The sequence below is a fragment of the Notolepis coatsorum genome (genome assembly GCF_963971535.1).
Source record: "Notolepis coatsorum genome assembly, chromosome: 7".
Classification (NCBI taxonomy): domain Eukaryota; kingdom Metazoa; phylum Chordata; class Actinopteri; order Aulopiformes; family Paralepididae; genus Notolepis; species Notolepis coatsorum.
This window is the reverse complement of record NC_140171.1, coordinates 26,200,971-26,273,059: the sequence shown is the minus strand read 5'-3', so window position 1 is coordinate 26,273,059 and position 72,089 is coordinate 26,200,971. Positions and strand designations below refer to the sequence as shown.

The 72,089-nt window shown below is 46.0% G+C and overlaps 2 protein-coding genes across 7 annotated transcripts in view; one reads left to right on the top strand and one right to left on the bottom strand.

The window, feature by feature from the left end:
* Positions 1 to 34,489: 34,489 nt before the first annotated feature.
* On the top strand, positions 34,490 to 54,383 carry LOC311232082 (N-acyl-aromatic-L-amino acid amidohydrolase (carboxylate-forming) B-like). Of its 3 annotated transcripts, none has more exons than XM_084318771.1 (8): positions 34,490 to 34,619; positions 34,917 to 35,052; positions 44,759 to 44,985; positions 45,238 to 45,433; positions 45,722 to 45,815; positions 47,117 to 47,224; positions 48,259 to 48,371; positions 54,033 to 54,383. In XM_084318771.1, the coding sequence occupies exons 2-8, from the start codon at positions 35,011 to 35,013 to the stop codon at positions 54,231 to 54,233; spliced, it is 981 nt and encodes a 326-aa protein (XP_084174897.1). In that variant the 5' UTR covers positions 34,490 to 34,619; positions 34,917 to 35,010; the 3' UTR covers positions 54,234 to 54,383. The 3 variants fall into 3 exon arrangements, with proteins under 3 accessions (XP_084174897.1, XP_084174896.1, XP_084174895.1); XM_084318770.1 differs by lacking the exon at positions 34,490 to 34,619 and adding an exon at positions 34,672 to 34,757; XM_084318769.1 differs by lacking the exon at positions 34,490 to 34,619 and adding an exon at positions 34,700 to 34,788.
* A 13,863-nt stretch (positions 54,384 to 68,246) lies between these two features.
* Positions 68,247 to 72,089, bottom strand: part of cldnd1b (claudin domain containing 1b) — a 15,593-nt gene continuing 11,750 nt past the window's right edge. For all 4 annotated transcript variants that reach the window (XM_084319240.1, XM_084319238.1, XM_084319241.1 and 1 more), the window contains one exon: positions 68,247 to 71,175. In XM_084319240.1, coding sequence (XP_084175366.1) covers positions 70,955 to 71,175 — 221 coding nt within the window. In that variant the 3' untranslated portion in view covers positions 68,247 to 70,954. The remainder of the gene's footprint in view (positions 71,176 to 72,089) is intronic.

Here is a 72,089-nt window from a genome sequence, read left to right as displayed (position 1 = left end):
TATAATACGAGAGCATATACAAGAACAATGAATCTCACTGCATGTATGATAGCCTGCCTTTCAATACATGAACTTGAATTCCATCATGTTTGTGTGCGGGACTCACAAGGCTGTAGTCACAATGGGTGGTACCGGTGTACAGTAATAATAACAGTCCACACAATATCACGATCCATGCCATAGCCTATGTTCTATTAGGACATGATCTGTGACGACAAATGTTCTAGAATGTTTGATTAAGATATCATACTCTGACAGCATGCCTATGAGCAACAAAAACGCGAACTTGAATCCCATCATATACATAGTCTGTCCACTATAGTGTCATTGCAATGCGTTTTCTATTCTTTCTTATACAGTAAAAAGGGGGAAGAACACTATATTCATATGACTTGTATTCTGCTTACAGCTTCGAAGTTCCACTTGTTTCGTTTAACGTAAAGCCTTTTAAATATAATCAAAACGTTCCCGTGTTTCTGCGGTCTGCGCAGAATAATAACGAGTTGAGCTTTATGATTTATGATGAATTGAAAATGGGGGACCCTGATGTAAACAAGACGAAAGTTGGTCTGCATCCCCAATCAACAATTGTATGTACTGAGCTGTACTGTACCTGTAACTGAGGGGTACAATTCCCTGACTGTATTACTAGATATGATACTTACTACCACTACCTTTGTACTTAATATTCGGCCACCCAGTACACGGCATAAATATATTATCATGAACACTCTCACGTAGATGAAACGGATCCAACACAAATGTACGAATTAGAAACAGGTCTTTATTTCCTACACAGCGATGGTGTGTAGAATAAGCACTTAATCACTTAATTACATTTATGAATTGAAATAGTATGCACTTTTATGGCAAGGAGTATTCGTCGGTATATCAATAGATAATGTCCAATCTCTGAAGGCGCAGGTGGTAAATATACGACCTGGAATAGTTAAGGAATAACAGCAATGATACTTTAATGATTATAGGCTGGATACACTAGAGGGGGTTAATCCGGTCGCTTGTAAGCCGACAGGAGTAGGAGGGGGGGGGGGGGTAGAATTCAGCTGCCTCGTCCGGCCAAGGGTATCCCAGGTGAACCCACTGTAGTGCCGTTCAATGCGCCGGCGATCCTTGGACCACAGATGAAAGCAGGTGGACTCTTTGTGGGCCGGCTCTCTCCGGTCCACGGGGGAGAGATGTGGAGAGACCTCGTCTTGCAGAGCGTCTCCTCACCTTGCGTCCTCTCCAGGGGGGGGGGTTCCAACACACGGTAGTGTCGGGGGTCTTTATCCATAGAATAATCAAAGTATCCAAAGCATAATCCGTGCCTGGGAAGGCGGGCTGTCGTCGGTAGAATAATCCAGTATACAGGTCCACTCGCTCGTCGGCTCTGGGGCTCCTCGGGTGCAGCTTCACATAGGGTCAACCACCCTGGGTAAGCAGCCAGTTCTCTGCCCGAAACGATGGGGTACTGACTACGGTAGTATTCTCACCGCACGAAGCACTATATATTAACAGACTATTATTAGCTTAATAGACTACGTCCAACTCGACGATATAGTGCCAAATATGACTATTCAAATATTAATATACACGATGTCTCAATACCGATGGTAGGCCGAACTTGGCCTTACTCCCACACGTGGCATCGCGGGGAGGCTTTACGTCTGTGACTCTATTGGAGGGTAAGAAACTGGACTGAAAAGAAAGTCCTACTTTAGTAGCGCAGTATATATACGCACTATGAACAAATAGTCCCATTAGTGGTGTGGTAGCCAAATTCCTACGCGGAACTAAGACTTGTTCGTACATGTCGAGCAGTACGTTTGAACTGGGTCTGAGGGGTATGGCAGCCTGGCACCAAGGTCTCGACCAATAGTAGAATGGAGACTATTATGGGATGTTCAGTAGGCTAGAATGGATATTCAATGCATATTGTACAAGGAATATACAAGGGATATCAGGGAATATTAGAGAATATACAAATACAATTAAATATATATATATAAATAAATATATATATTCGGTTTAATCTGGCCCTTCACAACAGCCACCCCCTGAATAGGTCCCAGACCTAATCAGTTAAACGGAGACAGATTAATCGCGTTGTCTATTTACACATAAGGGTTTGCTGTAGGGGTCAGTCAACTTCACAAAGTCATAGGGTTGTAGGGTCATGGTCATCATCGATTGTGTCTGGGAGTCGAGGCAGTTCTATGAGCCTTGCCACGGGACGGGTGTAAGTGCGACCCTGGACGAGCACTTCAGCTGCTCGGACCTTGCCGTCGGCACCGGTGATCACTTTGCTTACGCGGCCGGCCGGCCACATAGCTCTGGGCAGTGATTGATCAATAATCATGACGACTGTTCCTTCTGTCAAATTGTCTCTCTCCTTTACCCACTTCTGGCGGGTCTGTAGAGACGGTAGGTAGTGCAGTAGGAAACTGTCCCAAAACTTGTCGGCTAATACTTGGCTGTACCTCCACATTCGTCGGCCGTTCGCTTCTTCAGGCCGGTACATTGTCTGGGGTAATGTGGGATCTAGCCGCCCCATCAGGAGTGTGTTGGGGGTAACTGGGTCGATATCCGCCACATCACTGGAGACATATCCGAGGGGCTTCGAGTTAAGTACTCCCTCAATCTCCGTGAGGACTGTCATTAGGACTTCTTCCGCCACAGTCTGGGCCCCAAGTACTGTTTCTGCTCCTGCGTGATGTACATCCTCATCGTATTTCTTTATAATCAGCTCTGTGACCTTGTGTCGGCTGTTCAATACGATCGGGTATTTAATGTCATCCGGTAGATTGGGGGCTCTGCGTAGGCGACCACCCACTCTGATGAGGGTGTGAGCGTCGCTCTCGGGGGCCAGGTGAATTAATCTGCTGTCGGATGGGACGGGCTTTCCTCCCTGTAGACAGGCCAATTCATCGGGGAACGAGTCTCTCTGGGCTCGCTGCAGTAGAAGCAATTCTGCTTCCTCGTAGTTAGCTGCTGACATATCAGCGGGGGACTTGCACTCCGGGTGGTACCGCAGGAATGTTCTTTGTTGTGCACTCTCTATGGACGTGCAATCGTTTATGTTAGGGTCGGTGGAGGCTACGGTGCTCAATCCACAGAACACAGACTTCTTAATTTCCACCTCCTCTGGACTTGCTTCCCTCGGGATAGGCATGGGCCACTGTCCTTCCGGGAGTCTTAGGAATGCGGGGCCGTCACTGTAGACATTGCGACGGGTGAGGTCATCCAGGGGCATCCCCCGGGTGATGACGTCAGCTGGGTTCTGTTTTGTATCAACGTAGCGCCACTCTGTTTCTCCGGTTAACTCTTCGGTTAAGTCTTGAATCTCGGTGACTCTGACTCCCACGAAGACTTTGTACTTGCATGAGTCCGATTTGATCCAGGCGAGTACCGTCGTGGAATCTGACCACAGGATTGTTCTAGACACCGGTATGGTGAGCTCACGTTGGATGAGCGTGGCTAGGTGCGCTCCGGCTAGGGCTGCGCAGAGCTCTAGACGTGGGATAGATTGTTGCTTGCGTGGGGCTATTCTCGAGCGGGCGAGGACAAATGCTGTGTAGATCTCTCCCCCCTGGTCTTGGGCCCGCAAGTAGGCTACTGATCCGTATGCGACCTCTGAGGCGTCACTGAAGACGTGTAAGTCCATTTTACATGTCTCTGGCCTCACCTTGGGTGGGAAGTAGCTTCGGCGCATATTAACGCCTGGGAGTGAGTGGAGCTCCATCTCCCACTCTCTCCAGGTGGATGCAAGGTGTGCGGGAATGGGGTCGTCCCAGCCCTGGTCCTTGTCCCACAATGCTCGTACAATCATTTTTGCCCTGGTGGTGTACGGTAGAATACATCCTAGTGGGTCATATTGTCGGGCGAGTGTTGTGTACACACTCCGTCTGGTGGTCGGCGCCGCCGCCGGCCTTCCCTGCTCCGTAGTCAGGGGCTTGTGTCTGTAGTGAAGCGAATCTGTTTTGAATCGCCACACCAATCCCAGGGTCATCTCCTGGGCTTCTCCCGGGATTGTAGCCATCCAGGTCTCGCTGCTGGCTGCCTTGTCCTCGGAGGAGAGGCTGCGCAGTACTTGCGGATCGCTGCTGGCCCACTGCCTGAGATCAAAGCCGCCTTTGATCAATGAGGCGCGGAGTTTAATCAGGAGAGCCTCGGCTTCTTCCTGGGTTGAAAGGCTTTGTAGACAGTTGTCTACGTAGAAGCTGTTCTTTACGCTGTGTCGGACCTCTTCGTCCGCTGCTGGGTCCTCTGCTACATGTTTCTGTAGTGCAAATGTCGCACAGCAGGGGCTGCACGTCGTTCCGAAGGGGAGGACTTCCCATTGGTAGATGGCTGGGTGCTCATCTCCTGGCTTCTCTCTCCATAGGAACCGTAACAGGGGCTTGTCCGCCTCTACTAATCTCACCTGCAGGAACATTCCTTTAATGTCCCCGCTGATGGCCACCTTTTCCTGGCGGAAGCGGAGTAGAACGCCGAGTAGGGAGGGGCCGAGTGTGGGACCGGGCAGTAACTCTTTATTCAGATTTTGGGATCCGATCTGGTAGCTGCAGTTAAATACTATGCGGTCTTTACCGTTGTGATGGACCTTGTGGTGGGGCACGTACCACGATTCAGTGGTCTGGTCAGCCTCTTTAATGTCCATCTTTGTGACGTGTCCCGCTGTGATGAGCTTCTCAATCTCAGCGCGGTATACACTCTCTTGGGCGGGGTTCTTGGCTAAGCGCCGCTCCGTGTTCAGCAGGTACCATTCTATGGCGTCTGTCTTGGCGTGGAAAGTAGGCATTCCTTCTCGCCGCAGGAGTGGCGTGGCGTATCTCAACACGCCGTTGACCGGGACTCTCTTGGTCCCTGTCTCGAGGAGGTGAATGGCGTAAATGTCATCTTTAGAGCGAATGTCTTTCTTTCCATTCTTAAAGGGCATTTGTTCCAAGCTCCATAGCCGCTCTACGTGTTGCAGGAGTGCGGTTTCTCCCTTTGTGACTCGGGAGTGGAGACATCTAGTGGCTGTACTTCGGTTGAGAGATTTGGCGAGCGGGCCTTGGAGAGTCCATCCCAAACGGGTCTCGACTGCTGCAGGACAGCCTCGGGGTCCGGTATGAACCCGGTCTATCGGGACAATGAGGTCTGCATGGTCGGAGCCTATCAACAGGGTCGGCATAGCATTGTCTATGAGCGGGATCGGTAACTTGCGCAAATGTGCATATTTCTCCATCAGCTTGGCGACGGGGTATGTGTACCGCGACAGTCCTATTTCTTGGCTGGTGAAAGCGTCTGCAATCTGGTACCGTCGCTCAGGCTGGCCGCTTGCTGCGATAGAGAATGAGACATTCTCGCCCTTTATCGTCTTCAAATCTCGTCTTATTGTCCGAATTGTCATTTGGGTTTCGCTTCCCCGCAGCCCTAGCTGGGCCGCAGCGGAGGCGAGCAGCAGGGTCTTCTCTGACCCGTCATCGAGGACGGCGTAAGTGTCCAGGACTTTATTCTGGTAGCTTAGTGTCACACGCACTACTTTTAGGAGTACTCGGGCTCCACTGCTGCTGGCGGGATCGATGTACATGACGCTCGCTTTGCGGCTGGATGGTGCAGGTGAAGGGCGCCGTCTGTTACTGTCGTGAAGTATGTCCAGATGGGCTCCATCGCACTTGGTGCACCTTTTCTTTAAGCGGCATTCGGCTGCCATGTGTGAGCGCGCACAGCGAAAACAGCGCTTGTTGGACTTTATCCATTGACCTGCTTCCTCCGCGTTCAGCTTGGGGAAGGAGTCACATTGCGCTAGCCAGTGTTCTTTCTCACAGTAGGGGCACACTATCTTCCATTCTGGAGGGGGTACTGTGGCTCCTGCTGCTCGGTACTGACTCCGATTGGTGCATCACAGTCACCGATCTTCTTCCATCATTTAGTCGTCTGGTTCCTTCTCTGGAGCCAGGGGTGCTCCGTCCGAATGTATCTAGCCGTAGGCTGCTGACTTCTCTCGCCAGGAAGTCTGCTAGATCGAGGAGGTTCGGTTCGGGGCCATTCGGGTCTCTGTGGTCCCTCTGCCGCCTAAAGCGCTCCTGACGAGCGGGCGGCAGCTTCTCCAGGATCCTTTCCACATTTGAGTTGGCGTAAAGTTCATACTTCCCCTTCTCTCTTTGCGCTCCCAACATCCCTACCAGGGACTGCACTCTGATGGACAGGTCGTCCAGTGCTCGATTGTCTATTGCTGGGGTAAGCGGTCGATGTGTCGGATCTCCTGGATCACGTAATCCCATATGCGCCCATACCTCTGGTCCAATGCTACCAGCGCTGCTGTGTATGGGGTGGTGGAAGTCGCGTAGGCGAGCGCTATATTATGTGCGCGGGGCACCTTTAAGTGCTGCAGTAGGATGGCGTATTTGTGGCGTTCATCCAATACATCCACCAACATGGTCTCCAGACACATGCGGAGTTCTGTATACTGGGCCCGGTTCTCTTGGGTGAAGTCGGGTACCATAGGCGTGCCAATGTATGACGCTGACTGTGGATACATCGGCGAGCGTTGGGGGAGAGGCCTCCTAGGCGAGTCTCCTCCCGCTCCTTGGTATGGGCTGGTACCGGCAGTGTACCATGGCCCGCTTGTCCAGGTGCTGTTCCTCGGTGCGGGTCGTGCGTCGTGCTCACCCGTGTATAGAGTCGGGGGTCTGTAGCGCAGCTCCGCGGGAGTATAGCCTGGGCTGTACCGGACCTCCTGGTCCGGTAGAGTACTGTGCTGTCTTCGGGCGCGGTTCTCCTCCTCTTCCTCTTCGTCTTCAGTTAGGTCATCCAGTGCTTGTAGTCTCTGGTTTAGCCTCTCCACAGGATATGCTGCTCCTTCCCGGTTGCTAGGTCTCGCTTGGACCGGTGGGGGGAGGTGGTCTGTGGGGGGTATAGACCTCGTCTGTTGGTCAAGTTCAGGGTTGTTTACTCGGCTAGGGGATGCCGCCCTGGAGGTGTGTCTAGACGAGTTCCTGGAGCCTCTGGCGGAGGGAGAGGGTGTTGTCCGTCTGATCAGCTGTTCTATTAGTTGCGCTTGCTGTCTGTCGCGCTCTGCGTCCCGTAGAGCACCAGCAGCTGCTCGCTGGCTGTCTGCTCGGTCTCGGGCCACATTCTCTTCCATCTGAATGCGTCTTATTTCCAGGCGTATGTGCTCTTCTTCGCTCCGTTGCTGTAGCTGCAATCGATCGCGTTCACCCTGGAGTCTATCGCGTTCAGTAGAGGCTTTCAGGCTGACGAGGAATGCCTGCTGTAGGGTCCTCTCTGCCTCGCTGGGAGAAGGCGGTTGTATAGGGGAGCCTTCCCTCGGGGTACTCCTTGCGGAGCCTTGGAGCTCTATCTCCACGGTGCTCTCCCCGTCTTCTTCCGTGCCGAGTTCTCTCTCGGTAGCGTTGTATTCCTCCCGGGACTCATCGGGGACTACTTCTTCAGTACTGGCGGGGTGTGAAGTCATGTCTGGTTCCCACTGGTCCCCACCGTGAACTTGGTCAGTTACATTAGAGCCCGTAGGGGCCTCTATGGTCGGGGTAGTCTGGGCGTTGGGGTTAGACATACTTTTACTTTCTAGTTTTACCGCGTTTACTGTTAGTAGAAGACTAGGTTGTTGACTGACAGCGTAAGCCTCTAAGTACTGAGGGAGCCGTCGTTCGCGCTGCGGGCGTTGGTTAGGAGGATCGTTTCGTGGAGTGTTCATCATAGGCCATTTCAATATTAATAACACTATATTAATATTACACTAATTACCCTCCGGCTCGAAGGACCAATTGTAACTGAGGGGTACAATTCCCTGACTGTATTACTAGATATGATACTTACTACCACTACCTTTGTACTTAATATTCGGCCACCCAGTACACGGCATAAATATATTATCATGAACACTCTCACGTAGATGAAACGGATCCAACACAAATGTACGAATTAGAAACAGGTCTTTATTTCCTACACAGCGATGGTGTGTAGAATAAGCACTTAATCACTTAATTACATTTATGAATTGAAATAGTATGCACTTTTATGGCAAGGAGTATTCGTCGGTATATCAATAGATAATGTCCAATCTCTGAAGGCGCAGGTGGTAAATATACGACCTGGAATAGTTAAGGAATAACAGCAATGATACTTTAATGATTATAGGCTGGATACACTAGAGGGGGTTAATCCGGTCGCTTGTAAGCCGACAGGAGTAGGAGGGGGGGGGGGGGGGTAGAATCCAGCTGCCTCGTCCGGCCAAGGGTATCCCAGGTGAACCCACTGTAGTGCCGTTCAATGCGCCGGCGATCCTTGGACCACAGATGAAAGCAGGTGGACTCTTTGTGGGCCGGCTCTCTCCGGTCCACGGGGGAGAGATGTGGAGAGACCTCATCTTGCAGAGCGTCTCCTCACCTTGCGTCCTCTCCAGGGGGGGGGGTTCCAACACACGGTAGTGTCGGGGGTCTTTATCCATAGAATAATCAAAGTATCCAAAGCATAATCCGTGCCTGGGAAGGCGGGCTGTCGTCGGTAGAATAATCCAGTATACAGGTCCACTCGCTCGTCGGCTCTGGGGCTCCTCGGGTGCAGCTTCACATAGGGTCAACCACCCTGGGTAAGCAGCCAGTTCTCTGCCCGAAACGATGGGGTACTGACTACGGTAGTATTCTCACCGCACGAAGCACTATATATTAACAGACTATTATTAGCTTAATAGACTACGTCCAACTCGACGATATAGTGCCAAATATGACTATTCAAATATTAATATACACGATGTCTCAATACCGATGGTAGGCCGAACTTGGCCTTACTCCCACACGTGGCATCGCGGGGAGGCTTTACGTCTGTGACTCTATTGGAGGGTAAGAAACTGGACTGAAAAGAAAGTCCTACTTTAGTAGCGCAGTATATATACGCACTATGAACAAATAGTCCCATTAGTGGTGCGGTAGCCAAATTCCTACGCGGAACTAAGACTTGTTCGTACATGTCGAGCGGTACGTTTGAACTGGGTCTGAGGGGTATGGCAGCCTGGCACCAAGGTCTCGACCAATAGTAGAATGGAGACTATTATGGGATGTTCAGTAGGCTAGAATGGATATTCAATGCATATTGTACAAGGAATATACAAGGGATATCAGGGAATATTAGAGAATATACAAATACAATTAAATATATATATATAAATAAATATATATATTCGGTTTAATCTGGCCCTTCACAACAGTACCCATTCTGCAATCTGTTAATAAACTTTTCAATCAATCAAGCTACGCGGAGCGCAGTCAGTCAGTAGCCTACACCCCGTATATTCCGATAACGCTATATAAACCATGCTGCATTCATTCTGAGAGAAAGACCTATTATTCCAAATGCTATTTATAGGGTTTTGACCATAATTACACTACTGTTGCTATTTTACAATGAACTAATGAACTACGGTTCGTACAGAACTTGCCAGTGTTATTATGCACAGAAGCTCATTTCCTTGTTGTAATAATATATTCTACCACTGGGCGCTAGGTACGCCAGGTCTGAACTGTGCGTAGATGTAAGCACGAAGTCAAGTTCAAGTTCAAATTGATGAATCCCACTCTTTGCTTAGAAATGATCATACGCACAGGGTAAGCACAGATCTGTGCGTAGAACACGTTGATGCATGAGGGCCCAGGTCTTTGGGAGAGAGGTAGGGCTTTACCTTTGCCAGGAGCCTCATTTGAAAAAAGGAGCCTTTTACCACAGACCCAATCTGTTTGTCAAGTTTCAGATCACGGGATTGCGGTCGCCAGATGATTTAAAAACATTTAAATTAGAAACAACATTCCAAAAAAAAGATTTTATTGTATGCAGTCAGGCCACTGAACTTAGAAGCAGGCCAGGCCAGTGTTTCTAGTTGCAGCAGCGCAATAGTTAGATAACCTAGATGGGGAACAACCAGGAGATCACTGCAACTCACACAAGTTGGAGAACTATCTCTCTCTCTCTCTCTCTCTCTCTCTCTCTCTCTCTCTCTCTCTCTCTCTCTCTCTCTCTCTCTCTCTCTCTCTCTCTCTCTCTCTCTCTCTCTCTCTTGCTCTCACACACACACAAAGGGAGCCGCATGTGATTGGTGCAGGCGGGACCCTTACAAAAAAATTAAAATCCATCAAAATCAGTGTTGTTGCTAATCATTGACACATGCTAGCCTGTAATAATCCCCCCCAGAAAAATCTACTTAGCATTTTATATATTGCAAATATATGCCATCACACACACTGGCATTTAAAGGGTTAGAATTATAAAATGAATATGTGGTGTTTTGATCAGGGCTGAAGTTGAATAAAAGATTGTATTTTTTTCAATCTGACATTACAAAAAAACAAAACAAAATCCATCAAAATCAGTGTTGTTGCTAATCATACATATGCTAGTCTGTTTTTTAACAATAATTTGTGATGCCATCACAAACACTGGCATTTAAAGGGTACAAATAAAAAAAATCCTGCACCAGAATGCAGGAAATGAAGTCTTTGTAACAAAAGAATTCCTGGTGGGGGACCCCCAGACCCCCTGCTTAAAAAGTGGCCTGATTGGGGCTATATTTTTGCACTATATTTCCTGGCCTGAATTTCCCCAGTCCGGCCCTGGTTAAAAGCCTCCAATGCTTATTAGTGTGTGTGCGTTTGAACGTTTGCGTGTTTCAACCATACATTTCCATTTATAAAAAAAAGAAAATATATTATAAATTCTTTTTTTTACATATTTTTTTTTACCTCCTATAATAGTGGGGGTCACGGCTCTCTGACACCGTTATTTGGGGGTCGCGGCCTGAAAAGTTTGGGAACCCCTGGTTTAGATCCATCCAAATCTTAATGTCAGCAAGAGCGGCCAGCAGAGGTTCAAGACAGTCCTTGCACTCTACTTTCAGAGGAAGGTAAATTTGGACATCGTTCGCATAGCAATGCAAAGAGACATTATGTTTGTGTAGAATAGAACCTAAGGGCAGCATATATAAAGAAAATAACAAGGGACCCAGGATGGAACCTTGGGGAACACCACAGGTAACAGGGGCCACATTTGAGGAGAATTCACCCAGATGAACAGAGAAACTCCTATCAGTCAGGTATGACTGAATTAACATAAGGGCAGCACCTCTGATGATGATGATGATGATGATGATGATGATGATGATGATGATGATGATGAATAGTTTATTTTCGGTCTTTGTTTACAGATCAATCAAAAACACACTTGTGTATATAAAAATATAATAATAAATAATCACAAATGTACATTATTCAAAGTAAGCTCACACACAATATCCAAACTCAATGACCGAAAAAAGGAATAGGCTGAAGCAGGGGCGTCAATTTGGTATGGCAAGGTATGGCACTCGCCATACCTTGGCAAATAAAAATGTAAAAAAAAAAGAAATAAAATTATTTAATATATATATTTTTTTATATATATATTTTTTTACTATTTTTTAAACAAACATAAACATAAACATGACAACATAAAATTAGATATACAAGCATTAATTAACAGTGCACATCCAATGAAATGACCATTTAAATAAATGTAATATACAAGGTATACACCTAATACTTGCTATCTAATACCCTATACATATATGCTCTCGCTCGATCCCCCCCCCGGGCCCCCCCCCTTGGATAATCCATCCAATTATTTACAATTTTTTATGTTGATTTAGAATTCGAATGTCAACATTATGAACGAAGCTTCGAACTATTCGGTACAGCCCTAGCATGTTTTGATATTGTCAATTATCTCACTTTTACTAGGTGACTTTTACTGTGACTAACTGAAATATGCCCAAAAAAAATGAAAATGGACATAGGGACGTTTTTTTTATCAAAGGGCAACAGAGACAAGTGATACAGGGACACAGGTAAGGTCTGGCTTAGTGATTATAACAGTGCAGTTCAGCATTCAGTAACCCATACTTTTTGTGAATGTGTTTTTGATACTACATTCTGTTGAACACACACCTCAAAACCGTACCTAAGGAAAATTGGCTCAATTGCAAGAAAAGTAATAGACAGTTATGATATTACATTCTGCATAATTCGTATGCAAAATATTGTGGTTCCCTGCTTTAGTCTGTTGACACATTTCTATACTAAAAATGCTTGTGTAGTCCTGTGTCATACCTAAATGTCATATAACTGAATTGTATAGAAACAACTCACCAAAAGTGACTATTGCACAACTGATTTGACAAAAAAATTCCACCAAGGGGGAATTTGGTGGAATTCCCCTTGGTGGAAATCCCCTTCATCCCCCCCCCCCCCCCCCCCCCCCCCCCTCGCCATACCTTGCCTTTTACTGAAATGACGCCACTGGGCTGAAGCACATGCTTATTTTTGCCTATCCTTTACAATTCTTAAAAACTAAATATACTTTAATATAAGAAAGAAAAACTTAAAATATGCTGCAAGATATAAATTTCTTCTTTTCTTTGTAATTTTTTTGAAAAAAACTAAAACAAATGTTTGATGTTTTACTCAAAAATGTACTCCTGAATTTTTTCTTTTTTTTATCCACTTTTTCTCCGTATTTAAATTTTTTTTTCTCCCATCCCAATTTCGTGATTCCAATTCTTCCCTTCCCTGTCTTGAACGTTGCTAGACTATGCCTCCCACTGGTCGGCTGTAGTGAGGATAGAAGCATTGCATCACGTGTCCCCTCCGGTACACGAGGAGGCAGCCTGTCGCATCTTTTCACCAGACAGCTCGAACTCTCAGTGGCGAGGAGTAACGCGTGGGAGGCTCACGCTGCCCCGATACTTCCTGTTTCTGCTGTACAGGCATCACCAAACCGACCTGTAGGAGTCGCTGTCCACAACGTCCAATCCCTACCCACCGGCGTTCCCACCCTCTAACACTGCCAATTGTGTTAGTATGATGACCGGCCAAGCCGGTAGCAACGTCGAGAGCTGGGCTCGATACCAGTATCTCCTGCGTTAGTGGCGAGTGCCTTGCCCACTGCGCCACTCAGCCGCCCACTCCTGAATTATTTTATCCTTTAAACACACTGTTCTAGGACGGGATAAAGGGGTCTTATGATCCACCGTATCAAAGGCAGCGGTCAAATCCAGTGTTACCATAATAGCATCACACCCAGAGTCCACAGTTAAAATAAGGTCATTGAAATCTTTTTAAAGAGCAGTCTCAGTACTATGACGAGGTCTAAAACCCGACTGAAACTTCTCATAGATGTCGTTTGTCTCTAGAAAAGATTGCAGCTGGATGGAGATTACTTTCTCCAGCACTTTGGACAGAAAGGGCAGTTTCGAGATGGGCCTAAAATTTTAGAGAACAGAAGGGTCCAAATTAGTTTTTTTGATTAGTGGCTGCACTATAGCATGTTTAAAAAAAGTTGGAAAAATGCCTGAACTAAAACAAGCATCCACCAAAACAAGAATAAAAAAAGTGTGGTGGCTGAAAGGGTATCCTAGTAATTTACCAGGATCTGTATGAAAGGCCTTATGGACAACTTGGTCAAGAAGGTGCAGCAGCGCCTGTACGTCCTCAGACACTAAAGAACTAGCAGACAGTAGAGAGCCTCCTGTCTAGGAACAGCACTGCCTGATACGGGAACAGCGCCAACGAGGACCCCAAGGCCCTGCAGAGAGTGGTACGGTTGGCTGCGTGTACAATCACAGGAGATGTGGGGCACCCTAAACTAAAATAGAGATAAAAAAAAATATATATATACTGGAGGCAGAAGGCTAATGTTAGAATAGGAAAGGAGAAATCAAGAGACTTCCCGGTGGAGAAGGGTGTAAGACAAGGATGCATCTTGTCCCCTGTACTCTATGTACAGTGACTCACTGATGAAAAAAAGGTCTGCGAGAAGGGAAAGGAGTCAAACTTGGCGAAGAGAACATCACCAACATAAGGTATGCTGATGACACCACTATAGTCTGTAACTGTCAAGAAGATCTACAGGACATGATGAATAATCTGAATGTCAAATGTAAAAACTATGTAATGTCGCTGAACACAAAGAAAACTAAAGTAATCATCATTGAAAAAACACCAGGAACTGTTTGTAAAATACAGGTGGATGGAGAAAAACTTGAACAAGTGAAGGACGAGTACATGTACCTTGGAAGCTGGATCAGTGAAGGTGGAAGAGCTAACATGGACATTAAGAGAAGAACCGGAATTGCAAAGAGCGCGTTGATTGATTGATTTTTATTGTGGAGTAAAAGACAGCATCCAAGGGATAAAAACATGAGAAAGTGCAAGCACTTATTTCCATCATGGTCCCTGATTTTGGACATGGACAGACATCATAAAACATAGAGCATCATAATAAAACAGAGCATCATAATAAAACATAGATCATCATAATAAAAACATAGAGCATCGTAATAACAGTGATGCCGGTAACGCGTTACTAAGTAACGCGTTATTGTAATCTGATTACTTTCCCCCGAAAATAGTAATCTAACGCGTTAATCTTTAAAAGCCAGTAATCTGATTGCAGTTACTTGTCCAAGTGGCTGTGCATTACTATTTCGTTACTATCTCATCATAAATTCATAATGCATGCGGAATGCAGTATTTTATTTCGTTTTCGACAGTCAAAAATACATTTTTGAGCTGTTTTTCTTATTTGGGAGTGACGTGGTGTGGCAGTGAAAGGGTTACACAAGAATGTGTCCTCGCGGCGTGACTGGACTCTCTGTCTGTGAGTGACTCTGCTTTGGCCCAATCACATTCCCCATCCACAGTCTGCGAATCAGAGGCAGAGTAGGGCGGGTCTTCACAGCACGTCATGTGACATATGCGCCAATCGTCTGACAGCAGAGCTCCGTTGCATTCGTCTGAGAATTCCACCCCAAAACGCTTGTCTAAACGAAGTGAAACCGCAAGAAGACTAGAGAGACATTTATAAAAACAATTTAATAGTTACAGTTGATATAATTGAATAGTTCAGCCTGCATTTGTTAGATGTGAATGGATACACTGGTTTTGTAAAACCACTGGCTGGCTGCTCTAATGCTCTCCCACAGTTCTTCAGGTGGGAGAACACGAGTGACAGAGAGAGGGGAGAGAGACACACACACACACACACACACACACACACACACACACACAAGCACACGCACACGCGCACACGCGCACACACATACACACAGAGAGGGAGAGAAGGGATTATATTATAATAATAATAATAATTATTATTATTATTATTATTATTATTATTATTATTATTATTATTATTATTATTATTATTATTATTATTATTATTATTATATTAGAGATGTAGGCTGTCTGGGTGGGGTTGGAGAGAAAGAGGCATGGGGTGAGAGAGAGAGAGAGAGAGAGAGAGAGGGGTGAGAGAGAGAGAGAGAGAGGGGTGAGAGAGAGAGAGAGAGAGAGAGAGAGAGAGAGAGAGAGGGGTGAGAGAGAGAGAGAGAGAGAGAGAGAGAGAGAGAGAAAAGCTCTTATTTGCCAGATTTACAGTTAATTTACATGTTAAAGAGAGACTGCTTGTATGTTTATAGAGAGACATTTATAAAAACAATTTAATAGTTACAGTTGATATAATTGAATAGTTCAGCCTGCATTTGTTAGATGTGAATGGATACACTGGTTTTGTAAAACCACTGGCTGGCTGCTCTAATGCTGTGAGCATCATAGACTGTTGCTTTACCATACTTGATGGTACAGAAGCTGAAGCACTAGTTTAACAATTTACGTTATGTGCAGAGAAACAAGTTAAAAACTATTTATGCACTTTCAATAAAGCGTTTAAAAAAAACTGTTGGGGGAACGACGACTTCGTAACCTAGTTACTTTCAAAGTAACTAAGTTACTCTGATAATCAAGTAATCAGTAAAGTAACTTGGATTACTTTTTAAAGGAGTAATCAGTAATCAGTAATCGGATTACTTTTACAAGTAATCTGTGGCATCACTGGTAATAAAACATATAGCAACCCCATAAAACACGCCCTACCCTACCCTCTCCTTCCTAGATGTGGCTATTCTATACTTCACTGGCTAGCCATTTCTTTGTGGCATGTCTAAAGCTCCCCCTCTTCGTTGTTTTTCAGGGCCACTGGAAGCTTGTTCCACTGCAGCAGAATATAAAAAAGTATTTGTGCCCATTAGTGAGTTGAAAATCCGTACTGCTCCTTCTAGTGGAATATGAATGATTGTCACGGAATCGATTAAAGTAATTGGATAGATATTTCGGACCTGTATTTTGAACTATCTTGTAAGACCTAATTTAATGTGAATTACCCTTTTATTGACCGGAAGCCAGTTTAGTTGCCTAAAGAAAGTTGGCCCTCCCTAGGTGAGTGTGTGGAGGTAGCTTAAGGACTACTCTCATTAATTTGTTTTGAGCTGTCTGAAGTTTGTTTTTCAGGACCTGTGGAGCGCCACTAAACCAGGAGGTGGCAGCATAGTCAAAGTGACTTTGTACTAATGCGCCCGCTAGCATTTTAAGTGTTGCCTGGTCCAGTAGTTCCCCTTTTCTAGCTAGGAATTCTGGAACCATAAACAATTATTGAGACGAAACATAAGGAAAACGAAGACCAGAATTTTGGCAATGTATGTTATGTCAGTATTTTCATACGGAGCAGAGGCATATGTCGCTGAATGAAGAGGCAAAGAGGATGATAGACTCTTTTGAAATGTGGACACTGAGGAAGATGCTGAAGATAACATGGAAGGATAATATCAAGAATGAGGAGGTACTGAGAAGAGCGGGTATGCAAGGAGGACAGCTGCTGAGAGGTTGAAAAAGAGAAAGATAATAATAATTCATTACATTTATATAGCGCTTTTCTAGACACAATGTAGGGTGGAAATTGCCTCCTTCACCACCAACTCAAAGATGGAGTTGTGCAGGCACGTGCTGAGAGGATCCAGTGGGGAGATGTTCAAGAAGGTGGTGATGGGGAATGTGGATGGAAAGAGAGGAAGTGGAAGACCAAGAAGAGGCTGGGTAGATGACGTCTGTGATTGGAGTGAGAGGCGGAGTCACGGAGTTGGAGAGAAGTGGGGACAGAATGGGTTGGAGAATCATAGGCAAACTTCGGAACGAGAAAGCCACCTGATGATGATGATCATTCATTTTCAAAGTTTTCGTCAACTAGGGCGAGGGAAAAAGGCGAGGTGCACGGTATCAGCAAGCAACAGATGTGCTTTTTAGCCTCTATTCTGGCCCAGGTAGCTGTCTCCAAGGGAAATGGCCCAGTTCATGTATTTGCTGTTGTTGGGTAGGATACACTACTGCCAATTAGCTTGGATTACAGCTGGTGTGCCTACTGGGCTGCATGGAAGAATGTGTTGTCTGCCCCTGCCTGCATTCATATACTGTACCATAAGGTCAGTTAGTTTGAAAGATGGCATATACTGCTGTAAAACTGTAAACCTTATCTGATAAGAGGGGCATGGCAACCTGTCAGTCATTTCCTTTATAGTACACAGACCCAGACACACACACACAAGCTTCTAGAAGGTTTCCTGTCTGCATGAACTTAAGTAATGACCCACCTCTTTTGGAGGGCACTCCCGCGGTCAGAAATGTCACAGTTTATATTTACATTTACATTTAGTCATTTAGCTGACGCTTTTATCCAAAGCGACTTACAAGGTCTGTACGACAAGTCATCAGGAAGGGCACAACTCTATCAGCTGAGTAACAATGTTCATCAAATTGTTGAGTGCTACAGTGTAGGTTAGTTTATTAGGACAAGTGCATGACAGTAAGGTTAGTTAGGGTTAGATTTATTTTCTTTTTTCTTTTTAATTCAGATAATGGTTGAAGAAGTGCGTCTTTAGTCGACGGCGAAAGGTTGGACGGGTTTCGGCTGTCCTAACTGGGGTGGGTAGTTCATTCCACCATTGTGGGGCAAGGACTGAGAATAGGCGACTTCTCTTTGATGACCCTCCCGGAGCTTGGATAGGAGTAGGTCTGAGGCGGCCAGAAGATGCAGAGCGTAGGGGTCTTGAGGTTGTGTAGTTACAGACCATTGACCGGAGATAGGCGGGAGCGGTTCCCTTTGCCACACGGTATGCTAGGTCGAGGGCGTTGAAGCGGATTCGTGCAGCAATGGGGAGCCAGTGCACTAGTGCAGGTCCCTAAGAAGTGGGGTGACATGGGCCGGCTTCGGTAGGTTTGAGATCAGGCGGGCCGCTGCGTTCTGAATGAGTTGAAGAGGCTTAGTGGCAGTGGCTGGGAGGCCAGCGAGCAGTGCGTTGCAGTAGTCGAGGCGGCTGTTGAGGATGACTGTTGATTGGACGAGGAGTTGGGTGGCTTCTTTTGTCAGGAAGGGGCGGATCCTTCTGACGTTGCTCAGGAGGAATCTGCAGGTTCTGGTTGCCGCTGCGATGTGAGCAGAGAAGTTCAACTGGTCGTCGAGGACAACACCAAGGTTCTTGGCGGTCGGGGACGCGGTCACAGCTGCATTCTTGACTGTGATGGAAAGGTCGGTCAGGGGGGAGGATTTGGCCGGCAGGTGGAGCAATTCTGTTTTGCTTAGGTTCAGTTTGAGGTGGTTGGTCGTCATCCAGGCGGAGATGTCGGACAGACAGGCCGAGATCCGCTCAGAGACGTGGATATCTGAGGGAGGGAGGGAAGGAGAGGAAGAGTTGAGTATCGTCGGCAAAACAATGATAGGAGATGCCATGAGACGTGATATTGTTACCCAGTGATTTAGTGTAGAGGGAGAAGAGAAGGGGTCCTAGAACCGAGCCCTGGGGGACACCCGTCCGCAGGGGGCGGGTGGCAGACAGAGTCCCTCTCCATGACACTTGGTAGGAGCGGTCGTTGAGGTATGATGTCAGCCATGTCAGCGCAGATCCAGCCACTCCCATTCCTGCGAGGGCCGCAAGGAGGATCTGATGGTTGACTGTGTCGAAGGCTGCAGATAGATCTAGGAGAATCAGGACAGAGGAGAGGCCTTTTGCTTTTGCTAAGTGAAGTGCATCTGTGACCGCAATGAGGGCCGTTTCTGTGGAGTGGCCAGTCCGGAAGCCAGACTGATTAGGGTCTAGGAGGTCATTCTGTAAGAGATAAGCAGTAAGTTGGTTGGATACAGCAAGTGTTTTAGAAAGGAAGGAGAGAAGAGAGACAGGACGGTAGTTGCCTATGATGGTGGGGTTCAGGGTTGGTTTTTTTATGAGCGGCGTGACTCTGGCTTGTTTTAGGGAGGTGGGGACCACCCCCGAGTTGAGTGAGGAGTTGATGGTTGCCGTTAGGAATGGGAGGATGTCTGGTGCTATGGTCTGGAGGAGTGGGGAGGGTAGTTGGTCCAGCTGGCATGTAGTCGGACGGTTCGACGTTACCAGTGTCAGGGTCTCGGCTTCTGTAATGGGAGAGAAAGATGACAGAGTGAAGGATGAGGTTCTCGATTCAGCATTTGGAATGGGTGGGGGTTGGGAGAAGGAGCTGCGGATGTTCTCCACTTTCTCCTCAAAGAAGGTTGCGAAGTCTTCGGCAGAGAAAGATGAGGGAGGAGGGGGTGGGGGGGGGAGTGAGGAGGGAGGACATGGTAGCATGCAGTTTGCAAAGATTCTTGGCAGAGGCCTCGATCCTATGGTGAAAGAAAGAAGCTTTGGCATTAGTAATGGTTTTGGAGAATGTTAACAAGAGGTTGTGATCGATGTCAGCAGTGAGGCGTGACTTTCTATACTTCCTCTCCCACAGTTGAAAGCTGTTTTAACAACATATGCTACCTATATTCTATACTAAAAAGGTCACAAGCTATTACATAAACGGCTGATAAAACCATTTGCTTTATCAAAAAGGTTCCCCCTTAATTTCACATGAATAATGTAGACGATCATGATCACAGGGGTGGGGCAGAGTGGGGAAGCTGGAGAGGAAAACATTCCTCAGAAGAAAAGTACAACGTGAAGTGGCTAATGAAAGGAACACCGTCCCAGCAGTCCAGTCTGAGGCCCTTCTCAAAATGACTGCTCTGGTGGACAAAAAGCAGGGTGCTGATTATGTCTGTGTGTGTGTGCATGCGTTTGTTAACTGAAATCAGTTCCGTCTCATATTCCGAGCAGTTGCCATGTGTACAGGGGCCGTTAGTTATATAGCCAGTTACATAGATAGATAGATATAGGATGGATATAGATGGATACAGGGACGTGCACAGGACTTTAGAGGGGCAGGTGCTCAAATGCTGAAAAGGGCACTATACCTGTGTGTTTTAAGGGCCCTTTTTGGGCGGGGGGGCCCCCTTTTTAAGCATTTTGGGGGGTTTTGGTGATCAAATATTGAATATTGAACTATAATAATCAGTGCAGGAGCTCACTTATCCTTGAAAGACACTTTTATCACTGACTTAAAAGGCCCATACATCTCCATAAATGTTCAGGGGGGAGGGAATAAGTGCTTACCCTACAGACCCCAAGAAGTGCTGTATATTCTGTATTGTTTAATATAAATGCATTTTTTATTCCAATCCCGATTTGTATTTGAGATTCCCAAATCCCATCGGACTTGACTTCTTCGTGTCCCTCAGTGAGTGTAATACCAGCATTCAACTGTATGCGCCACAGCGGTTTCTATCATCATCATCATCATCATCATCATCATCATCATCATCATCATCATCATCATATACGAACAGGTCGAAAAATACCTTGCGGAAAAAAATCTAATCTACGAATTCCAATCTGGCTTCAGAACATCCCACTCCACTGACACATGCCTTCTCTATTTAAACGACCACATCAAACAAGAGGTGGACGTGGGCAAATACTGCGGTATGGTCATGCTGGACCTACAAAAGGCCTTCGACACTGTCAATCACACCATTCTGATTGACAAGCTAAAAGCAATTGGTTTTGATAGTCTATCAGTGAGCTGGATGCAATCATACCTGGAGGGGAGAGAGCAGATGGTGGAGGTAAACGGTACCCTATCCCCCCCCCCCTCACAGTAAGCTGTGGTGTTCCACAAGGAAGCATACTAGGTCCGCTACTGTTCCTAATTTATGCAAATGACATGTCTTCAGCTTGTGACTGCAACTTGTTCCTGTTTGCGGACGACTCAGCCCTGCTGGTCTCTGACAAGAACAAGTTACAGGTTGAAAAAACCCTCAGCTCAGAACTAGGCAAAATCTGCATATGGCTCGCTGATAACAAACTATCATTACACATGGGCAAAACAGAGTCCATTCTCTTCGGTTCAAATAACAAACTCAGCAAGACCGACGGCTTCTCAGTTACAGTGGGTGACAATATTGTCACAAGGAAAGAAGATATTACCTACCTGGGTTCCATCCTAGAGGCAAATCTTTCCTGTGACAAAATGGCATCCAATGTAATAAAAAAAAGTCAACCAACGAACTCGATTCTTGTACCGGATCTCCTCACTGGTAAACAAGAATACCCTGAAGACTCTGGCAGGAGCACTCATTCAAGGGTACTACGACTATGCTTGCACCTCATGGTACCAAAGCACCTCAAAGGCGCTAAAAACAAAATTACAAACATCTCAAAACAAACTGGTCAGACTACTGCTTGACCTTTGTTACGACCCTGGCTCAAAGGCACGCAACCTATGTGCAAACCAACACCAAAACCCGTGCTTAAACTCAAAAATGCTACTCTACAAGGAATTACTGGCATAACTAAAGTACAAGGATTGGAAGAATGTGACAACTCTCCCTCTAACCACAGACAGACCTGCATGTGTGTCTGAAGGCCTGGTTTTAACCATGCCAGCAGGTAACCAATCAGCAGCAATTAGCTAATTAGTAGCCCTCACCTGCATGCCCAGTGACACAGCAGTGATCAGGCTCATGGTACATAACACCTCCCCCACCAAACTGGTTGCCCAAGAGGCAACCACAACACATAAACCCATAAACAAAACAAAAAAAACGTGACCTATTAGTTGTCAGGGCCACTACCACAACAGCGATAACGGGCCAGCCCCTGTCGAACACGACCACCAACCGTGTTGTATGCTCCCCAGTGTGGAACATTTGCCAATGCTGTGTAAAACAAAAAACAACCCTGTCCCGACTCTCGGGCAAGCTAGACCTCACAAAAGGTTCCGCCACTGCGGTACATGGCTTCAGTGGGGCAGGCGCCTCCTCCGCTGAGGCGTAAGACTTAGGACCCCGTCGACCAACCAAGACCGTATCATATATGAGCTCCCTTTCAACAGGCCCCTCCACCGATACCGACCTGTCAAAAATAGACTGCAAACCAAAATCAATTTGAGAACTAATCTCACTGCGCTCAACAGGACAGAACACAGAAAAACAAAAACCATAGATCTCTGATACCACCACCATGCCCATATCCATCCCACCTGGCACTGGCAGTTCAGGATACCGCAAACCGTGAACATCCAGAGTAGCATGTACCGCCTCAGATACAGCCCCACCGTCCCTGGAACATGGCAATACGTCAGCCACAAAAGCGCCTGGAACACCATCCAAAATGGCGTCACACAAAATAACATTGTCCTGATCAAAATGGCTGCCACTCAACAGACCAGGTCGCGAAGGTGGCTCCTGCTCCACAGGACACAGGTAACTAGGTTGACCATCACACCTAGTGCATGGCAGAGAATCAGTGTGGACACGTGGATCAATGTCAGAATCATCAACTGACATACTGGGACCATCCCTGCCCACAAGTGAAACATTAGGGACAATAGAGCTACTGCGGGAAGGCTGGCAGCCTAAGTCAGGCCTAGTAGCCCCTTCAACTAGAACGGTGTCACATGAATCAACAGCACCTCTCATAGCATCCTTCCCACACTCATCCTCCAATTCGTTCATGGCCTCAGCCACCGTACAGGCTGGGAAGACCTTGAGACACTGCGCTGCCAGATCATCTCCTACCACATGCCTCTCCGGCACGCAAGTCAACCCTGGTTTCACCACCGGGCCTAACACAAAGGCACAATCAAGAGAATCATTATGCAGAGGTACATCCACAGTGTGTTTTCCAAAATTCTCAACAGGTACACTTTTCAATTCAACAAAGAATGTGTCACCAAGTGTAATGTCCCAAGTCGAAGTATCAACAACATCACTTTTGTCCTTTGACATTGCCCGTGTCACAGCACACACAGGGAACACTCCTGGATGTTTCTGTGCCAGCTCAGTAGGGACCTCAGAAACCACAGGAATGGGAGTTACAACTGGAGTAGCCAACACTTTGTCACCAGCCAAATCATTCCCTAGAATGAAGGACACCCCTCTTATGGGAATGTGAGGACATACCCCCACAACAACATTGCCTGATACTAAGGGAGAATTGAGCGTGACCTCATGCAAACGTGCATCCACAAATCCACCCCCAAATCCATCCATCATAAATCTTGAGGAACCCTCAAGCTCTTTGTCCACACGTTTGATACTTCCCCCATCACCATCTAACGCTGGCAAAGGTGTTCTGCATATGGTTTCTACCAGAGCCACCGTTCTGACATTTTTCTGCTCAAGCACCGGGCACCCAGCAACGATATGACCAGGTTCTTTACAGTAGAAACAGATAATCCCTTCTGGGAATGCACCAGCAGAACCACCCCGCCTAGGAGGTGAAGTTAACTGACCAGCAGACACAGGTTTTGGGAAACGGCCCCCCTGAACAGGACGCCTATCCCTGGACTCAACACGGTAGTCCTCCAAAAAAACGGACTTGTGTGTCAACACAAACTCATCAGCGAAGACAGCGGCGTCGCCTATCTTCGATACCCTACGCTCGTTTAGATAAGTGGAAACGGTATCAGGAACTGTTACGTGCCCCAGTGGGGAGACGCAACACTAGGCCACAGACAGGATAGGTGAGGATGCAGTGACACAAAACACCATAGACGGGTTGTAAAATAACAATATTTATTTTACACAAGTGAGGATCAGCAACACAGAGAGCAAAGAGGACCTACCAGTGAGCACCAAATAATATCAAAATAAAACAAAGCCCCCCCCCCCCTTTACAGGCGCGGACGCCCCAAAGTACAGGAGGTGGTGCTCACTCTAAGCTGGTGTCTTTAACAGTGGTTCTCCTACGTGATGCAGGTGTAGACCCCAGGGTATCTTCACTGCCCTCAATGTCCCTGTGTGCGAAACAAAAGGTTAATATATAAGAAAAACAATCACCATAAGCTGGGTGACGAGAAATACATAAATACAGAAACAGGTTATGGGTAAAACAGAAATGTACAACAGGCAGGATCACAAAACGGTACAATACTATAGGGAATTGCTAGAAAACCAGAGCCTTGACCAGCTCTCACACAAACAACAGCTCCACAGAGCTTTCTACTAGCTCATGCACCAAAACATGAGCTCAACAGAGCTTTAACTAGCTCATGCACCAATCATGAGCTCAACAGAGCTTTAACTAGCTCATGCACTAAACATGGGCTCAACAGAGCTTTAACTAGCTCATACACAACAACAACAATGAGAGCTCTACCACAACACCACCAGATATAATTACCCACATACACCGACAGAGCTCTAGCTAACAATGCATACACAGGGATTATATGAAGGGTGGTGGAGGCCAATTAGGCTGATGAGCCTCAGCTGTGGTTGCTGCTGCTTCTTCTGTTGGTTGGAGTGGAATGGTGATTGACCCTGAGAGGTAGATAGATTATATAGGAGGGAGACAAGAAAACACTACAACCTGCCTAATAATAATAACCCACACAATATAATATTACATGCATACATAATACATAATGAAATAAGGAATGAAATAAGGACAGAGTCCGTAACACTTCCCCCCCCAAGGAGTCAGCCCATGGCCGACGAACACACACTCCATCAGTCACCATAGAACAAATAAAACAAACACCCAACCATCCCGAATAGCAAAACACCTGTTCCAACAGGCTACCCCCGAGAAAGGGCATCGGCAAACACATTCTCTGTGCCCTTCTTGTGCCGGACCACCACGTTATACCCCTGCATAAGCAGAGACCACCGCATCAACCGCTGGTTGTGGTTATACATGCGGTGCAAAAAAACAAGCGGGTTGTGGTCTGTGTGGACCACCACAGGCTCCACACTCGATCCCACATAGACCTCAAAAAATTGGAGCGCCAGCAGCAATGCCAACGTCTCCTGCTCTATTGTTGAGTAGCGTGTCTGGCTGCCACTAAACTTCTTTGAGAAGTAGCCCACAGGATGGACCAAACCCTCGGAATCCACCTGCGTCAGAACCGCACCAGCACCCACACAACTCGCATCAACCTCAATAGAAAAAGGCTTACTGAAATCAGGAGCATTTAGAACCGGAGCACTACATAAAAGGGCCTTACAGCTCTCAAAAGCCGCTTGACACCTGCCCGTCCACTGGTATGGCACCAAGGGACTGATTAGGTCAGTCAGAGGGGCTGCAACCAAGGAAAAATTCTTACAGAACCCCCTGTAGTAACCCGTCATCCCAAGAAAACGACGTAGCTCTCGTCGTGTGGTCGGTACTGGGAACATGGTTATGGCCTCTATTTTGGCTCCTAGAGGACGCACCTTACCACCGCCCACCTGTTTCCCCAGGTAGGTCACTGTCGCTTTTCCGAACTCGCATTTTGCCAAGTTCAGTGTCAGAGAAGCGTCTGCCAACCGCTGGAATACGGTTCTCAATGAGCTCACATGAGCAGACCAACTCACTGAATGCACCACCACATCGTCCAGATATGCTGTGCAGTTGGGCACATCCCCCAACACTATGTTGACCAGTCTCTGAAACGTAGCCGGTGCGTTACGCATCCCGAACGCCATCACAGAATACTGCAGGAAAGCATCGGGCGTAGCAAATGCAGATATTTCAGAGGCCCTTGGCAAGAGTGGCACCTGCCAGTACCCTTTTAAAAGATCCAATTTCGTCACATACCGGGCTGCTCCAATGGTATCTACACAATCGTCGATGCGCGGCATAGGAAAAGAATCAGGAATGGTTACTGCATTGACCTTTCGATAATCAGTGCAAAACCGATGAGTGGTGTCTGGTTTCGGAACCAGCAGGCATGGTGAGCTCCACGGGCTCAAACTGTGATGAGCCAAATCATGCTCCAGTAAATATGCCACCTCCTGTTTCATTATTTCCCTTTTTACCGCATTTATCCTATAAGGATGCTGTTTGACTGGCCTTGCATTACCGACATCAATGTCGTGTTCCAGAACGGTAGTGCGGGTTGGGACATCCCAAAACAAAATGGGATAACTGTTAATGAGCGCCACCATGTCAGCTTCCTGCTCCTTACCCAAGTGTGGCATCAGGGAGGGAAGGATCAACAACATCTCCGAGTTGCATAAGCGAGGAGTCTGCTGCTGGACCTCACAACCATTTAAACCATCCTCATCACTTATTGGCAGAGTAGAAGGAACAGCAACCACAGTCACTGGTACTCCTCTCACTCCTGCTACTGCAGCTCCCACAGCGGCCCCTGTGGGCGTATTTTGTTTCTCCAGCTGCAGGTTGCCCCTGGGAAGATAACGCTTCAACATATTAATGTGACAAACACGGGTTTTCTTTCGCCTGTCAGGCGTCCTGACTACATAGTCAGTATTGCTCAATTTCTGCTCGATAGCATAAGGGCCAAAAAAACGAGCACTCAAAGAAGAGCCAGGGATGGGGAACAGAACTAAAACCAAGTCCTCAGACTGGAAAGAACGTGGAACCGCTTTTTGTCAAACTGCCGTTTCATTGAACCCTGAGCAGCAGAGAGACTCTCCTTAGCGATACTACACGCCTCATGCAGCCGCTCTTTAAATCTACACACATAGTTCAAAACCCCTCTCTTTGGAGGTACGGTGTGCAGAGCCTCCCCCATTAACTGATCCTTTAATACTCTCAAAGGACCCCTCACTGAATGCCCAAACACCAGCTCTGCTGGGCTAAAACCCAGTGACTCCTGAACTGTTTCTCGCACAGCAAACAGAGCTAGGGGAACACCTTCATCCCAGTCTCTGCCGCTCTCCATACAATACTTGCGTAACACCGACTTGAAGGTCTGATGCCACCTCTCCAGGGCACCTTGCGACTCAGGGTGATACGCACTTGAGATCCTGTGAGAAATAGACAATGATGATAACACCTGCTCAAATATTCCTGAAAGGAAGTTAGTACCTTGGTCCGTTTGCAAGACTTTTGGCAGCCCGAACGTAGAAAAAAACTTGATCAGAGCTTTCACTACAGACTGAGATGTTATCTTTCTAAGAGGAATAGCCTCAGGGTACCGAGTCGCTACACACATAATTGTTAAAAGGAACTCGTTACCAGACTTCGTTCTCGGCAGGGGACCAACACAATCCACTATCACATGCTCAAACGGCTCCCCCATCGCTGGGATTGGGTGAAGCGGGGCAGGTTTAATAACCTGATTAGGCTTCCCTGTAACTTGACACACATGACAAGTATTACAGAATCTGGTCACATCCCCCTTTAACCCGGGCCAAAAGAAGTGCTTCAAAACCCTGTCATTGGACTTGGTGATGCCTAGATGTCCCGACCAAGGATGATCGTGAGCTAAAGACAAAACAGACTGTCGATACGGTGTTGGCACAACAATCTGGGTAACATAACCCCACTCATTACCAAAATCCATCCGTGATCTCCACCTCCGCATTAGCACATCATTCTCAACAAAATAGGCTACCTCCTTGTTCTCAGCTGTCTCTGGGGCAAGAGCAGCAGCAAAACATTTAGCTAAACTAGCATCCTCCTTCTGAGCAACGATCAGATTACCTCTAGTCATGGGTAAATGCGTTGTCTCAGAGGTGAGTGTATCCTGCTGAAGCGCATTACTGTCACTCGTCTCTATAGCAGGTGGAACAAACATAAGTGGGGAAATAGGCGGGCCAGACAACTGTGTAGCTAGCACAGACTCCGACAGATCAACTACCTCACCCAACTTACGTGCTTGAGCACGGGTGACTGCACAAACTGTAAATACCTGGGGGAACTGTTGCGCCAACACATCTGGACGCAAAACCTCAGGGCGCTCTAAAACCTCCAAAACGGGCATAACTCGGCCACCCGCGATGTCGTTACCCAACAGGAAAGTGACACCCCGTACCGGTAACGACGGGCGAATGCCCACTTTGAACACCCCCTGTGCTAAACCACAGTTTAAGTGTATCAGATGGAGGGGCACCGACACAAAACCCATCTCGATCCCCTGCACCAACACACTTGAGCCATTTGATGACTCATGATTAAACTGTAGCACGTCTGACAAGATAAAAGACTGCGCTGCCCCAGTATCTCTCAGTATGCGCACCGGACGCTGGTCCAACTCACTACCACTGAGAGAAACCATGCCGTCCAACATAAACGGTTCGTAACTGGGCTCCAGGTCACCACACATCTTTGTGGGGACTACTGACTGTGGAACTATCACCGTCTGCACCAAACCAACCTCCTTTGGCCGACCACTGGGCGTAGACTGTGTGCGTTTATACGCTTGACAGTTCTCTCTAATATGACCCACCCGGTGACAATGATAGCATTCCCGCTCCTCCCTGTAGCGGGGAGATAACAAACGTGGTGGGCTAGTGTGCACTTTAGCTGGAGCTCGAGCAGAGGGATAAAAACCTCTATCCTCCTGTCTTAGTGTACCAAATGACTGTTTATGAGTTAGCACAAACTCATCAGCGAGCACCGCCGCCTGTGCCAACGACTCAACTTTATGCTCATTGAGATAAGTCACTAAACGGTCATTTAGGCTATTTTTAAACTCCTCCAGTAACATTAATTCAGACAGAGAATCAAAATCAGCTACATCACAAGCCCTGCACCACCGATGAAATAGGGATTCTTTCTCCCGAGCAAACTCCACAAAAGTCCGGCCAGGCAACTTTCTGTGAGTTCTAAACTTTTGCCTGTACGCCTCTGGCACTAACTCATAGGCTCTAAGCACAGCCGTCTTAATTAAGTCATACGACAAACTGTCAGTCAGAGGGAGGGCAGACAGAATTTCCTGGGCTTTTCCCGTTAGCTTACATTGCAGTAAGAGAGCCCAGACCTCTTTAGGCCACTTTAAAGATGTAGCCACCCGCTCAAACGCATTAAAATAGGAGTCTACCTCCACCTCACGAAATTGAGGTACTAAAGAAATCAGTCTACTCACATCGTAAGCCCCCACAGCCGTGGAAGAGGGTTGAGTAGGACTCCCAATCTTAGCAGCTTCAAGCTCCAGCTGCTTCATTTTAAGCTCGGCGTCCACCCGGTGGCGGTCAGCGTCCAGCTGGCGGGTTGAGAGTGAGACCTCAGCCTCCAGCTCCATTTTTCTAATAGCCAACCTGTGACTATTCTCCTCCTTCTGCGCCTCGAACTGCAACCGTGCTAAACCCAATTTTAGACTGGCCTCCTCAGCACTCCCACTAGGGACAGATGCTGCACGTCCGTGCACTGGAGACGTGACACCCGAAAGGGGAGGCTTATCCTCTACCCCGTCTTTAACCGGGTCTACCACCGGAGGATCCTCGCCCTCCTCGTCTGTGACTATAGGGGAAGAAACAAAAGACGCTCCCTCACTGACACCGAGCACCTTGTTCCACACCAATATGCGCACCACCTCTTCTCTCAGGTCAGCCTTTGCCAAACTTTTAGAAAGGGCGACCTGAAAATGCGAGGCGATGGCAAATAAGTCTTCCCTCCTACACTGATCCAAACGATCAACCGAGGGATCACCCAGGAACACCTCCACCCCAAAAGACGACATCCCTACCCAGACCAGTGCACACAAACACCCAAAAACACACCTAACAAACTACCACCCAAAACCAAAACCAAGCAACGTGCCCACCGCACACCAACACCAAATGTCTGTCGCCCAACTACCGAGCCCCCATTTATGTTACGTGCCCCCGTGGGGAGACGCAACACTAGGCCACAGACAGGATAGGTGAGGATGCAGTGACACCAAACACCATAGACGGGTTGTAAAATAACAATATTTATTTTACACAAGTGAGGATCAGCAACACAGAGAGCAAAGAGGACCTACCAGTGAACACCAAATAATATCAAAATAAAACAAAAGCCCTAGTTAAAGCTTCTAGTTAAAGCTCTGTTGAGCTCATGTTTTGGAGCATGAGCTAGTTAAAGCTCTGTGGAGCTGTTGTTTGTGTGAGAGCTGGTCAAGGCTCTGGTTTTCTAGCAATTCCCTATAGTATTGTACCGTTTTGTGATCCTGCCTGTTGTACATTTCTGTTTTACCCATAACCTGTTTCTGTATTTATGTATTCCTCATCACCCAGCTTATGGTGATTGTTTTTCTTATATATTAACCTTTTGTTTCGCACACAGGGACATTGAGGGCAGTGAAGATACCCTGGGGTCTACATCTGCATCACGTAGGAGAACCACTGTTAAAGACACCAGCTTAGAGTGAGCACCACCTCCTGTACTTTGGGGCGTCCGCGCCTGTAAAGGGGGGGGGGGCTTTGTTTTATTTTGATATTATTTGGTGCTCACTGGTAGGTCCTCTTTGCTCTCTGTGTTGCTGATCCTCATTTGTGTAAAATAAATATTGTTATTTTACAACCCGTCTATGGTGTTTTGTGTCACTGCATCCTCACCTATCCTGTCTGTGGCCTAGTGTTGCGTCTCCCCACGGGGGCACGTAACATAAAGGGGTTACGTGGAACACATCTTTTAAATTCCTCTAGGAGAATCAACTGTCTAAGCTGCTCTCTTGACTCTGCTTTCTGAGAAGTGCACCACCTGTCAAACAGGTTCTCCTTCTCTCTTCCAAATTCAACATAAGACTGAGCTTCCGACCTGCGATAGGCTCTAAAACGCTGACGATAGGCCTCGGGGACCAACTCATAAGCCCTCAATATGGAAGCTTTAACAAGCTCATAGTCAGCGCTTTGTTCAAGGGACAGAGCAGTATAGGCTTCTTGTGCCCTACCAACAAGAACACATTGCAGCAGCAGTGTCCAGGCTGTATCAGGCCACTTCAATGTGGTTGCCACCCGTTCAAAAAGGGGAAAATATCTTTCCACCTCTTTCTAAAAAAATGGAGGCACCATCCTAATATTCCTGCCTACATCAAAACCGGAATGTGACTCTGAATGCAGAGCACCCGCCTGCAAGGCAGCATGCTTATACTCAAGCTCCTTCTGCGCACGCTCGTGCTCCAGCAACATTTGTTTCTCCTTAAGCTCCCGCTCCTCTTGCCTTTCTTTAAGCTCACGCTCCTCTCTCCTCTCTCTCTCCTTAAGCTCACGCTCATGCTCACGCTCCTCTCTCCTCTCCTTAAGCTCACGCTCCTTAAGCTCACGCTCACGCTCCTCTCTCTCTCCTTAAGCTCACGCTCATGCTCACGCTCCTCTCTCCTCTCCTCACGCTCCTGTAGTAGCTGTCTTTCCTTAAACTCCAACTCTCTAATCCTCCACTCATCCTCTGCACCAGATAACAGCGGAGACACGTCAGACAAAGGAGGCTCCTCCACCCTCGCCACAAGCACCTGCTCTCTAATGAGTAACACCCTCAAAGCACTCAAGGCAGTTGGCTTCAAACGTTTCTCACTTGCAGCAAGCTCCACCCTGTAGTGTACAGCAAGTTCTAGAAGTTGTTCCTTGGGAAACCTCTCCAACATGTCATGAGACGGGTGATCAACAAAGTCCTTGATGGAAGCCATCTTTACTGCACCAGCGCCACACCCTGCCCACCTTAGAGTCACCAAAAAAAAACGACCAAAAGCACCCTAGCACACTACCTGTGTTTTTTGGCCCCCTAATCTACCTACCCTTAAGCTAATGCCCTGTAGACCTAACCATCTTCAACCACACCTGCTACCAGCCAAAGATCATATTTGACCATCCACCCGTCCAGTACATGGTATGGTACCAGACAAGTAGATGGTGCTAATCACTTCCCTGACTGCCCCAGGAGTATGTGGTGCACAGGAAGCTAACCAACAACCAGAAAATAATGTCCCTATCTACATGTGGTGCCCACTAAACTATATATTTTAACAGCATAAGTAGTCACATCAAATTACAAACAAATAAGGCATACTCACCTGTTTGATGAAACGGCTCAAGCCCCCACGTTACACAATATGTAACGAACACCACCCAAACCATAGCACCATGTGACACACCATACAACCCAAAAAATAAAACCACCAAACAATTTCTAGGGGTAAATATCCCGGACGAGCGCCCAACTGTTACGACCCTGGCTCAAAGGCACGCAACCTATGTGCAAACCAACACCAAAACCCGTGCTTAAACTCAAAAATGCTACTCTACAAGGAATTACTGGCATAACTAAAGTACAAGGATTGGAAGAATGTGACAACTCTCCCTCTAACCACAGACAGACCTGCATGTGTGTCTGAAGGCCTGGTTTTAACCATGCCAGCAGGTAACCAATCAGCAGCAATTAGCTAATTAGTAGCCCTCACCTGCATGCCCAGTGACACAGCAGTGATCAGGCTCATGGTACATAACACCTTACTCCTAGAACCCACCTCACTCCTGCCCACTTTGACAACCTAGGATGGCTTAGAGTAGATGACAGAGTACAGCAACTTGCAATGGGCCTGGTCTACAAGATACACTACACGACCAAGGTACCCATGTACATGTCAAAATACTTCCCAAAGGTCAGTGAATACCACGATCACAACACCAGAGGGAGCTCCACAAATCATGTTAAACCCAGATTCGGCTCAAACAAGGGACTATACACGTTTCGCAATTATGCCACATCAACGTGGAATGCCCTACCCAAAGCTGTAAAGGAATGTGAATCACTACCCACTTTCAAAAACACTCTCAAAAAACACCTACGGAAGACTGCAATTCGAAACTGGCCACTGTAAATGTCCTAACACAACCCCCTCCAATGTACAGAAAATTACCAAGTATGGTCTTGTCAATATTCCAATGTACAGTTTTGTTTGTACAGTTGTACAGTGTCCCCCCCCCCCTCCTACCCAACCCCCCCCCCCCCCCCCCACCCACCCAACCACCTCCAATGTACAGCCCCCCCCAACCTCCTCCAATGTACAGTTTCTACGTCAAATGTATATACTCTTTTTTCTGGACTCTTTTTGTATCACAAACAGTACTGTATTTGCAAATCTGGTATGTCATAAATGTATAGATGTAGCAGTACTGTCTATCTGTATGTCATGTATGTCATATATACGATGAATTGAAAATGGGGGACCCTGATGTAAACAAGACGAAAGTCTTTCTCTGGTCTGCATCCCCTTAACAATTGTATGTATTGAGCTGTACTGTACTGTACCCATTCTGCAATCTGTTAATAAAGTTTTCAATCAATCAATCAATCATCACCACCCATGCTATGCATAAAATATAGGTCCGTGGAGAGGCACGCTGAGGAGGCCGTGCAAACTGCAATGGAATATGGGGCATCTCTCTCTCTTTACCTAATATTTTTATTCTATCCTGACATTTTTCAGTTGGAATGGCAGTCTATATGCGTAAAAAAAAATCTTTTTTCCCCCGAAAAGGGCACTTTTTTTACGAGGCTCAAAAAGGCAGGTGCTCAAGCACCCCTTGGGCTCTATGTGTGCACATGCCTGGATAGATAGATATAGGATGGATATAGATAGAGATATAGGATGGATATAGATATAGGATGGATACAGACAGACAGACAGACAGACAGACAGACAGACAGACAGACAGACAGACAGACAGACAGACAGACAGACAGACAGACAGACAGACAGACAGACAGACAGACAGACAGACAGACAGACAGACAGACAGACAGACAGACAGACAGACAGACCCCCTTTGACTGACCCGGGTCAAATCCAGACCTGGGTTACACGGGTAAGACACTTGTTTTTAATTAATGTCATTAGGAGACACAGTGTGGAACTCCCTAGGTCGATTGTTGAGGGGATATGAGTGCATTTTCCATTTCAGAGGTTTTTGACACTGCTTTGAAACTATGCTAATAGCTGTAAAATAAGTACAACATTCATAACGTTTGTTTTTTATGCAGCATTCTATTGCTCCACAAAGTCAAGTCACGGTCTCTGAAGCAGCCCCATCATGTTAACCATCCAGAGGCACAGGATATAACACCATGTGCATTCTTAAAGTGGGTGGCATTCCCCTTTAAGTCACATTGTGCTTGTCTTTTTCATTTGCATGGATCTGGTGAGGTATCCTGGAAGGAGAGAGAGAGAGAGAGAGAGAGAGAGAGAGAGAGAGAGAGAGAGAGAGAGAGAGAGAGAGAGAGAGAGAGAGAGAGAGAGAGAGAGAGAGAGAGAGAGAGAGAGAGAGAGAGAGAGAGAGAGAGAGAGAGAGAGAGAGAGAGAGAGAGGGGGGGGCTTATGTAGCAGTGAAAAGCGAATGACAGACATCTATTGGAAGAACATAAGAAATTAACTTGTCATTTAAGGTATTTATCTCATTTTGAATCATGAAAGCCAAAAAGAAAGCCAAGCAGACCCTCTAGCTCCACTTGTGGTATTCAAAGAGGCTAAGTGTGTATAGTGCACTCGCTGCATAGCTTTCTTTTGGGTGCTTTCACAAAGCTGATATTGTTTTCCAAGTGTAGCTAACTGCTGTGAGAGACATATAAAATGATGAGTCAGCACGTTCTCTCTCTCTCCCTCCCCTCTCTCTCTCTCTCTCTCTTAGGAGAGTGATTCAGCATGCGTCTTACTGCTGGTGTAAGTCTCCTAACGGGTTGAAATTTGATCGGAAATAAATAAATATGGAGGAGGAGGCACCAGGGGGGAGTGAAGGGGGAAGGAAAACTAAAAAGAAAGGCAGACAAATCTGTGGCTGGATTTGCACCAGAATAATCCGTATGTGAGGGTGTGGTCCTCGGGTATCTGTGTGAGTGTGTGTGCGCATGTTTGTGTGGGTGTTTGTGTGTTTGATTATGACTTGTGTCACTTTCAATGTGAGCTGTCTCGGTGGCTCCGCGTCTGACAACTGGCTCCTGCTTTTGTTTGTGTTCGCAGGTCGGGAAGCTCTGCTCGTGCAGCCAGTGTTCACTGTTCAGATGATTACAATCTGGAAAGGTCGCTGAATGTTGTGTGACAGCAGGGTCAGTAAATGCCGGGTGAAAAGGACGCAGAACTTGTACCTCGGAGAAAGGTAAGGGATCTCGCCCCCCTGGCTTGTTTATATAACCGCGTTATAAGCTCTGGCACTCGTTCATGTACATTGTACGATAGTGGAAGTGGCTTCTTCACACGTGAGAGAACAGCGTGGGCCACCGGCCAGATGCAGAGAGCTCGACTGACTGTGCACAATTATTATTCCAGCTGTTTCATATGGTCTGGTTTTTGACTTTGACCCTTTCTGGATCTTTCAGGGACCGTGATGTAAACAAGACAAAAGTCTTTCTCTGGTCTGCATCCCCTTAACAATTGTGTGTATTGAGCCGTACTGTATTGTACCCATTCTGCAATCTGTTAAATAAAGTTTTCATTCATTCATTCATTCATTCATTCATTCATTCATTCATTCATTCATTCATTCATTCGTTCATTCATTCATTCATTCGTTCATTCATTCATTCGTCTGTCTCATTCCTATCTGCATATCATGTGTGTGCATGAAATGTGTGCCATAGTTTAAAGTTTTGAACATCTACTGTAGGCCTAAATAGCCAAGCAAGTTTCTACTCTGAACACTTGCTGCAGTGATACTTCTTGCACTGCTGATTGGTGGAATGTGAATATGACACCATTATGAGGCAACAGTGGGTCGGGAGGTAGAGCAGTCGTCTGGTAATCAGAAGGTTCCCAATTTATTGAGGTTGAGCAATTTATGATGAATTGAAAATGGGGGACCCTGATGTAAACAAGACGAAAGTCTTTCTCTGGTCTGCATCCCCTTAACAATTGTGTGTATTGAGCTGTACTGTATTGTACCCATTCTGCAATCTGTTAATAACATTTTCAATCAATCAATCAATCAATCAAACAAACACTTAACCCCTAACTGCTCCCGATGAGCAGGTTGGCACCTTGCATGGTTGCCTCCGACGTCGGTGTGTGAATATGTGAGTGAATGGGTCAAATGTGAGGAACAAATTGTAAAGCGCTTTGGATAAAAGCGCTATATAAATGCACCATTTAACATTAGTAGGTTTGCCACCTATACTTCTCATTCATTAGAAGCTCTGTTTGGTAGTTGGCTAATATGATACAATTGCAGTGATTGTAGCATTACAAATGTTTTAATTTATTTATTATAGTGATTATTCTATAGGTGTAGTACGAGTATTTCACCATACCACACTTCAGTGTCCTCTCACTCGCCACCGCCACGTGCACGTTTGCATTGTTTGTGTTGTGATCACGAGGTTCTGTGAATTATTATCCTGCGCTTAGAATCACCCCCGAACAGAACACAGATCTGTAACCTGACCGTAGATCAGTAACACTGTCGTCTGGTCATCCTAGTTACACATAGACTATGACGACTGGCTGTTATAAGACTTGCAGCAGGGTCAACACAAGGGTATACACAGCGATGAATAATAGGGGGGACAAGGAGCTTCTTGTGAGGTAATCCATAACAATTTGACTTGCTTGGTTCAACAAAAACTATCCTTGCTGGAATGTTAATATTTAGATGTGTAACAATGAATGACTAGTATTTTATTAGTATTTATTTATTTATTTGCAGAGACTATGCAAATTTTTTTAAACAATATGTTTATTGGTATTTTCTTTTTTTTCTTCAGTTTTACAGCATCAGTTCAACAGTTCAACAACCATACAAAAGGAAATGCTGCCAACTGCCCCCCCTCCCCGAGTTACAGAAAAATTTATGCAAATTAACCCCCCCCCCCCCCCTTAAAGAAAATAATAAAAAAAAAAAAAATATATATATATATATATATATAAACAAAAACAAAACAAAAAAACTCGGCCAGACCCCCCCTCCCCTCCCCTCCCCCAGACTAGGACCTCAACACATTCAGTTTTTTCTTTTTTTACACATTTTGAGAGTTTTGTAAACCCAGTTACACCCGTCTAACAGGTGCCCATACCTCTACACCAAACAGATAAAAATCGACCATTACATCTTTTCTCTTCAAAGAGTATCTAATAACATTTACAGTATCATTCATTGCAATATATACCTAATACCCTTCAGAAAGACAAAAGGGAGCTTCAATAATAGCCTACATCGTCAACCTACTATGTAATCTGTTCTAAGTATTGCCTAAACCCAGCCCAGCATTTATCAAAGAGACGTGGTTTTTTCTTAAGATTGAACATTATTTTCTCTGATGCCATGTACGAAGAGATTTCACTAAGCCACATAGACATGGGGGGGGATTCAGCACTTTTCCACAGCATGGCAATACACTTGTTCCCTGCAATCATGGCCAATTTAATGATCCGCACCTTGCCTCTCTTATCTGGAGAAATGTCAGACATGTCTCCTAATAATGCTAATTTAGGTGTACATGGGATCTCAAACCCTGTGACCTCTTCGAGAATCTCCCAAATTGAGCCCCAGTAAGGTCTCAGTTTGTTACATTCACAGAACATGTGGAGCAGGCTACCTGTTTCCGTTGAGCACCTAGGGCAAAGGTCAGAGATAGCCTCATTCATCCTGTGAAGTCTTTCCGGTGTAAAATAGGTTCTATGGAGAATGTTAAATTGCATAAGTTTATGTCGAGTGTTATATGAAAAAGATAGTGCAGACTCACATAGTGATTCCCATTCATCTTCATCAAAGGTACAGTCCAGGTCCCGCTCCCATTTGTTCTTGGCATTTAGGGGTATAATTTCTGTACTGGTCAGGATTCTATCATATGTTAATGATAGGATGCCTCTAGTCTAGTGTGAATAACTCCTTTTAGAATATCATCTATGAGGAGGTGTTTTGGAAGAGTGGAGTTTCCTCCCTGACCTGTACCTAATTGAAGTGTCTGACCTGTAGGTATTTGAAGAAATTAGTAGTTGGAAGGTGGAAGGCGGCACGTAACTGTTCAAAGGACATAAGTATGTTATTATCATATAGGTCCCCAAAAGTTTTAATTCCCTGAGTGTACCACTTCTTGGTGATGCCATCTCTAAGTGATTCTGGCAAAGCTGGATTGTTGTGGAAGGGAGTCTTCCTGTGAAATGCAATAAAGCTACCAAGATGTGTCTGAATCTCAAACCATGTTCTTGCTGTGTGTTTAATAAATGGGTTATCTGAACTATTCTTCAGGGTGTGGTACTTCCTGATAAAAGGAATTCCGGCCAGCGGTACGTCCATCGTATGGCATTGTTCTATTTGTCTCCAGGCAGGGGAATTACTCGACTCATTCTGCCAAATCCACAGAGCCCTTGTCTGTGCAGCCCAGTAATAGCGTTGGAAGTCCGGGAGTTTCAGTCCACCACACTGGGGGGAATTATATAGGGTTTTAATTTTAATTCTAGGGACCTTCCTTCTCCATATGAATGCAGATATTATCCTTTGTAATTTCTTGAAGAAGTTCTTATGTATAGATATAGGGAGGGTTTGAAAAAGATAGAGAAATTTAGGTAGGATGTTCATCTTAATGCAGTTCACACGTCCGATTAGCAAGAGAGGCAGCTGCATCCATCAATCTAGGTCCTTCTCCACCTTTTTAAGTAGTGGGTCATGATTTAGTAAGAAAATTGTATCTATTTGGTTCAGGATTTTTAGACCCAAATATGTTAAAAATTGTGAGTTCCACTGGAAGGGGAAATTGGACCTTGGCATTTTTTCGGCTAGTGAGTTAAGTGGCATGGCCACGCTTTTTTGTGCATTAATCTTGTAGCCTGAGATTACATTATACTTTGACAGTATTTCCATAAGGGCAGGCATGGATGAGTCAAGATTGGTTAGAAACAGGAGATATAAAGAGATGACATGGCTCTCAGGACCCACCTTGATCCCACCAATAGCTTTATGTGACCTTATTGCTATAGCCAGGGGTTTGATTACCAGTGCAAAAAGTGTCGGGGAAAGAGGGCAACCCTGCCTAGTACCGCGCCTTAGAGGGAAAGAAGGTGAAATCTCTGAGTTGGTCTGTATCCTGGCTGTAGGGTTAAGGTACAGCATATGGATCATTCTTAGCATATTTGGCCCAAAGTTCATTTTTTGTAGAACAGCGAAGAGAAAGTGCCACTCTACTCGGTCAAATGCCTTCTCCGCGTCCAACGAGATCGCTATGACTGGGTCTTCTATGGATTTGGCACAGTGCGTCAAGTTAAGAAATCTTCTCACGTTGTCTATTAATGAGCGATTTTGTATGAAACCGGTCTGGTCCGTATTAATAAGTGAGGAGGTTACTCTCTCAAGTCGAGTGGCTATGATTTTAGTAAAAAATTTATATTCGTTGGAAAGGATCGAAATTGGTCTGTACGACCCGCATAAGGTAGGGTCCTTCCCTGGTTTTGGCAGGACTATAATAAGAGCTTGCTCAAGGGTATCAGGTAGTTGGTCATTCTCAATGGAGTAGTTGAACATTTCTAGGAGAGGGTCTATCAATTTGCTAATAAATGCCTTGTAGAAGTCTATAGAGAAGCCGTCCGGCCCTGGAGCTTTCCCTGGCGTCAGTTTTGATAAGGCATCTAGTATTTCTTGCTTAGTTATCGCCTCGTCGAGGACCCCCCTTGTGCCTTTTGTTATCGTAGGTATATCTAGGTTGTCCAAGAACTCACACATCTCCTGTCTCTTCTCCCCCTGCGAGGAGTAGAGAGACTTGTAGAAGTCTGAGAAGGCCCGATTTATGAGCAGTGGATTCCGGGTCAACTCCCCTTTGTCGCTTACCCTAATGGCCGGTATACACCTAGCGGCATCCTCCCTTCTAATTTGCCACGCTAGTAGTTTCCCTGCCTTGTCACCCTGCTCATAGTAGCGATGTTTCAACCTTGACATAGCGTTTTCTACCTCTCGCGAGGTGATCGTGTTATATTCTGCCTTTTTTGCCGTTATCTGATCAATAAGGTCTGTGATTGTAATAGGGAGTGTTGATTTTCAAGCGCTTTTATATCAGACTCTAGTGAGCGTAATTTGGTTTGATATTGTTTCTTTTTCCAGGAAGAGTAACTAATAATGGAGCCTCTTATGTAAGCTTTAAGGGTCTCCCAGACTATAGCTGGTGAGGCAGAGCCCCTATTAATCAATAAATACCAGTCCAACTGTTCGTTAATTAATTTGACAAAATCCTCATCGTTATTTAGAAAATTAGGAAACCTCCAGCGTTTGGAGTTTGTGTGAGAGTCGCTTAAGGCTATTTTAATCAAAAGGGGGGCGTGGTCTGAGTGTGTCATGGCTAAGTATTCGCAGGACGAAACAAGATGGAGTTTTGCTGTATGTATAAAGAACGTATCAATCCTAGAGTAGCTGTTGTGCATGTGTGAGTAGAAGCTGTATTCCCTTTGAGATGCATGCCCCTCCCGCCATGTATCCAACAAATTAAGATCCATAAGTTCTTTTTTAAGAGCCTTGGCCGCTGAGGTCAAAGGTTTAGGGGTAGGGGAGGATCTGTCCATAGCAGGGTCTAATACCAGGTTAAAGTCACCACCAATTATAAGTTCTGAAGGGGTGCATGTCACTTTAAGAAAAAGGTTCACATAGAAGTTAGGGTCATCGTGGTTCGGACCATATACATTCAGCATAGTGACCAGTTGGTCTCCCATATATCCCCTGACTAAAATATATCTTCCCCCTTTATCCTTTTCAACTAGGTTCGGTTGGAAGGGGATCCCTCTTCTTACCAGAATAGCCACCCCCCTTGCTGAAGATGTAAATGAGGAGAAAAATATTTGCCCTTGCCATTGTTTCCCCAGTTTACTGTGCTCTGCGTCATCCAAGTGAGACTCTTGCAGGAATGCCACGTCTATTTGATGTCTTCTGATGAAGCTAAGAACTTTACGGCGTTTAACTTGCCGGTTAAGACCATTAATATTCCAACTCAGAAACGAGTATGTCATTCACCCATGTGGTTGGTATAGCTGGTTAGTAGGACACTGGGATACCTGAAAACATGGTATACAATACCTAGATGTGTAAACATTATAAACCAATTCACAAAAACAGTCCTGTCTGAACCCCTCCCTTTTCCCCTTAATACCCCCCCTTCCCATAAAAAAAATACCCTGGCCTATATATCCTCCCGTAATCTTGCGTAGTACCATACCCTATCCTACCAAGCGGAGCCGGGCTCCCTACCAGGTTTAGGTTAAGTAATTAAAGGTGTGGGTACGAACATCTCCTTTAAGCGTTTCAAAACATGTATATATATATACACCCTTCTTTTTTTTATATCCTTTTTTTTCCAGGGGTAATATCAACGCTTAAAATGCATAAATGTAATGTGCACACATGTATGAATAAACATGTACACCTACATATACCCATTAGCACATAACCATCTTGAAATTAAACTTAGTAATATGAACTCACAACAAAAGGTCCGGTGAGGCTTAACAACTTCTCAAGTCCAGTGTCGCCAATAACGACACGTATTACCCGGCGGTTAACATTTCAAAAAGTAATTAGAGTATGAGGCTTATTGCCTGGTATGTGTCTTTATTTACCGCTCCTTTCTGGTCGAGTGACGACCGCTGGATCACTTCAGCATAGCCGGGTGGTGCTTACTCAGATACGTCTCTGCCGACCCCGGAGAGGTAAAAGTGCGTCTGCCCTCCGGTAGCTCCACGCTCAGGTTAGTGGGATCAAGTCAAGTCAAGTCAAGTCAAGAGTTTTAATTGTCACGGCATACAGGTATACAATGAAATGCGGGTGGTCTTGCCCGCAACGATGTGCAATACAGTGGTACATATAATAGAATCATAAGAAGGAAACAACATTGTGCAGTAACAGGTAGCAGGTAACATGGAGTGACATCTCGGTATCTGTACATAGTTATTTACAGAGCATGTGGGACATGCTAGTTAGCTTTGGTAGTGCAATACACTGTTCCTGTTATTCTAATTTAAAGTGTCCTTTCCTTTGGCCATAAGTGTGCGTGTGTGCGACATGAGTGTGTGCCCGCTCATGTTAAAGTGTTAAGTGGCTGCTCGTGTGTGAGCGTGCACAGTGTGCGTGTCGTGTGTGTGTTCATGTGTGCTTGTGTGTGGACAGTTCAATGTTCTGAGCACTCAATGTTCATTGTTCATGGCTCTGATGGCCTGGGGGAAGAAGCTGAGCCTAAGCCGCTCTGTCCTAGTAGCTGGGGTTCGCAGGCGTCTGCCTGACCTCAGCAGCTGAAACAGGCTGTTATTGGGGTGGTGAGGGTCTTTCATTATCCTGCAGGCTCTGGATTTGCACCTCTTGTTGTATAGAACCTGCAGGGGGGGTAGTGCAATACCCGTGGTACGCTCGGCTGAGCGCACCACTCTCTGTAGGGCCTTCTTGTCCTGTGCCGTGCTGTTTCCATACCAGGCAGTGATGTTTCCGGTCAGGATGCTCTCTACAGCTCCTGAGTAGAAGGACTGGACAAACCATGGATGGAGCAGCTTGAAGGATAAGTTGTTCTCGTGTAGCTTCTTCTTCAACGGCATGAAGGCTTTTCTCTTCTTGTAGAGGGCCGTGGACATATCCTTGAAGATCTTGATAGTAGAATTACCGTATGCCAGTGATTTCTTTTTCCACGCCGCGTCCAGGATTCTCGTCACATCGGTGAAACGGAGTAGCTGGATCACTATGGCTCGGGGGAGGCTGCCTTCTTCGGGACGGCGTTGGAGCGTACGGTGAGCCCGCTCTATCTCAATGGTTTGCCCGGTGTCCAGCTCCAGTATTTTGGGGAGCCATTCCTGTAGGAAATCGATAGAGCTTTTCCCCTCCACACCTTCTGGGAATCCCACCAGTCGCAGATTCTTTCTTCTCCCTCTGTTTTCCAAGTCGTCCAGCTTTTCCCTCAGACCGCAGATCTCCTCCTCTGTGTCTTTCCTATGATCGCTGAGGTCTTGGTGTAGGTAGTCGAGGCTATCTAGTTTGCACTCCTTCCATTTCCTTAACACGTTGCCCCAGTGCCTGGTTGTCATTGATAAGTCTTTCCACCGAGATGCTTAGAGAGTTCATCTTAAGTTCCATCATGGCTTGAATTCTGTCGAATACTTTCTCCAGTTCCCCAGTAAACCATATCGGCGGTGTTTCATCGTTAGCTTCGACGTTAGCTGCATTAGCTCCCCCATTAGCCGGTGAGTTTGCTCCTTGCGGTCTCACGCTAGCACTATTGCTAACGCTGGGCGATGTCACCGTCTTCCTGCTCGGTTCGGTCCTTTTGAGTGGCATTTCTTTGTTGGTTATGTGCTTAATAAGCGTGGGTTGACATAAACTTAAGTTAGGCGGAGTATGTTCGACACATCAGGTTTTTTCAGGATTTTTGTGTAGGAGCCCGTTCCACTATGTCCTTCCTCTACGCCGCCATCTTTTTTCCACCGAGAGAGACTATGCACATTGATCCAACATTCCTGTAAATGCCTGCCAGTCAGCTCATTTCCAACTGCAGTCCCTGGGCTGAGACGCTCCGTTTAACTGTATTGTCATTGCACGAGGTACAAGTGCAGAGTGCATGGAATGTAGTTGGTGTCTAACCAGAGTGCAAAGGAGCAGTAAAGTGCATTGTCATGTACTATAGTATGTCATGTATAGACGATATAAAAAAGCCTCAGTAAGTTATATGTTACACCCGCTAAGTTCCTAGCTTTAAGAAAGACAGTGAGAGTGTAGGTTAAATTAACAATAGTATTTATTTCCTAAAACTGGTGGACAACAATACTTTAAGCCCATATCGACCTCATGTTAGGAACCCCAATCAGGGTTGACCGGGCAGGGTTTGATTCACGGCAACCTGTTGACACTCCACACAAGGAAGGAGAACGATATTAAACATAGGTAGTGCCACTTCACAAAATGAAGAAAAGAGATATCAAACATACATCAAACTTCTCACAATGAAGTAAAAGCATATCATAATAACACTCAGTGATTCAACTCATCAAACATTGGCACACGTGTGTATAACCACTGCATCCATATAATATGGCACACTAAGCCTGTCCGTATCTGTGCCTGAGTGAGGTACCTTGTACATGGGTTGGCGTTATGGTGGGGGGGGGGGGGGGGGGGGGGGGGGGGGAACGGACACACAAATAAACACAAACGTAGAGAAAGAAAACTAATCCGCCTGAAGGGCAACACCCAATTATTTTTGCCCGTTTACCGGCCCACTGGCCCGGGCGGTCTAGACATAAATATAACTAAAACAATCAACCAAAACGTGTTTCACAGCAAGAGCAGCTGGACCACTGGTGCTCTGCCGGGAAACAAACACAACACTATTAAAAACACTTTATTATTAAAACAATAACACACATAATTATTAGACAACATTGCATGCCAAAACAAGGTGCTACATTAAAATACCTGGTACGTCGGTGGTCCTATCCTACCATCCCGCTGGGAACCAGGCAAGTGATCTGGAACATAAACACTCCATCTCCATGTCACACATATTCCAAAGCAAATAATAATAAAAACCGCTATCCATAAACCATAGATGCTACCACTGCCTACCGTAGTGTATAATGCTCGTTCCTGTACCACGAATGGAGTGAGGTGTGTGCACCTTCCTCACTGCACCGGCCAGAACAAACAGTTCACCTCACGTTCCTCCCGCAGGTAGCCCTATATAACGGAACCTGGCTCATTGAGGCCCATCCTCCTTTCTCATCGATGCCACCCGCCACATATATACAGTATTAATCCCTAGCGTCCCTATATAAAACTACACCGATGACTTGAGTAGATTGGACTTGATTGACATAATTCATTCAATAATGAGATTTTATTTCCCCCTTCTTGCCAACAGATGGAGCCTGTCTCTGTACCGGCCTTGACCCGCCTTGCCATTTGTGGCGGTACCCATGGGAATGAGTTGTCAGGAGTGTACATTGTGAGGGAGATGCAGAAACAGAAGATGAAGAGAGTAGGATTGGCCTCTGTTACCACAGTCATATCCAACCCCCGGGCCGTGGCGGCTTGCACGAGATACACGGAAACAGACCTCAATCGTTGTTTCACGGACGCACTCCTCAGGTGAGCAGAAACAGACCTCAATCGTCGTTTCACAGACACTCTGCAGGTGAGCAGAAATCAAACACCCAACAACACAAGTGGTGTCAACTAGAATAAATCTTCTCATGCCAAGGACCTCAAAATAGACAGGCCCGCCCATTATGCTTTTAGCTGAGGGATCTGCTCCTTAACATTTCATTGTGCTAAATGATAAATATTAAAACCTCACTTCACAAAGTAAAGGATAAACATAATCTCACGCCTTTCCTCCAGCGCTCCCGTGACAGATGACACGCCCTATGAGGTGAGGAGAGCCCAGGAGCTGAACACTCTGCTGGGGCCTAAAGGCAGCCAAGATGCCATGGATCTGGTGTGTGATCTCCACAACACCACTGCCAACATGGGCCTCACCCTGATTTCCCCATGTTCCACTGACTGGATCTGCCTGCAGCTCTATAGATATCTCCAGGTGAGAACCTTGTCAGACAGAGAGATCCAGGGGAGGGGCCTATATAACTTTTAAAAGTAATGAAAAGTTCATTAAAAGTTGAATGCCTTTGTTCCTTTCATTCTTATGTATGTAGAACTACCTCTACCAAAAAGCACCTTCACCACTGCTGTCCTACGGTCCTCTTTTAAAGGAACACGCCAACATTAGGGGGCAGATTGCTTAAATAAAAGGGAAACCTTGGATGATTTACTTTTAAATGTAATTGATTCGAACTAAATTAATTTGAAGTATACATTGTGTTCTCAGAGCAAGATTGATTCAGCGCCCGTGAGGGTCATCCTGCTGGATATACCGTCGGCTGAAGCCTACTCCCAAGAGTCAGTGGGCAAGCATGGTTTCTGTAAGTGTTTGCAGTAGAAGATAGAAGTAGGAAGGTTTAATAAAGTGTAGTAGTAGTAGTAGTAGTAGTTTTTTTTTTTCAGTCATCAAAAAAAAAGTACAATATACATAATCATTTATCAATATTTGATTATTTACAGTGACTGAAAAAGGTACAGACTGAAGCATAGTGCTTATATGTGCCTGTCCTATATTCTTACCAAAAAAATATTTTTTTTACTCCAAAACAGTATTATAAAGAAAAGAAAAAAGGCAAGCAAAACAGTGTTTTTCACCCTTGTAGTTTTTCAAAATTTAGCATTAAAAAAAAATAAAATAAAAAATACAAAAATGTAGATTCCAAAACAGTATTCTAAAAGAAAAAAGAAAAAAAGCAAACAAAAGTGTTATTCACCCTTGTATTTTTCAAAAATTGCTTTACAAACCAAAATCGAATTACTCATTCTTAACTGTATATCCGCATTGTTCCACAAGTTAACCCCAATAATAGAAATACACCTCCTTTTAATCCCTTTCTTAGCTTTCTGAACAGTAAATTTACAAATATCTCTCAAATCATATTTTCTTTCATGTGTTGAAAAAAAACCTTTGCACCCCACCTGGGAGTAACTTTGCTTTAGCTCTGTACATTATTTGCATATTTTTATAGTAAACCAAATCATTAAATTTCATAATATGAGACTTTATAAACAATGGATTTGTGTGTTCATAGTAACCAGCCTTGAAAAGGTTCCGAATGGCCCGCTTTTGCAGTACGACTATTGGATTTACTGTATTTTTAAATGTTGACCCCCATACTTCCACACCAGAAGAAATGTAAGGAAGTATAAGTGAGCAGTAAATAATGTGCAAGGCTTTGTAGTTTAATATATCCTTACATTTATACAATATTGCTACTGACTTAGATTGACACTATATGTGTGTGTATGTATGTGTGTGAAGCATCTCTGTTTCCCCACGCCCCATTTGGGGAAGTTGGCCAATCAGCAACTCCGGATCTCGTCATAATTTTCATCTAAAATGTTGTTTAAAGCCTAACCTTAACCTCAGTGGAGCCCTCACACTTCACCCTAACCTAAAATGGAGAAGGAAATGTTATTAATAAATCTTTATTTATTATTAATTCTTATTTTTGTGATAATTGATTTTGGACATTTCCCCCACATACAGCATGGCCATGGGGGGGGGGGGATTATGCTTGTGAGAGAATGACAAAACAATTCTGCTTGTTCTGTTTCAGTTTGAATGCCTCTGTGTTAACAACAAATCTATTGATTGCTGAATTCTTTCTCCACTTCACAGCGATAGAGGTTGGACCCCAACCCCATGGGGTGGTCAGGGCTGATGTTTTTAACTTGATGAAGGAGTCAGTGGACCACACGCTAGCCTGGGTCCAGAGTTTCAACTCCGGTACACCAACAACTTCCACCAAATATTTAAAGGAACACGCCAATATTATGGGAAATGTGCTTACCCTCTTCTCCAGAGTCAGGAATGGAGATAGACGCTGAGTTCCTCTCTGTGCGTTCAGTAGAAAGCTATCCGCCTAGCTTAGCACAAATTAATGAAAGTGGATACGGACCAGCTAGCCTGGCTGTTGGCACAAAAAAAAACTCTCCCAGAGTTTTAAGCTAGGCTATCCGCTTCCATTCATTTGTGCTAAGCTAGACTAGTTTGCAGCCGGATAGCTTTCTACTGAACGCACAGAGAGGAATTTGGTAACTATCTTCTTGCCTGACACTGGAGAAAACAGTAAGCGCATTTCCCATAATGTTGGCGTGTTCCTTTAAGTTAACATTGACTGGTAACCCTTGTGTGTATCAATCAAATATACCTATGATACATTCAACACTATAAAGATAGTACAGACGTTTCTGAATTAAGAACCCGGCATGTTGAAAGATACATGCAACACTAAAGACAGTACAGAAGTTTCTGAATTAAGAGCCCGGCATGTTGAAAGTCTATGCTAATTCTATTTTACTCTTATGCACTGATTCTTAGACTCATTACATCAACACTGTGATTATAGTATTGTAAATGAGAGCACTGCATTATTGCATTATTTTACTCTGTCTATTCTATTTGACTAACTATTTGATTGCACTGCCCTATTGCACTATTTTACTCTGTCTATTCTATTTTACTCTTTTATTACTGTCATAGAAGGAAAACCGTAAACAAAGTGGCCTATTAATGTGATTTAATGCTCTATGCCTTACCTTGACTTTGTCTATTTTGCTGCTATCTATTTCATGCTTGTTTTATACTTATTTTATGTCTGTACGTTATGCATTGCTCTTGATCTGCCAATTTTATGCCTGTCTTTTATTTTTTATTTTTTTTCTCTTTTGTAAAGCACTTTGAGCTGCAATTCTTGTATGAAAGGTGCTATACAAATAACGTTTATTACTATGTTATTCCCTATCGTCTCTTTGCTATAGGAACCACCTTTGAAGGGGGCGAATTAGAAGTGTACACTTGGGTGAAGTCTATAGACTACCCACGTGACCCGGAGACCCATGACATTACTGCTGCCATACACCCCCAGCTACAGGTACAAGACATTACTGCTGCCATACACCCCCATCTACAGGTACAAGACATTACTGCTGCCATACACCCCCAGCTACAGGTACAAGACATTACTGCTGCCATACACCCCAGCTACAGGGCATTACTGCTGCCATACACCCCCAGCTACAGGGCATTACTGCTGCCATACACCCCCAGCTACAGGACATTACTGCTGCCATACACCCCCAGCTACAGGTACAAGACATTACTGCTGCCATACTGGTACAGGGCATTACTGCTGCCATACACCCCCAGCTACAGGTACAAGACATTACTGCTGCCATACACCCCCAGCTACAGGTACAAGACATTACTGCTGCCATACTGGTACAGGGCATTACTGCTGCCATACACCCCCAGCTACAGGGCATTACTGCTGCCATACACCCCCAGCTACAGGTACATGACATTACTGCTGCCATACACCCCCAGCTACAGGTACAAGACATTACTGCTGCCATACACCCCCAGGTACAAGACATTACTGCTGCCATACACCCCCAGCTACAGGTACAAGACATTACTGCTGCCATACACCCCCAGCTACAGGGCATTCCTGCTGCCATACACCCCCAGCTACAGGGCATTCCTGCTGCCATACACCCCCAGCTACAGGGCATTCCTGCTGCCATACACCCCCAGCTACAGGTACAAGACATTACTGCTGCCATACACCCCCAGCTACAGCTACAGGGCATGACTGCTGCCATACACCCCCAGCTACAGCTACAGGTACATGACATTACTGCTGCCATACACCCCCAGCTACAGCTACAGGTACATGACATTACTGCTGCCATACACCCCCAGCTACAGGTACAAGACATTACTGCTGCCATACAGCTACAGCTACAGGGCATGACTGCTGCCATACACCCCCAGCTACAGGGCATGACTGCTGCCATACACCCCCAGCTACAGGGCATGACTGCTGCCATACACCCCCATCTACAGGTACATGACATTACTGCTGCCATACACCCCCGGCAGCTACAGGGACAAGCGCATTTCAACATTTCATTTGAAGTATGTGGTTAGACTGATCTGTATTGGTCAGGTGCAAAATAAAGTGGTTGCATTTACATGCTTCTTTTAATGTGAGACGGCAAGCAACGGATTTGCAAAAGTACAGTTATTTGTGTGTGTGTGTGTGTAAGTGTGATTATTATTTCATGCAGTGGGGTGCGCAGAGAAACTAGGTGGACGTAGTCCATTCCAACACAAACATACAATGGACTCTCAAATGCAATATATTTATACATACAATTTATGCATCAACATACTGTTAGATTCTGATCAATCTGGCCAGTATCACGTCTTCTTGTGTTATCCTCTCTCCATCCAATTCCTCTGCGTTGTGTAATTTTAATGGTCCTGACGTCTCAGATACTGGCTGAATATAATCCTTATCTCTCCCCGTTAGTACGATCCGCAAACCATAATAATTCTCCACCTCCGTAAGAATTCGACACTTTGACGACGTGGAATACCTTACAAGGAGAAACGTGGTTTATTTGATAAACAGGAGCCTCAGCTCAGATGTTAACAGATGTTATTGTCCTTGAAAAGTCTATTCTGATGATCTTTCGGTGTGTTCAGTCTATTGTCCCTCTGCTATCCAATCCAATAGTGGTCAGGCCTGGTCGTCAGCCAAGACCATCCTCGCGTTAGCCGAAGCTAATGATGATGTGGCATCCCATGTGGCATCCCATGCACCGCTTGTTGTAAATGTTCTGGAGAGTGGGAAGCCCCCCTCCAATTGTGCGCTCGGCTGAACGGGCCACTCTCTGTAGTCTGCTACGGTCTTGTGCTGTGCTATTCCCAAACCAGGAGGTGATATTGCCAGTCAGGATGCTCTCTATTGTACATGAGTAGAAGTTCTTAAGGATCTTCTGACTGACTTGGAACTTCCTTAGGCACCTGAGGAAGTAGAGGCGTTGCCGTGCCTTCTTCACAACACTGTCAATGTGTGTGGTCCATGTCAAGTCCTCGGATATAAGAAACTCTTACCCAGATAAATAAAAAAAAACATTGGTCCCAGAACTTTTCAATTATTATTATTATTATTATTATTATTATTATTATTATTATTATTATTATTATTATTATTATTATTATTATTATTATTATAACTTATTGCGTGTGTTCTGCTTCTGAAATGGATTATATATTGCTGTTAGAACAGTTAGATGCTCTGGCCGCCCAGGCCGTACGCATAGAACGCATATCGTCTAGATCTATTTGCAGAGCCAGATGAGTGGCTGCTTAACCGTTTCAGATTGAGATGTATGCTGCGTTCTGAATGAGTTGAAGAGGCTTGGTGGCAGTGGTCGGAAGGCCAGCAAGCAGTGCGTTGCAGTAGTCGAGGCAGGAGATGACTGTTGATTAGACGAGGAGTTGGGTGGCTTCTTTTGTCAGGAAGGGGCGGATCCTTCTGACGTTGCTCAGGAGGAATCTGCAGGTTCTGGTCGCTGCGATGGGAGCGGAGAGGTTCAACTGGTCGTCAAGGACAACACCAAGGTTCTTGGCGGTCTGGGACGCGGTCACAGTTGAATTCTCGACTGATGGAAAGGTCGGTCAGGGGAGACAATTCTGTTTTGCTTAGGTTCAGTTTGAGGTGGTTGGTCGTCATCCAGGCAGAGATGTCAGACAGACAGGCCGATATCCGCTCACGTGGATATCTGAGGGAGGGAAGGAGAGGAAGAGTTGAGTATCATCGGCATGAGACGTGATAATGTTACCCAGAGATTTAGTGTAGAGGGAGAAGAGAAGGGGTCCAATCTCTCTTTCCACTAAGTGGCAAGTAATGCATGAAGTTTGTGTGTTCCAACTGAATCTCAAATGAGGAAGAAGCTAGTGTTGTTATCTGGGTAGAAACCCCAGGGCCTTCATTTATCAATAATGCGTAGAAAGTGTTCTATTTTCGTTCCTACGCACAGAATTTAGAATGTCTCTACGCACAGAAAAATTGGGATTTATCAACCGTGCGTGCACAGGTCGTACGCACACTCCGTGTTGATAAAATTTAAGAGAGTATTGTTGAATGAGGCCCAATGGTATTTAATACCATTGGGCCTCATTCAACAATACTCTCTTATTATTTTTCTTATATAGTTTCGCCATTTGAGTTTCGCCATTTTGATCCCTGTCTGATATATTCAACAGGAAGCGCTTTGCGATCCATATGCTCTCTCCTTTCAGAGAGAGATGTCATCTCTCTCTGAAATGTCCGTTGAGAGATGTCATTGCTCTCTGAAATGTCCGTGGCTAAAACTCAGAGTGCGCTCAGAACTTTAGGTGTGGAGCAGAGTTTTGATTGATTGATTGAACATTTTATTAACAGATTGCAGAATTGGTACAATACAGTACAGCTCAATACACACAATTGTTAAGGGGATGCAGACCAGAGAAAGACTTTCGTCTTGTTTACATCAGGGTCCCCCATTTTCAATTCATCATACATGACATACAGATAGACAGTACTGCTACATCTTCATCTATACAGAGAAGAGAGGAGAGGAGAGGTTGTAAATATGTGTTATATGCGTACGGCCTGGGCAGCCAGCATCTAACTGTTCTAACAGCAATATATAATCAATTTCAGAAGCAGAACGCACGCAATAAGTTATAATAATAATTATTATTATTGAAAAGTTCTGCATGGGTTTATAAAGTCATATTTGGGGGTACTGTATTTGGGGGCAATTGACCAATGGTTTGCTTCAACCCATGAACTCCTTCCTCTCTCACCATTTTATATATATTATTTTATTTTATCTACTAAAACTGTATATTGTTTGTTTTGTAAAGTGTCTTTGAGAATTAGGAAAAGCGCTATATAAATCTTATGTATTATTATTATTATTATTATTATTATTATTATTATGAATGGTAGGCTTTTTAAAATGTTTCTCATCTGGGTAAGAATTTCTTATTTCGGTAAGAGTGCTCTCGACCACTCTTATAATTTGTTCTTGCCTGAGAAAAAAGCAACAATAAGAAAACTTTGCTGAATCCCAGGTAAGAACAAAGTAAGAGGAAATGCTAGTTAAGAACAAAATCTGTTCTTATATCGCTTCATGCATGAGGCCCAATTCTTACCGTCTATGCTCGTGCATGATTATACGTATATGGTAACGCCCCATGGGATGTGAAATAATGGACTAAGCCGAGCGAACTATGAGAAACTTCACCGAGCGAGATTGATCACAGAGGACTATCTTCGGTGCCAAGGATGTTGACTGACCCAGTCCTGCTACAGAACCAGCACATTGACAGAAATAAATGACAAGCTGATCCGACATTAAGCACTGTAATGACTGAAATGAACGAGTCGCTGAAGCACACAAACCCAATGGAGAATACAAACTCGTAACCACAATTTTTCGCTTGCATTTTCCATATACCATACATATACTGCAAATAAAATGCCTTTTTTCGTTGAGGTTTTTTCAAGTTAGATTAAGACCTTGCAAGGGTAGACTTGGGGTAAAGGGTAAAACTGCTGTCTGATCCTCTTGACTGAATTGCTGCTTTCAGCAGGCCAACTCTGCGCTCTACAATGCCTATTGTGCGCACCTGAGACCGTGGTTTTGGTCAGAGTCATGGCTTCAGTGGATAATCCCGATCTGCATTTAAGTGATGTTTTAATTACAGATACCCCACTAATAACATTACAATTGAATTAAATACAATTAGGCCTGAATGAGAGACTGGCCACCATCAACGGCATTATCAGCCAAAATGCGCATCGCAGATTATCTGTACATTGACCGAGTGGAATCCCGTTCACATAACTGGATTTGTTTATTGATGGAGCTTTGAAAGCTACACGGGTACAGTCTATTGCTCCGATGATGTTGGGAAACCTGGCGTAAAATCCTCTCTTGGCCTCGGCCTGCTGTTATTATTGATATATGGATATTGTACAGTATGTAGTTGGGGAAATTACGACATCCAACACTGCGTTTTGTTCCACGCTCCAATTTGGGTCCCAAATTGCGGTACAAATCAAGGAGAAAGTGTCTCAGGTAGCGGTATGTTCTCTCTCGGCAAATAGACAGCCCTATATCTCTGTAAACATCTGAGCGCACACCGCGAGAAGTATTCCTATAATATAAACGATGAACCAGGCTGAATTCATTCGGAAATACCTATTCCAAATGCTATTTATAGGGTTTGACAATAATTACACTAATGTCGCTATTTTACAATGAACTACAATGAATTACGGGTCATAGAGAACACGTCAGTGTTGAAACTAATGCATGAAAGTCCGTCTCATGGTGCAGTCTTATTATTCTACCGCTGGGCACCATGTACGCACGGTCTGAGCTGTGCGTAGATACAGTATACGCAATCTCAAGCACAGGTTCAAATTCCCACACTTTGCTTAGAAATGATCGTACGCACAGTTTACACACATATCTGTGCGTACGCACCATTGATAAATGAGGGCCCAGGAGTTTCCTGAACTGACCGCTAATGGCATGCTAGTTCTGGGAACGCTTTAGCTGTATACCTACTGTGTTGATAGTCCCATATATCTTTAATCTCTGCTACCATTTTGGTGCTTTCATCTCTCTCTCTCTCTCTCTCTCTCTCTCTCTCTCTCTCTCTCTTCTCTCCCCCCCCGCTCCAGGATGCTGACTTCAGCCTCCTCAATCCGGGTGATGCCATGTTCTTGTCGTTCTTCGGGGAGACGGTTAAATATGAGGGAAAAGAACCTCTCCATCCCTTCTTCGTGAATGAGCATGCATACTATGAGAAGAGAATTGCCTTTCATTTAGCTCGGAAGATCACTCTAACTGTGCCGCCCATAAGTGTCAAGAGAGACTGTTAAGAGGAGGAGCAAGAGACAGAATAATGATTATAACACTAAGATAACAGAACACAACCAATGAGCACGTCTAAGTCTAAACACGTAACAAGTATTAACTCTATTTAATATTTTCAATCATCTCAGGATTACTGTATGCGAGTCTCCACAGGCAAATGCAATAAATGTGTAAAAATGTACATTATATTGTGTTAATTTACAGTAAATACATTTTGATTCCAAATATTGTTTGTTGTTTTTTTGGAGAGGGAGAGAAAGTGTGTGTGTGTGCATGTGTGTGTGTGTTCATGTGTGCTTGTGTGTGGAGAGATCAGTGTTCAATGTTCTGATGGCCTGGGGGAAGAAGCTGAGCCTGAGTCTCTCTGTTCTTGCTGCGTGTATGCGGAGGCGCTTTCCTGACCTCAGCAGCTTGAACAGGCTATTGTTGGGGTGGTGAGGGTCCTTCATTATTCTGTAGGCTCTGGATTTGCACCTCCTATTGTATAAGTCCTGCAGGGGTGGTAGTGCAATACCCGTAGTACGCTCTGCTGAACGCACCACTCTCTGTAGAGCCTTCCTGTCCTGGGCAATGCAGTTTCCAAACCAGGCAGTGATGTTCCCAGTCAGGATGCTCTCTACAACCCCAGAATAGAAGGAGTGGAGTATCTTCCCCGATACTCTGTACTTCCCTAATTGATAGAGGCGCTGCTTTGCCTTTTTTACCACAGTGTCTATGTGTGTTGTCCATGTCAGGTCCTCTGTGATGTGGACTGGACTCCCAGGTACTTAAAACTGCTCACCCTGTCCACGATAGCCCCATTAATCCAGTGGCGTGTGTGTCCCCTGCTGTGTTCTCCTAAAATCCACGATCAGCTCCTTGGTTTTACCAATGTTCAGGAGTAGGCTGTTATCCTAGCACCAGAGTGCCAGGACATCAACCTCCTCCCGGTAGGCCTTCTCGTTGGGCTAATGACTAATTGACTAATGTCGTGCTAACGACTAATGACTAACTAAACTAATGACATTAATTGAAAGTACCTCCAATGCATAATGGGATTATTAGCCCACCTGAAGCCTAGGAGAATCACAGCTGTTAAAGGTCCAGTACAATGATCTTTTTTAATTCAGTCAGAAAAGGCTTATTGTGGAAAGTTAATGTGAGGAGTGTCATTATTTCCACTTCAGATGTGTCATTTGTATGTGTGTGTGTGTGTCTGTATTCAGGTCCTGCTGACAGCCTATGTGTAACGCTTCATCCAAATCGGCCCTGTAGTTTGTGAGATTAGCTGTGGACAGAGAGACTCACACACAGACATACACAGCTAATCAGACTGTATGTGAGTCTCTCTGTCCACAGCTAATCTCACAAACTACAGGGCCGATTTGGATGAAGCGTTACACATACTGTAGGCTGTCAGCAGGACCTGAATTCTGATATATATATATATTTTTTTTTTGTAATTTAAATACAATAAGATTATGTGCTGTAAAGAGAGTTGTTCAATGTTCAATTGTTGCTCAAATGTGTATTTCGCAAACATTTCCTATGACCTACTTTAAAGACAGATAACTATGTTCCAGCGTCCTTGGCATCATTTTCCTATTTGATCCAGAAACACCTGTTTAATTCTCATAAAGTTGGTCACAGAGTTGATTGCGTCACAGGCTGCCTCGGTTCTGAAGAGGTGAGCTTTCAGAATGAGGGGTGCTGCAACTCTGCTGATGTTGTTGGTCTGTCTGGGTCATGGGCTCAGGGAGAGAGTAGAGAGTACAGGGTGAACGACATCACCCAACAGAGTGACTGTTAGGGTTTGAAACCGACCTCAACAGCACGGCACAGACAGGTAGTTCAGAGTTAGCCAAACACTAGGGCGTATTTATTTACAGAATAAAAAAGAGTCAAGTAACAATTCTGAACAACAAAAAAGGAGACTGCCTTCGGCAGAGTTATCTGCGGCTCTGCAGATCCTCCCGGTGTTAGAGGTGGGGAATCGGCGTAGACGCCGTTGCGGCTCTGCAGATACTCCCAGCTCCAACTCGGAGTGGAAACGGAGAGAGAGAGAGAGATCAACAACAGTCCAACAGTACACAGAGGCAGTGCAGTTCAGTCCTCCCTGCTGAGTCCAGAACAAAACAAAACGGTACTTCTTCAGTGTTTATCCAAAACACACAATTTAGCTGAGTCCAGTGCAAACAAAAACGATACTCTTCAGTAGGGGTGGACGGTATAAACGGTATACGCTATAAACGGTATGAATTTGCTCTACGGTATGGATTTTGACTATACCGTCTAAACCGGTAGTGCAGCTCTAAAATACCAATGACGTCATGTAACCACAGCGCGACTATTTCACTCGCATTTGCCCCTAAAAATAGATAGAATTAGTCATAGATAATAGATATGTGCGAACTGGAAAAAGTTATTTAGGAGGCTTCGCGCAGTGGGCGTGCCAGCCCCTACCGCACGCATGTAAACACGGATCTAGTAGTCTAGTGGGACGGGACACGGGAGCTCAGCTGTCGGCGGCGTCTCCCTGAGCTAACGTTAGCTTAGCTACCGTTACAAAATGACCCAGTCAACTATTCACTTTTAGTTTAATACATGATGAGGCATTGTCTAACCGAACGGTATCTAGTCGGCCAGCTACCGATAGCTCCTGACATCAACAAACGCTCCACAAAGTCTAGTAGAGAGAGACGTGTGTGTGCTACCTGTTAGCCGTTAGCTCACGTTAACGCGAGTTAGTTCACCGTTCAAAACGAAATGTCCCATTGAACTAAATAATTCACTGAGGCGTTGTATTAACGTTATATATCCGGCTTAGCCGGATAGCTCCTGATATCAATGTCTTATAACACTGATTCGATGCGTATTCGAGCTGAGGGCTTGCTAACGTTATTCCAATATAATAGGGTCCAGGTGCAGCGCCGGAGAATCCTGGCCGTAGCTCTGCTCGAGGCTACTGAGTATAGGTCCAGGTGCAGCTCCGGGGAAACCTGGCCGTAGCTGGAGGCTACTAGAGTACACACAGACAGTGGAGCTTGTTGCGTGGTGGCGATGTCTCGCAGATAATACAAGTACAAGTCTAATTATATAATATATATATTTTATAAAATAATATAAAATAATTTTTTTTTTTATCAAAAACGATTATACCGTGATATATACCGTTACCGTCTATGCTTCAAATTATACCGTGATATAAATTTTAGACCATACCGTCCACCCCTACTCTTCAGTGTTATCCAAAACACACAATTTAGCTGAGTCCAGTGCAAACAAAAACGATACTCTTCAGTGTTATCCAAAACACACAATTTAGCTGAGTCCAGTGCAAACAAAAACGATACTCTTCAGTGTTATCCAAACACACAAAACAGATAATCCAAAAAGGGTTTGGTTCCAAAACTCACCAAAGCGCAAACGCGTAAAGCGGGCAACGAGGCGCAGCTCCAAACGGAGGATCAAGATATTCACCAGCGGCAATCCAAAGATGTCCTGGAGGGAAAGTAGACGAGGCACAACAATGGGGGGAAAGCAGGCAGAAGCAGTAGTATTCAAAACGACCCGACATCGATTGAAAGGAGGTCCCAGTATATGAAGCCTCTGGAGCGCTAATCACAAACTATGAATTGGTAATCGCTCCAGAAGCGTGTGGCGGGGAATGCACCAATCAACACAGTACCTTAAAGGAGCGTGTGGCGGGGAACGAACCAATCCTCACAGTACCCCCCCCTCCACGGGAGCCACCCGGCGACCAGCCCGACCCGGCTCGTCCGGATGGGCACGATGGAAGTCGGTGATCAGGCCGGGGTCCATGATGAGCTGGCGGGAGACCCAGCTCCGTTCCTCCGGGCCGTATCCCTCCCAGTCCACCAGGTACTGGAACCCCCGACCCCGCCGTCGAACGCCCATCAACCGGCGGACCTGCCACTGGGGGTGTCCGTCCACCATCTCGGGAGGAGGCGGGTCCGGAGCAGGAGGCATCAGGGGACTGAGAGAGACAGGCTTAACCCGGGACACATGGAAAACGGGGTGAATGCGCATGGACGCAGGAAGCTTAAGACTCACCGCCGCCGGACTGAGTACCTTCAGAACCTCAAATGGACCGACGAACCGGGGGTTAAGCTTCTTGGCCGATGACCGAAGCGGAAGGTCCTTTGCGGACAGCCACACCCTCTGCCCAGGGTGGTACGTCGGCGCAGGGACCCGGCGCCGGTCAGCCCCATGACTGGCGCGCTCCGATGACCGGAGCAGCGCAGTCCTGGCGATCTCCCAGACCCGACGGCACCGGTCGAGATGGTCCTGTACGGAGGGAACTGCCACCTCCGACTCCTGTGCAGGGAAAAGAGCGGGTTGGTAGCCCAGGGATATTTCAAAAGGTGAGAGGCCGGTGGCGGAACTGACCATGGAGTTGATGGAGTACTCGACCCAGGGAAGGAAACGGCTCCAAGAAGCGGGTTTCTCGGCAGCCACACACCGAAGAACAGACTCCACGCTCTGGTTCATCCTCTCCGTTTGTCCGTTAGTCTGGGGATGATAACCAGAGGAAAGACTGACCGTTGCCCCCAATCCCTTGCAAAAGGCCCGCCATACCTGGGAAGTGAACTGGGGCCCCCGGTCCGAGACGACGTCCTGGGGAAACCCATGGAGGCGGAACACGTGGCGTGTCAGGAGGTCCGCCGTCTCGGCCGCCGAAGGAAGCTTGGGAAGGGCCACGAGGTGAACCCCCTTGCTGAACCGATCCACCACGGTCAGTAGGCACGTGTTCCCCTGGGAAGAAGGAAGACCTGTGACGAAGTCCAACGCCACATGGGACCAAGGGCGGCTCGGAATGGGAAGCGGCTGCAATAGCCCGGAGGGTGCCTGGTGGGAGGCCTTGCTGCGGGCGCAGACCGCGCAGGCCAGTACGAACTCCTTGACGTCGTTCCTCATGGTGGGCCACCAGAATCGACGAGCCAGGAAGGAGAACGTGCGATGAACGCCTGGGTGGCAGGCGAACCGGCTGGTATGGCCCCACTGGAGGACCCGGGACCGGACTGAGTCGGGGACGAAGAGGCGATGAACCGGTACATTGCCTGGAGCGCGATGGAAGCGTAGGGCACGCCTTACCACCCCCTCGATGCCCAAGGTGACCACTCCCACCACCCTGGCCTCTGGGAGGATGGGAGTCGGGTCCTCAGTGGTTGGAGCCCCCTTGGAGTGTAACCGGGACAGGGAGTCGGCCTTCGTGTTGCGGGAACCAGGGAGAAACGTCAGCGAGAAGTCGAACCGACTGAGGAAGCTGGCCCATCTTGCCTGCCGGCCATTGAGGCGCTTGGAAGCACGGATGTACGTCAAGTTCTTGTGGTCCGTCCAAATGGTGAATGGCTCCTCAGCCCCCTCTAGCCAATGACGCCACTCCTCCAAGGCAGCCACAACCGCCAGCAGCTCCCGATTGCCGATGTCATAGTTCCTCTCGGCAGGGAGGAAACGACGTGAGTAGAAGGCGCACGGATGTACCTTCTGGTCCGTTGCCGACCGCTGAGATAAGATAGCCCCTAGTCCAGTATCCGAGGCGTCCACCTCTACGATGAACTGTCTCTTGGGGTCTGGATGGAGCAAGACCGGGGCGGTAGTGAACCTCTTCTTGAGGGAGCGGAACGCAGCACACGCCGCTGGGGACCAGTCGAACGGCAGGGCGGGAGAGGTTAGCCTGGTAAGTGGTTCCGCCACCTGGCTGTAGTTCCGGATGAATCTTCGGTAGAAGTTGGCGAACCCGAGGAAGCTCTGTAACTCCTTCCGAGAGGTGGGCTCCGGCCACTCCTCCACGGCCCGGATCTTGCGAGGGTCAGCTCGGGTCAAGCCTCTCTCCACGATGAAGCCCAGGTAATCGACGGAGTCGGAGTGAAATCGGCACTTCTCTGCCTTGACGAAGAGCCGATTGTGGAGGAGGCGCTCCAGCACACGGCGGACATGCTGGATGTGTTCCTCGAGGGTCTTGGAGAAAATGAGGATGTCGTCTAGGTATACCACCACAAACTCCTCCAGCATGTCATGAAGGACGTCGTTCATGAGTGCCTGGAATACCGCCGGAGCGTTGGTGAGGCCGAACGGCATTACCAGGTACTCGTAGTGGCCCCTGGGAGTCTTGAAGGCGGTCTTCCACTCATCGCCCTCTCGGATACGGACCAGATGGTAGGCACTCCGGAGGTCCAGCTTGGTAAAGATGGTAGCCTGGGTGAGAGGCTCGAAGGTGGAGTTCATGAGAGGAAGAGGGTACTTGTTCTTAATGGTGATCTCGTTGAGCTGGCGATAGTCGATGCAGGGTCGAAGGTCTCCGTCCTTCTTCCCAACAAAGAAGAAACCGGCCGCCACAGGGGAGGAGGAAGGCCGAATGAGGCCTGCTTCCAAGGACTCAGAGATATATCGATCCATCGCTGCCTTCTCAGGGACGGTCAGACTGTAGAGGCGGCTGCCGGGAAGGGGAGCCCCTGAGCGGAGGTCGATGGCACAGTCGTAAGGCCGGTGAGGCGGAAGGGCCTGAGCCCGGGACTTACTGAAAACCTCCTCGAGGTTGTGGTACTCGGGGGGTATAGTCGAGAGGTCCGGGGGCGGCTCACAACGGGGGCTCCGGGGCGAGGGACAGGACGCCGCCTGAAGACACTGGGCATGACAGGCAGAGCTCCACCCCCTGATGGTACCGGAGGACCAGGCGATGTGGGGCTCATGCAGCGCGAGCCAGGGCCTGCCCAGGACTACTGGGACAAGAGGGGATCTGGTGATGAAAAACTGGAGTCTCTCAACGTGGTTACCAGCAATGGTGAGAAGGACTGGACAGGTGCGTTGAGTGATGTCAGCCAGGCGGTGTTGGTCCAACGCGAACACCTCCAAGGGTCTCACGAGGTCCTCTAGCGGAATGTTGGCCTGGGTAGCAAACTCGAAATCCAGGAAACTCGTCAGCACCCAAGTCGATGAGTGCCTCCACCGTCGCCCGTTGGTCCGCCCAGGCCAGGGTGACGCTCATCAGACGACTAGGTGGTGCACGGTTCTGGGAACGAGAAAAACGGCTCACCAGGATCTCCCGGGGTCCCGGCGAGCCTGGTCTTTTGGCCGGGTGGGGCAGTTGGAGATACGGTGCCCTTCCCGGCCGCAGTAGAGGCAAAGGCCGGACCTGAAACTGGCCTCCCGTTCAGCCGGGCTAAGGTGTGAGCGTCCCAGCTGCATGGGTTCCTCCTTGGGCACCGAACGGGAGGGGAAGGAACCACCAGTTGTGGTGGGAGCAGGACGGACCGCAGTACCGTCACGAGTGCGGGGGGTCTGGGGAACTTCTGGAGGTCCCAGTCGGGCTCTCTCACGCCTTCTCTCCCGGAGGCGTCCGTCGATGCGAATGGCGAGGCTGAATAGGTCCTCGAGGGACTCAGGTTCCTCACGGGTCGCGAGCTGGTCCCTTACAGCGTCGTTGAGCCCCCTCATGAAGGTGAGACGAAGCGCTTGATCGTTCCAACCGCTCTCCGTTGCCGCCAGTCTGAACTCCAGCACGTAGTCGGTGACCCCGCCACTGCCCTGCCGGAAGGTGCCCAACCGAGCTCCTGGGTCCTGGCCACGGGCTGGGTGGTGGAAAACCCTGCGGAGCTCTGCCATGAAGTCTGGGTAGGAAAAACAGAAATCAGCCCCCATTGCCCAGGAGGCAGTAACCCACTGTGCTGCCCGTCCTGAGAGCAGGTTAGTCATGTAAGCCACCCGGGCTCCCTCTGAAGTGAATCGGCTGGGTTGATGAAGAAAAACCAACTCACATTGCATGATGAATGTGGCACAATCCTCGAAGTTACCATTGAACAACCGTGGTTCGGAGAGACGGGGCTCCCGAGGTGCGGGATCGGGAGGCGCGGGGCCTGCCATGGCTGCGGGTGGTGCTCTGGCCGAGACTCCTGAAGCAGGTGGGGTTACAAGCAGGGCGTTAAATGCTTCACTCAGAGTTTGCAATTGGTGAAGAATATCAGCCTGCTGATTACCCTGGGCTGTCTGCAGGGTAGCCAGAGAGCCAAGGGACTCCTGAATAGGCAGGACCTGGGCTCGGAGCTCCTGTACAGCAGCCGCACCTAACTGTAGGCTGTGGTCGTTGGTTAATTCAATCTGGACCGCCAACGCTGTTCTGACTCTGTCTGTGTCGGCTGAGGTCGTCATGGTTGGGTCGTAATGTTAGGGTTTGAAACCGACCTCAACAGCACGGCACAGACAGGTAGTTCAGAGTTAGCCAAACACTAGGGCGTATTTATTTACAGAATCAAAAAGAGTCAAGTAACAATTCTGAACAACAAAAAAGGAGACTGCCTTCGGCAGAGTTATCTGCGGCTCTGCAGATCCTCCCGGTGTTAGAGGTGGGGAATCGGCGTAGACGCCGTTGCGGCTCTGCAGATACTCCCAGCTCCAACTCGGAGTGGAAACGGAGAGAGAGAGAGAGATCAACAACAGTCCAACAGTACACAGAGGCAGTGCAGTTCAGTCCTCCCTTAGCTGAGTCCAGAACAAAACAAAACGGTACTTCTTCAGTGTTTATCCAAAACACACAATTTAGCTGAGTCCAGTGCAAACAAAAACGATACTCTTCAGTGTTATCCAAAACACACAATTTAGCTGAGTCCAGTGCAAACAAAAACGATACTCTTCAGTGTTATCCAAAACACACAATTTAGCTGAGTCCAGTGCAAACAAAAACGATACTCTTCAGTGTTATCCAAACACACAAAACAGATAATCCAAAAGGGGTTTGGTTCCAAAACTCACCAAAGCGCAAACGCGTAAAGCGGGCAACGAGGCGCAGCTCCAGACGGAGGATCAAGATATTCACCAGCGGCAATCCAAAGATGTCCTGGAGGGAAAGTAGACGAGGCACAACAACGGGGGGAAAGCAGGCAGAAGCAGTAGTATTCAAAACGACCCGACATCGATTGAAAGGAGGTCCCAGTATATGAAGCCTCTGGAGCGCTAATCACAAACTATGACAGGTGAGTGATGGAATTGGTAATCGCTCCAGAAGCGTGTGGCGGGGAATGCACCAATCAACACAGTACCTTAAAGGAGCGTGTGGCGGGGAACGAACCAATCCTCACAGTGACGGAGAAAGGAGAGAGTTTGCTTTTGAAATACACTCAAGCTCATGTCCTCCTAAAGGTGCACTATGCATTAGGGGGAGGGGGACTTGTTTGTAGAGCCTGCAAAAGACATTTACTGTAATTCTTAGAATGATTCTATCGTGTGTCATCATAAATTAAAACAAAATCGTTTTGAGGCACTGTAAACCAAACCTAGAATATGTTTGTTAAGAAAATTGCAGGCCCTGCCTTTGTAAATGACGGCAATGCAATTGTAACTTTTCAGGTAGCTTTCTAGCTTCAGTGTTCCAGGGATCAAGTTTTCCTCTCTAAATATACCTTAGAAATTATTCACTTCTCTGACTCTCACAAAACTACACAGTGCACCTTTAAAATGTCATTATAATGAATCATTTGAAACACTTGTACATATTTTGTGTTTTAAGTAAATTGTGGCACTGTAATGTATCAACATTTCAAGGTTTTACACATACGTACGTAACGTATGTAAGCATTGATAAATAATATTTCAAATTTCTGATGGTTTAATTTCATAATATCTACGTGTGTCTCTCTTATCAATGAATGATCATCTTTTGTTGTCATTTTATTTAATAATTAACTACATTTAATATTTAGTTACACCCATGATCATTTGAGTATTAAATTGTAGTGAAACATCTCCTGGTGCAAATCTAGGGCACATCATCAGTGATGTTACCAGAGTACCATAAATATGCTATATTGTAAAATCCTTTTTGAGGGAGTGCGTGGCTCTTTCCTATGGATGGAAATCCTGAGATGGTTAGATGCTATATTGATCCTGATCCTATATATTTTACGTTATTTGACATTTATATAGAATGAATACATGTTTAATGTGCATCACATGTTAATTATCCTCTTATAACGCAGCATCAATCCAGTTCTACTCTGATTGATTGATTGATTGAAAATTGTAACAGATTGCAGAATGGGTACAGTACAGCTCAATACACATTTGTTAAGGGGATGCAGACCAGAGAAAGACTTTCGTCTTGTTTACATCAGGGTCCCCCATTTTCAATTCATCATAACATATATGACATACAGATACAGTACTGCTACATCTATACATTTATGACATATCAGATTTACAAATACAGTACTGTTTGTGATACAAAAAGAGTAGAAAAGAGAGTATATACATTTGACGAAGAAACTGTACATTGGAGGAGGTTGGGTAGGTGGGTGGAGGGGGGGTTGGTTGGTGGGGTGGGGGGGCAAACTGTACATTGGAGGTGGTTGGGTGGGGGGGCTGGGAAGGCGGGGTGGGGGGGTAACTGTACATTGGATTATCGACGAAACCTTACTTGGTCCCAAGAAGAGGGTCTTGTGTATTATTGGGTTAGGACATTTACTGTACATTGGAGGGGGTTGGGTTAGGACATTTACAGGGGCCAGTTTCGAATTGCAGTCTCCCGTAGGTGCTCTTTGAGAGTGGTTTTGAAAGTGGGTAGTGATTCACATTCCTTTACAGCTGTGGGTAGGGCGTTCCACATTGATGTGGCATAATTGCAAAACGTGTTTAGTCCCTTGTTTGAGCCGAATCTGGGTTTAACATGATTTGTGGAGCTCCCTCTGGTGTTGTGGTCGTGGTATTCACTGACCTTTGGAAAGTATTTTGACATGTACATGGGTACCTTAGTCGTGTAGTGTATCTTGTAGACCAGGCCCATTGCAAGTTGCTGTACTCTGTCGTCTACTTTAAGCCATCGTAGGTTGTCAAAGTGGGCAGGGGTGAGGTGGGTTCTAGGAGTAAGGTCAAGCAGTAGTCTGACCAGTTTGTTTTGTGATGTTTGTAATTTTGTTTTTAGCGCCTTTGAGGGACTTTGGTACCATGAGGTGCAAGCATAGTCATAGTACCCTTGAATGAGTGTTCCTGCCACTCATCAGGGAGTCTTCAGGGTATTCTTGTTTACCAGAGAGGAGATCCGGTACAAGAATCTATAGTTTGTTGGTTGACTTTTTTTATTACATTGGATGCCATTTTGTCACAGGAAAGATTTGCCTCTAGGATGGAACCTATAGTGTAATTTCATCTTTCCTTGTGACAATATTGTCACCCACTGTAACTGAGAAGCCGTCGGTCTTGCTGTCTTTGAACCGAAGAGAATGGACTCTGTTTTACCCAGGTGTAATGATAGTTAGTTATCAGCGAGCTGCAGGTGCAGATTTTGCCTAGTTCAGAGCTGAGGGTTTTTTCAACCTGTAACTTGTTTTTGTCAGAGACCAGCAGGGCTGAGTCGTCCGCGAACAAGAACAAGTTGCAGTCACAAGCTGACGACATGTCATTCGCATAAATTAGGAACAGTAGCGGTCCTAGTATGCTTCCTTGTGGAACACCACAGCTCACTGGGAGGGGGGGGGATAGGGTACCGTTTACCTCCACCATCTGTTATCTCCCCTCCAGGTAGGATTGCATCCAGCTCACTGATAGACTATCAAAACCAATTGCTTTTAGCTTGTCAATCAAAATGGAGTGATTGACAGTGTCGAAGGCCTTTTGTAGGTCCAGCATGAGTATTTGCCCGCGTCCACCTCTTGTTTGATGTGGTTGTTCAAATAGAGAAGGCATCTAGGCTGGCTGGGTGGCGCATCGGACATTGCGCTCGTCACCAACGCAAGAGACACCGGTCTCGAATCCGGCTGTCAGCGTTGCCTCCGGCTTGGGCCGGCCGTCATACTAACTCAATTGCCAGAGTTAGCGGGAGGGAAGTCGAAGGGTGGTAGTCTGGTCATTGTAAACAGCGACTCCTACAGGTCGGTCAGGGCGCCTGCACAGCAGAGACAGGAAAATGGTGGGGGCAGTGTGAGCCTCCTACACGTTACTCCTCGCCAATGAGAGTTCGCGCTGGCAGGTGAAAAGATGTGACAGGCTGCCTCCACATGTATCGGAGGGGACATGTGATGGGCTTCTATCCTCCCTACGACCGGCCAGTGGGGGGCACATGCGAGCAAAACGATCAGGACAGGGGAGGGAGAATTGGCACGAGAGGAAATTGGGATGGGAGAAAAATCACAGAAATAAGGGGAGAAAAAGTAGATTAAAAAAAAATAGAGAAGGCATGTGGAGTGGGATGTTCTGAAGCCAGATTGGAATTCGTAGATTCGATTTTTTTCCGTGAGGTACTTTTCGACCTGTTCGTAAAAAAAAGTTTTCCATGACTTTCGAGATGGAGGTAAGAATAGAAACAGGTCGGTAGTTGCCTGGGTCCAATTTGCTGCCCTTTTTGTGCAGGGGGGTTACTCTCGCAATTTTGAAGTCCTTGGGGACGTGTCCCTGTTTTATGGAGAGGTTTATTATGTGTGTGATGACTGGGGTGATGGCGGCTGCAGTCTCTGAGGAATTTGGAGGGGATATTGTCATGGCCAGTGGCCTTGTTAGGTTGGAGGGCGCTCAGTTTTTTGTGCACCTCAGCTGTTGTTACCATTTCTAGTTTGAAATCGTCTTTGCGGACCCCTAGGTTATTGTAGTAGGCTAGGATGTGTTCTACCCCAAAATGCCCTGAGTGGGTGGGTAGTTTATTTATCAGTGTTGTGGCTATGATGTTTGATCATGGAGTTTACGTCATTTCTTAGTCTGTTTCTTTCCAGTTTGAGTTCAGTCACGTGGGCTTGGAGTTCACTGCTCAAGCTTTTGGTAAGCTTTGACTGACTTTTACGAAACTCAGAGCATTTTTTGTCTCTGGTTTTCATAGCGGTCAATATTTCGGAGTGCATCCACGGCTCAGCACCATTTTTTACCCTGGTGGTTCTTAGGGGGGCCATGTCGTTTAGTATTGTTGAAAATTTGGTTTTGAAACCAAGCCATGTTTCTTCAACCAGTGTACCACTGAGCTCATCTGACCAGTCCAGGCTCTCCAGTTCTAGGTTAAAGGCCTCTCTAGAGTAGGTTTTGAGGTCTCTATATGACTGTTTTGTGACAGCCGGCCTTTTGTTTTAGCTTTTTGCGGGTACAGAATATCATATAATGATCGCTTAACCTGCATGCTATAACCCCTTTACTGGAGATCTTGGACTTGTCAGAGGTCAGAATGAGATCAATGGCGTGGGGTTCAGGGACCCCTGGAGGTCCTTGAGGGGGTTCCAGGCAGTCCTCAGAAACATGGAGAATAGTTTAACTATTCATTCACCAGAAGTTCAGCCCAATGAGGGAATAATACTCTAACAGTGACTATTCTGGGTCATAGGGTTCAATCTCCCCTGTTATCTCGCGATTTACAGTTATGGAATTCTGTATTTAATCATAAATACAGGGGATTATGAATTTCGAAGCGGCAGATAAAGCGCTAGCCAAAACTAGCTTAGCATCGCAGATCGGGTCACCCGACGTACATTCTCTGCAACGTGGCTTTTAAAAATTGGAACGTTAACAAAACATAAAATCCTTTGGTGAAACACAATTTCCCCATTAACGGCACATGCAGCACCAATGACAAAATGACTGGTCAACGGGGGGGGGGGGAGGAACTGGGGTCAAAATGACGTGTGAGGTCTATTCTTCAGCGTTATATACTCTTCATTCTTTATGTAAATTATATGCTCATTGAACATCATACCTTATTCGTCAAAGTAGTATTTTTTTGTAGTAGCTAATTAAAATAGATTTAAACAGATGAAAGAATTCCCTGGAAGGGTCATACACCTTTAAGAATGAAGGGGGCGTATCTTAAAGTGGGTGTAAGTGAGTGACTCACAGGCTGCAGAGATACAAATACACTTGGTCAGATCATCTGTGAGTGAGTGCATTTTCCATGCATAGCTCCTGGCGGCAGTCCTGCGCACCGTGGGGAAGAACTCATATTTTCATGTTCTAACAGGATAGATGGTCCCTAGAACGCTGTTTGAAGGCTATACTTGTAAACTCACTGTTTCGAGCTCCTAGAATATTGTTCCCAAGAATCATGACAGAAAAGCTAATCACAGCAAACAGCAGAGGTGACATTTATTCATACACAAACAAGTAAGCACAGGTGTGCTTTAGGTTACATACAAAACCACTTACAAAAGCCACAAAGGTGTAAAAACATCAATTATCACATTTTATATTAAAAGGTCACAATATGCATTTTTTTGGCACAGAAAGTGTTGTGATGAGTTATATAACCATAACAATGAGACTTTAACAATAGCTACTTGTACTCTGCGTAATGAGACATTGTCCTATGTATCCATACAATTATCCTCATGTTAGGAAATCCTGCACCTCGGAGGGAAAGGAATTTGTGATATCATTGTGAGATTAGAAATCAAAAGCCTACCCTAAACTTGCTACACCAGAACCTTTTCTTTTACAATACAATGATTTTTTTTTACTCAAATATTTAATACAATGGTGAGCTTTACAACATACCCTTTCCTTGATACTTTTAGTGTGTCTCAGTAAACCATTTTAAGTGTGTGGTAATAATTACCAAGCGTTGTAACTACCGTCAGGTGCCTTGGTATTTTCTGACTAAAATACTTCAGTCTAACAAGTACACGAGTCAGGGCTGAAACATTATCAGAGCATAACCCTAAAAGGGGTTATTACGCTCTGGGCATTTATAAAATAGGAGCTTCACTAGAGTAAAATGAGCTCACAGCCAGCTCTGTACATATCGTCAGGCCAGAGATAGAGCCCCGAACTACTGCATGCTCCACCTTCCAGCTTTACAAAAGGAAAACACTGGGAAAAAAGGATAGGTGTCGGACAACGCCAGTCAAATGTTCATACTAAACACACAGGAGGTGAGAGCTGAGCTTCTACCTCTGGTTACTCGGTTACCTGACGAGAGGAAGCTGATTGAGAGACGATCGAGGTATCAGGAAATTCAAACCACCCGCCCATTGCAGTTCTTCAAAAATAGTGGCATTGCAGGGAATTTTTGCAGAGTTCTCCTTCTTTCAGCATGGCTGCCTGTAACCATAGGGAGCCTACGGTAATTTCTATGCAGTGGCAGAGTAGGTACAACACTGGAGAAGGATATTACACTTCTACTGCGACTTGTTCACAAAATCCAGTGATAAGACACAGAATTATGTTTTTGTACATCAACACGTACCAAACGTTGTCTCTTCCATTGCCAGGTACAAAGCAATGGTTGCTATGTTACCGGCAGCCAAGTTGGAAGACAGAGTACACAAACAAAGGCCTCTGTTGAGTGAGGGTAGAGCTGTGTGTCAGTAGGACGTTTAGCTCGACCAAATTAGCACCTTCCACTGCCTATGTTTCTGAGCCGAGATCCCTTTGGCCACATAGAGAACTAATCAGTTATGCCTCAGTCTGCTAATGAGTTTAATGCTGCTTTGCGGTGGAATTTCCCTTTAAGAAAGATCACAGGTTTTCCCAGAGTGGTTATTAAAATCAGCAAATAATTTTTTTTACATTCAAATCAACATCTATAAATATGGGTTACAATGGCAAAGGAGTGGTTACATTCCAATGAACGACATTCAGTCAACACACACCACAAATAATTACTACAGATAATACAGGTGACTGAAATGTCGATAAAAGAATTACATGAAGAGTAAAGGCTGTGGAATTTAGATTACACATAAATAAAAAAGCTAAAAAATATATATAGAAGAAAATAGGCGTGTGAGATTTATTCATGCAACGCAGCAGCGAGCTTTGATGGATTCTTTCTCAGACAACGGAGCGGGTTTAACATGTGTAATTATATTTGAATAAGAACAACGTGTGGTGACTTGAGACACTGTGGAAGCGAGATGGCAACAGAAATGAAGGCAAACAAACACTGCACACTTTTTCAGTCCACCTAACGGCAGCCAAGAATTATCTTATAACTGATGATGCATGCAAAAGTACCTAGTACTAAAACGAGAGCTTTGGTGAGGGTGATTATTCATTGATAACTACGTCCATGAGGGCCAATTTGAGGCCACACTAGGGAGGCACCGATATCACCGCCGATACGAGTACTAAAGTTTCAGTATCGCCTGCCAAGTACCGATCCATCGCATTTACTGAACTGTTTAGACTAAGTCAAAGACCATCAGTCGACTCGTCGGACAAAAGGATTGAGTATAATACTTTTGTCTCCATTACAGAGATGTAACATGCATTCTGTGTTACAAAATGCAGCAAATCAAGTCGCATTGCTTTGATGTTTCGAGCATGTTACACGTTTCTTGGTGTCAGATTTGAGTATTGTACATCTCTAGGCCACACTGGCTAAAATGTGTGCCGTTGTGTGCTTCTGGCAAGACGAGGATTATGGTTGCATGGGAAAACATTGCTGAAATATCACAAATGAAAAGGGGTTTGACGAGAAGATGAGGATGTCGATGTTTTGCAACACATCTGTGCGACAATAGTTTCTAGGAAGATCGGGGATCCACCAACACAGCACTCTGGATTACTGGTGGCAGACTGGTTAGTGGGCTGTTGCCCTTAGGCTGCAGGTGTTCCCTTTACTTACAGAGGATTGTCTTGAGATGTCACCATTTTTTTTTTAAGTGTTAAGGTGGAGGTGAAAAAAAGTCAGTTGAGCCTACAGTATAGAAAACGGTCACTTCAATCAAATGAGAACAGAGAAACCGCCCTGATGGAAGCCAGTCTTTTAGACCAGTTAAGACCATTTTCAGGCAGGTATCGTGCTTCCGAGCAATAATCTCTTCTTCTAGGCCACGCGGTAGGCGGTCATGCGGGTGTAGTTCTGGCGGTGGCTCCTTGCTGCCCACAGGAACAAGGCGGCCGCCATCATCTGCAGCGGGGAGGAGATGAGACACAGGTAGAGGGACCAGCCCAGGGAGCCCTCCAGCCCGTCCAGGGGCGGCGAGTTGCGGTGGAGGAGGTCTATTCCTGCCAGGAAACAGCACACTGTGCCCAGAGAACACATGCCTGGAGAGACAGGGGGGAGAGATAAGTCAGGATCTCTCTCACAAAACTTAGATGGCACATAGAAGATTATACATTATTGTGATACTGGAAATAGCTAATTTGATGTTTGATGTTGCTGTTGATGTTTGAAGTCTTGCGTGTGTGGGGGGGGCATGGGGTTATGTGGGGACATAAAATATGACAAACTTAAAACATAGCTGATTAAGATTAACAACTACATTGGTAGAGGTATACTAATATGCTTAATATTGTTACATTTAGTCATTCAGCGGACACTTTTATCCAAAGCGACTTACAAGTTCTGTTCAACAAGTCATCAGGAAGGGCACAACTCTTATCAGCTGAGTAACAATGTTCATCAAAGTGTTGAGTGCTACAGTGTAGGTTAGTTTATTAGGACAAGTGCATGACAGTAAGGTTAGGTAAAAAAATATATATAATTTTTTTTTTAGATAATGGTTGAAGAAGTGAGTCTTTAGTCGACGGCGAAAGATTGGACGGGTTTCGGCTGTGCTAACTGGGGTGGGTAGTTCATTCCACCATTGTGGGGCAAGGACTGAGAATAGGAGACTTCTCTTTGATGACCCTCCCGGAGCTCAGATCGGAGTAGGTCTGAGGCGGCCAGTTGTTATCTGAAAGGCAGCATTTATATATATATATATATATATATATATATATTGTGGTACTGGAGGGCCGCTATGTCTTGGCCAAGGTACTGGGGCATATGCCCATATTAAGAAGTCCGAGGAGACTCCCGGCAGAGCAGAGTGCGTCAGCCCCGATGCAGCGCACCTGTGCCAGACGCACACGGGACAGGTGAGCTCAATCAAAGCGCAATTAAGCGTGATAGAAAATGGAGACTGAGAGAAGGAATCATTGGAGTAGCTAAGGCGAAACCTGGGAGTGGAAGAGGA

Excerpts from the sequence above, each read along its gene's own strand:
- LOC311232082 (XM_084318771.1), top strand. The coding sequence starts at position 35,011 with ATGCCGGGTGAAAAGGACGCAGAACTTGTACCTCGGAGAAAG. Across the intron at positions 45,434-45,721 it reads AGCTCTATAGATATCTCCAG|AGCAAGATTGATTCAGCGCC; the intron begins GTGAGAACCTTG and ends TTGTGTTCTCAG. Across the intron at positions 45,816-47,116 it reads AGTGGGCAAGCATGGTTTCT|CGATAGAGGTTGGACCCCAA; the intron begins GTAAGTGTTTGC and ends TCCACTTCACAG.